Source organism: Rhizophagus irregularis, chromosome 23, assembly GCF_026210795.1.
Source record: "Rhizophagus irregularis chromosome 23, complete sequence".
Taxonomy (NCBI): Eukaryota; Fungi; Glomeromycota; class Glomeromycetes; order Glomerales; family Glomeraceae; genus Rhizophagus; species Rhizophagus irregularis.
The window spans coordinates 1,130,504-1,191,451 of record NC_089451.1 but is presented as its reverse complement, the minus strand read 5'-3'; the positions used below and the strand labels follow the sequence as shown (position 1 = coordinate 1,191,451).

The window sequence follows — 60,948 nt, the reverse complement described above, 5'->3', positions numbered from 1 at the left end:
TACAAAGAATATATTTATTCAACAAAAAAAAATATTTATTTTGATTATATCATCAATCCAAACCTAAGAGGCGTGAAAGAATGAAAAAATAAAAAAATAAAAAAAATTAGTAAAATAAGAAAAAAATTATTAAAAATAAGTCATGCTTACCGTGCATATCTATAGTACCTATACTATACACATATAAATTGATGAAATAAAATATAAAAAAATACAGTATTAGTATAGATTATTATAAAGAGAAAAAAGACAGGATAAAAAATATTAAAAATTCAGTTTTAAAAAAAAAATTGGAAAGAAAAATTATTAAAATCTCGGTTATAAAAAATTGAAAAAAAAAATTATTAAAAAAGTTCGTGTCTAACAAAAAGAGACAAAAAAAATATTAAAAACAAAGATCCGGCCCAAAAAAAGACCAAAAAAATATTGTTATTAGAAAAAAAAAGATCTAATCTTAAAAGAAAAAAAGATCCAGTTTAAAAAAAGACTGAAAAAAAAAATATTAAAAAAAAATGTTCCAAAAAAGAACGAAAAAAAGATTTAAAATCAGATATCAATGTATCATTTAGAAACTAGGGATAGATTAGGTGAAATTGGTCCTCAATTGAGTTATCAGATCTATGGACGTATCATAATTTAGTAGTATTTAAAAGCTCGAGATATACAGATGATTAGATACTTTATTGATATGATGTTTTTGCGTCCATGTTATAATCATTTATAATGTATAAATTTTATAATACTAATGTTGTGCCCCAAATCTCAATATGCCCCAAATTGACGATAATCATCGATGATTACTATATGTGAAAAGTAATGCTTTTGAAAATTCTTAAGGCATTATAAAGATGGGCCGATAATTTAGGCCGATCGTTGATTTGGGGCAATCGACAACTTGGGGCACAACACTAATAAAGGAAAAAAAAAAGAATTAATGCTGATACGATCAGCCGCAGCAGGTCAATCATTGGATAACCTATTCATCTATCTATTGTATCTTTAACAAACTTCCCTTTAACTTTCTCACTGACTCCATCTCTTAGAATATGATTTTATTCTTCCATTTCATGTGTTTAGTAATTCCCTGATTCAGTTCCCATTTGTTCATTTCCTCACATCTCGGTAGCCAAATATATTGCCTTGCTAATTCCTTAATATCCATGACAAATTCCTTTATCGCGTTTTTAAATTTACTATCCGTTCTACCATTAAATAGACGTTTATTAACAACGCCTTTTATAGCTTCATGAAAAGTCCGTCCATTAAATATCGTAAATATCACTAATGATCTCTCGTTCAAAAATAAAAAATAGATTTGCGTGTAATTTGTGATCGACTATGATGTTATCTTCACTGCAAATATGTACCCAGTTCTCAATTATCCCGCTTCTCTTGTAGATTTTTAGGTTTCGTTTATTCGATAAGTTCATAACCGGTAATATTTCTAAATAATTTTTTAAATTGAACGCTACTTTATCGTTATTATTCCATGAAAATATCATCTCTAAATTCTTTCATTATAATATCTAACGATAATTTCCAATCAATTTCAGTATATAACATATTCATTCTCATGGAGCGTCATATATCAAGTGATAACCATTCTGCTTTATACTTATATTGATTTAGATTTTTTACAAATTCTCGAGGACTTTCTTCAATCATAATTTCTCTCCAATATGGTAATAAATATTCCACGTTATTTAATTTCATCCATCCTATACTATTTTTACTATTTTTTTACTCGCAAGTCGCATCCGTATATAAATATATTACATCTGCACTATATGATGTTAATCCTTTCTAATTCCTTTCCCTTTGTATAACTTTTTAATTAAACTAAATCTATTATCAATTTCAATCAAATGTTGTAAGCCTTAATTTGTTATTTTCCCTCAGATTGGCCAACAAATTTTCTACTCATGTGACCTAAAAATATTCATCACCGGCATCCCACCCTACCACGTTTTCACTGTTTATATTTATCTGAGTGGCGTTTTTTTTTGCCAAAATTATTTTTTTCACGTCCCCTTAAATGTCACCGGTTGCGTGGTTGCGTGAGATAGTGTTACAACGGTAAATATAGAACGTACACATGACCCGACAGCAAACCGTAATACAGGTTAATCTAAACATTACCGGTTGTACAGGAATTTCTTTAGTTATATAGACTATATTTATTTATTGAGTCGTGAGAACAATATATTAAATCAATCATAAAGAATATCATTGTCAGAAAAACTTGCATTAAAAATGAGCATAATTGGGATCATAGTTAGTAAATTTTGTTTTATTAAATATATTATCCAGTTGCTTCAAGTCTATGTACAGTAGTAATTTGTACGATATAATGGTAATAACAAACGACAGTAAAATAGTAATTTTGGTACTAGATTTATATCAATAAAGCACTTTTTTTGTGAAATTTATATTACAGAGTATTTTATTTAATTTTTGTATTCTAAAAAAGAAATTTTTTAATAGAATTTATTCGTGACTTTGTGATCATCAGCTGATTTATCGAATGCCAAAATTAAAATAAGATTTGTCGATCGCTGCCGTGCAACTGCAATACGTTTTATAAATTCTGTGGTTTCTTTTTTTAATAAAAAAATTCTTTTACTCTGTTTAAACATAAAGTTGACATGGAAGAATTTAAGCTTAGTGATGATGTACTTGAGCAAATAAAAGATTTTAATTACAATTATTACTCTTTAACAGACGAACAAAGATCATTAATTGATAAGCTAATATTAAATGAAGAACTAAAAGAACGTTATAAAGAGAATGGTTTATGCCAAGATTGTAAGCAACCTAATACTGGTGAAACTTGGTGTAAGTCATGTAATTCTAAGCATTTTCAACAAAATTTCAAAAATTGGACTAGTGGAAATGATGAAGTTGATAAGTTTATTCAAAAAATGCAACTTAAAGCTAAAGATTATAGAGAAACCTTAGAGTGGATTGAATATGATAGATTTGAAAATGTTGAATATTTGGCTAAAGGAGGATTCGGAACTATTTATAAAGCAATTTGGAGAGATGGGTATATAAGGGAATGGGATTCTGAAAATAATCAATGGAAGAGAGTTAAATTTTGGGATAAGGATTATGAAAATTTTCCAGTTGTTTTAAAATGTTTACATAATTCTCAGGATATTACAGACTTTTTAAGAGAAGTAAGTTACTTGCTTACATATATTTATTAGGATATTGTCCTTAATGACCTTTTATAAATACTAAACTGACTATTATTTATTATTCATGATTCATGAATGCATTTTTAGATGGAATCACATACTATTACGAGTTATGATGATTATATAGCTCGGTGTTATGGCATTACTAAAGATCCAATATCTAATGATTTTATGATGGTAATGTTCTATGCAGAAAATGGCAGTTTAAGACAGCTTCTAAATGATAGTTTTAATTCAATGAAATGGGAAAAAAAGGTGGATACCTTACAAAGGATTGCAAGAGGCCTTAAAAACATTCATGAACAAGGATTAGTTCATTGTGATTTTCATTGTGGTAATATATTAAATAATGTAAGAAATTCAACTTATATCACTGATTTAGGATTATGTCGACCAGCAAATGTAAAACCTTCTCAAAATGAATGTGAAAAACAAGTATATGGAGTATTGCCTTATGTTGCGCCTGAGGTTTTAAGAGGAAAAGAATATACTCAAAAAAGTGATGTTTATGGATTCGGAATTATTGCATATGAAGTCTGTACAGGGCTTCCTCCTTATCATGATATTCCTCATGATAAAGTCTTTTTTTTTTTTTTTTTTTGTTAAACGTATTTTTTTTTATTTTATTAGTAATAATAACGCATCATTTTACATAATAATTATAAAATTAATACATTGAAATTCAATATTATATAATAAAGAATCACTTCATAACAAAGCCAAGGGTTATCTAACCAAGGCGCTGATAAGCGTAATCAAAAGTTAGTAAATCTATATACTATCTCGTTATCTATTAATAAACTAGACTACATATTATTATGTATTAACCAAATTACTAATTATACTATTACCTATCCTATGTCTATTTGAACTACCTAAACTAAATACGTCATTTTTAACTTTGTTTTCTAAATCTATTTTTTTCATATTTTTTATTTTCTTTTTGTTTTTTGATTTTTCTAATTTTGTTGTATCAGTTTCCTTATCCTCCGAGCATCCCTTTTTTTTCTTTTTAGATCTTTGAATATACCCATTTGTTTTTCTAATTCTGTCGTCTCATTACATCTTTCCTTCCATATATGTTCTTGTATTTTTGTCAAATATAGATCGAATATATTTCTCAAAATTATTTTGAAAGAATTGTTTTTACATACGTGCATCCATTTTTCATTAATAATTCCTCTTGTAATTTCTCTAATCATATTATTCAAAATCATAATATTTGATCGACCAGTCGATATGTCCACTAGATTTTCTTTAAATTCTTTTATTTCATTCGCGTCTTCATCTATCATTACATTATCACATATCTCTTCAATACTATCATTAAATAACTTACTTTCGGTATAACTACCATTATTTCCGCAAGACCATATGTGTTCCCACGTCTCTATCTCTACTATGCATCTAGGACATTTCGTGTTTTGAATACCCCAAACTTTCCTTTCGTATAATATCTCATAAGTGGGTAAAATCTTTAAGAAATTTTTAACTCTAAATGATCTTATAGATGCATCTAACCTACTCATGACATTTCTGCTTGTTGTGATTTCATTATTAATTAATCTGAACGTTTCTTTCCAATCAATCATTACGTTGGCTCCGTTACATTCCACAAAACAATCTTTCACATAATCCATTAATATTAGATCAATTCTATTTATATTATTACTAATTTCTTTGAAACATTTTCGATATGCACCTTCTATCAAGTTATAATTCCATCTTAATGCATATTCATCCACCGCTATATTTGAATATTTTAACACTACTTCTTTAATTGAATTTTTACATCTGATCAATTCTTGCTTTAACGCTGGCAATTTTACACTCTTCATTACCATCATATCATTTGCTTTCTTTTCGTTAATTAATAACCTAATATTTTTTAATTCTAAGACTATATTAATACAATTTAAGAATATATAACACGGGTCATCTAGTTCTCTTCTGTTACTACCTATATTACTATAATCTATGAGCCATTTTAATATTTTATCATCCGTTCTTAAATCTACTATCACATTATCTGGTATAATCATCAACGCTGTTATAATTCCAATGGCGTAAATTTTCCTTTCGTTTCTTGTATTACGAACTTTTCCTTCTATGCTAAACTTTTCTTCCATGCTATTTTTTGCAAAAATTTCTATCCCAAAAAATCCGTCTAAATTCAGGTCTGGACCTTTTTGTATTATAGCTCCTATCTGTAAGAAAATTTCTTTATTTGTAAAATCAAAGAAATCCCTATCTATGAAATTGTTTAAATTTTCATAAATTCCCGTTTCTTCTATAACATTGTTTAACCATAACTTAGCGTTTGCTCGTAATTCATTTTTGTCTTTGTCAATGACCATATTGTTAATTATTAAGTTCTCTTTGTTGATATTTGACGTTCTTTGTACGCTAACATTTCTTTTATCAATATTTTCGAGCGTCATATAAGGTTTTATATATTTAACATCTTCGTTATCTTTTTCCCATCTTCCTGATATCGTCGTAGCTAGATCTTTTTCTATATAGATGTAACATTCGGAACTCCGATCTTTTTTCCTTCTGATGTTATAATCACATCCTTTACAATTAATCAAAAATGGAGAGTTACTTACATCATTATTCTCTTGTAATTTATCATATTCTATCATATGTTTACCTATTTCATCGTAATAATGATGACGTGATTTTTTAGACCTTATACTATAAATATTGTTGTTCGACATCGAATCTCTCCATGTAATCACTTCTTTGTTTGTTTCTTTTCTACTTTTATCAGACATGTCTTCGCTACTTCTAATTTTCTTAGTATCATCTATTCTTTTTCTTTTGATTAACATTTCATTACATAATTCTCTCTCCAATATACCATTGATCGTTATACGATCTCTTAATATTTTAAACCATTTTGGTTCTATTCTCAAGGCTAAACCCTTTTCTTTTAAAAAATGTGTCTATTTCATCATTTTGTCTGTATATGGCTCAATTAATTGTTCAACGAACATAACACCACATTTTTTGATTCTATTTTATAAAATTTAAATTCTTCATCTAAAACATCTTCTATCAAAATGTAACCTCCTTTAATTCTGTGGTTTCTGAACAAATCATTATAATTTTCATGATCACATAAATGAAAATTCTTGGAATCTAATATTATTAAAGCGTCCCCTACAAATCTTTTTGTTGAGAATTTTACTTGAGAAACTTTTTCTGCAAAACATAATGGCGTCCATACTTCTTGTTGCAACTGCTCCATTTGTATTTTAAATATTGCTCTAACTATTTCATTACCATTTGCCATATACATTATGTTTTTACTTAGACTTTCAAGCTGAAGACTATATAAATCTTTAACTCCATAAATATCTTTATCATAGATTATGCAGTTAGGCAACGAACTTGGCATCTTACATTTATGTTTTATCAAAGTGTTAACTGGCGCCATTAAATGTTTCGCTTCACTCTCTGTGATTACTACTCCCTGTAATTGGTATTCTAGTGCCAGTATCATATTGATATTCCAAAGTTTACATACTTGTTTGTCTGTTATTATTTTCCTATTCATTATTTTGACGAAACCTTCTATCATATCTTTCATTTTTTTAATATGAACTGCTCTGTTATTATTGTGCGTAAAGAAGATTCCCAAAAATCTATTACCATCTTTTGAATTGATCCTTTCTATTTTTTGTCCCTCTATTATCATATCTCTTTTCTCTGTATTGTTTATTCTAATGATTTCGTATTTTTTAGGATTTGCTTTTATGTCATTTAATCTATAAAAGCTATGACATATCTCTAACATATTCATCATTTGATCATGTGATCTACTTATTAATGTCGTGTCATCCATAAACGCTATCGCATTGATAGAAATATTATGATGTGTCACCTCATCTAATGTAATATTTTCTTTGAACTCCGACTTGATTTCATAACCTGCTTGTTTTCTCATATCATCTAATTTACATAGTAACGGGTCATAAAAAATTCTCCATAGTATCGGAGACCACACCTCGCCCTGAACGATTCCATTTTCTACTTTATATTTCTCAGTTAAATCATTATTGACTATTACTCTATTGAATCTATTATGAGATATGTCTAAAACCAAATTTATCCATTGTTCTGGTAACTTTATGCGCTCCATTCCTTTTTTCAGACTCTTCGAGCTAACGGAATCATATGCTTTACTTATATCCATTAGCACTATCCACGCTTCTTTTTTGTTGATATTTGCATCCTCAATTATTGCTTGTAAAATTTTAATAGGCTCAAATGTGCTTTCATATTTTAGTACCGCAAAGTTTTTTCCTCTTAAAATATTATATTTTGTTAAAATATCGTTCAAACGATTCGTAAGTATTTTGATCACGATTTTTCTTGCTGTCTCGATTAAAGTTATTGGGCGCGTTAATTTTAGATCTCTATTCCATTCCATAGTTTTTTTAATTGGATATATTATTCCATCTTTCCATTCCTTTGCACAGGTCGAAATGCTAAAAATCGGCAAAAAAAATGGCGCGAAAAGCAGTGGCTATTCTTGGCTATTCTTGGCTATTCTTGGCTGTTTTTGGCTATTTACGAATTAACCTATACTATTTGTAAATAGTTTATACAAATTTGCGAATAATTTATGCGATTTGCGCCATTTTTTTTGCCTATTTTTGATCATTTGACGTGTGTTGGCCATGTTCCTTCTATTATTACGAGGTTTATTATATCTATTAATGCTTTCTTCGTATGATGTCCACTTTTCTTCCAAAAATCATAAGGAATACCACTTGCGCCAGCTGCTTTATCATTTTTGACGTTATTTAGTGTTAAATCGCATTCTATAAGTGTCACCTCCTCACATAGATGATCATATATATGTTCGTCAACAGTTTCTAGTTTATCGTAATAGTGTTTCCAATTTTTATTGAACTCTTCTTCGTCAAAATTTCTTGTGCACGTCCAATTTTTATAATGTTCTACTACTTCGTCCTTTATTTCTTCGTGATTTGTAATCATTCTAACCCTATCTTCGCTTATTTTCTGACAACTATCTATTTTAATTTGTCCTCTTCTTTTATCTATGATTCTAATAATCATTTCTTTTAAATCTGTTGTCATTAGTTGTTCGCGTTTTTCTATGTTCTTCTCTATTGCCAAACTCTGTTCGTATTTTTGTACGTTTACCATATCACACAGCAATCTACTTTTCTCCTTTTCTAGCTTGATTTTTGCTATATTTATCGATGTACTGTCTTCTAGATTATCGTGCAAAGTAATGTTTTGTTTAAATGCCTCTGTTGTCATCTTCATATTACAGATGTCGTTAAATCTATGTACTAATATCTTGTATTTAGTAATTACTTTCCTTTCTCTTGCACCAAAATTTTCCATCATGTCTAAATTCCACCTTGTTTTAACGTTGGATTCATTCTTTTCCATCGTCAGTTTGTTCCATTTTTTCCAGCATTGTTCAATCTCTTTTATGATTTTTAATTTAGTTTTGACTCTATCACAATCGGACATTTCATTGATGTTCGAGTTGTATTCTTTCTTCGTATTCATTGTAGTATTGGTCTTTGTTCTTATTTCTTGTTTCGTTTCAGTTATTACTTTTGTTATTACGTTTTTTAGTTTTGTCCATTTTTTATCTATTTCACTTGTTACTTCTTCATTACTTTCTACATTTTCGTCAATATCCATTTGTCTTTCTATAATACTATTTTCTACTCTTTCCGCAATTTCTTCCCATTCTTTACCTGAAAACTTGTTTCTAAAGTGTCCTGTGTCTTTTCTCTTGTTGTTAGTTGAACTTGTTGTCTCATTATCTATTTTAATCGTTATCGTTAGCGCTTTGTGGTCGGTCAATAATTTATTTTCTACATTTAATACTTCGTGTTCTTCGATTCTCTGAAGCATTTCACTGTTCACAAAAATATAATCTATTCTTGTACTTATTGTTCTGTTGGTCCATGTGTCTATCAGGTCTTCATTATTGAAAAAATAATGGATGTCTACCATATTATGACTATCTATCATTTCTAACAATATATTTTTATTTTTTTTCCCTTTGTTTTGTCTCCGTTCGTTGAAATCTCCCATTACTATAACATCTAAATTTTCATTTTTCCCTTCATTTATCCATCTATCTACTATTGATATAATTTCCTTTTTTTTGTTTTTATTGTTACCTACCATGTATATGTTTATGATTCTTATCGACTTTTTATTTCCTTTAAGTCGAATATCTATTGATTGTGCATATCCTTCTATTTCTTGATAATTGATCGTTCGTACTTCTGTCCAATATTTTTGTATTAAAATTTGGCTTCCTTTGCTTTTTTCTTCTTCAGCACTGTTGTTCCTAATCTTCATATTTTCCCATTCTTTATATATGTATTTTCCTTTCGATTTTTTGATTTTTGTTTCGTTGATTCCCGCTATATCCCAATTTTCTTTTTTTATAAAATTTTTTAATCTCTCTTGTTTGTTGTCGGTTTCTTTATCAGCATTTAATCCCCTTATATTTATACATCCTATTTTTATTTTGTTATTGATTTTAGTATTATTTGTATTTTTGTCTGTTTTTTTGTTTTTTACTTTTTTATTTTTTTCTATATAATTTTTTAACGTATCATTTACGTCCCACGTCTCCTCCTCGTGTATACTTATCGTTCGTGAAGTTGATTCAATATCTATGTCCATAATGGACCCCGTTTTCTCCTCTTCTATCATTGTCATAGTTTGTTCGTCGATGTTTGTATCCATCATCATGATGTCTATGGTCTTGCTCTCCTCCGTACTTTTCTTCTCTTCTGTTATGATATGCTTCTCTTCTGTTATAATTATGTTGTTGTATGTGTCTATTATATCCTTGTTGAGTATTGTAATTTCTGTAGTTGTCGGATCCTCGTCCGTTTGATCTTCTGTCATAATTTCTTCCGCTTTCTCTGAATTCTTGATGATGTTCGTTGTGTCTATTATTTCTTGGGTAGGGTGTAGATCTCGGATCATAAGATTGGTTATGAAAGTTGTTACTTTCTCCATTAAATCTATATGCATTTGGTCATCGTGTCTGTTGTCGATATTGTGGGTTGTATCTTTTGTTATATTGTCGGTGTCCTCTTTGTTCCCCTTCAAAATTGTGATCACTTGTATCTTGTCTGCTATTATTACTTTCGTGTTGGTGGTTACTTCTTCTTCCATTGTATCTGTTGTTGTTGTTATTTTGTTGGTTGGTCCGAAAGGGCTGCCCTATGTAGCCTTTATTCCATGTGCAGCACTTGTTATTTACTATGAAGGGTGTTTTCATGGCGCTGTCTCTTTCCTGACCGTTTTTAAAATAAACTGTGATTGTCTTTCTTCTCGTTCGTTTATCTTCGTTAATATACCACTCTTTCGCCTTTACGTTGTTTAGAATCTCGGATATGTCTTTGTAATCTACTTCCAGATCGACGTCTATCAGCTGGGCCATATATTTCTTCCTTTCCTGTTTCTGTATTGCCGTTAAATTTAGGGTATAATCGTGATTCTATTACCATGTTCGTCAATTGGTATAGACCATGTATCTCTTAATTATGCGTCGGTACATTTTAAGTCAATTAGAACACTTTCATATCGTTTACTGCCATCTTTTGATTTTTTGGTATTATTAAAAACTCTATTGAGATTCCCCAATCCATAGTTGTTTAATACGACGCTTACTTCACTGTTACTTTTGTCGATCAGTATATTTTTGATCTCGCATTTTAATGGGTCACTGATCGTCACTTCCTTTTCTTTATCGGTGTAGAATTTGCCCACGTTGTTGATAATCGTTTCACTATTGGTCAATCTTGTTCTTTCTTCTCCTGTTGCAAACATTACGTACATGTATCTGTTACTGTTCTTATTTGAGATGTCTATCATAAATCTGTCTTTGTTAAAAATTTTTCTGATTTCATTTTCTATTTCCTCTTTTGATAATTTTTGTGTGTTTATGTTGATCTTTGCGTAAAATCTTGTTCTTGTGTTTGTAAAATTTTTTTTGTGCATTGATATGTTGTTTCCATTGGCTGTTAATGTAACTCCTTCCATATCGTTCCCATCTATCAGTTTTTCACTCACGTGACATCTCTTTTTTCCTTCGCTCTTTGAATTTTCACCTTTAACGGTATTATCATTTTCGTCTTCTATTGATATAAGTTGTCCTGTAGGTACTCGTTTTGTTGTTTGATATTCTGGTCTGTCGTTTGCTCCTACTTCTATATTTGACATGTGTTGGTTTATTGGCATCGCTTTGAAATATTCTTCCAGTTCTTTATCTTGTTTTTGGAGTTTATCTTTAGTTATATGTAACTCGTGTTGCAAAGCGGTTCCTTGTGAGTAAAGTGATTGTAATTCTTGGTCAAAATGTAGTCTTTCATTCTCAGTGACTTTTTTATAAAATGTATCCATTGTATCTTTTTGTTTCGTTAGACAAACTGTGACCACGGCTCTTATTAAAGCCGCTGTGATAACATCTGTTCCCATAAATATTGCAATATCGTGGTCTTGTGCTTCTAATTCCCAGCCTGCGTTTCTATGAATCTCAGTGCGTTCTTCTTCGCTCTTGTATATGTATCCTTCTAACGTAGCAAAGTCTAAAGTTGAGACTGAAACTCCCATTATTAAGTTTACTGCGGATTTGTATGAAAATCGAAATTCAGGGGAAGAGTTTTTCTCACCTCCCTCATGATAAAGTCTTAGCTATTAGTATTTGTAACGGGCTTAGGCCAAAATCTAATTATAAAATTCCTCAACTAATTTTGGACATAATTAAACAATGTTGGGATGCTGATCCTTTAAAACGACCTAAAGCAAATGAATTATATGATTCATTAAGTGATTTAGAGAATAATTTTAATTATTTTAGTGAAGTTGAAAAGCAAGCCGAAGAAGCAGATAAAATTAATGAAAAACTTACTTCTACTTCATTACTGTATAATGGTACTACTATTTCATATACTACAAATCCTCAAGCAGTTTACATGAGTAGGCTTTTAGACTTTAAAAATCTTCCAGAACCAAAAAATGCTATTGATAACAAAGCTGATATTGGAGAATATTCAGGTATTTAATGCATGAGCTTATTTTACACAAGTATTCATGAAATTCTTTTAATGTACAATTATTTTTTTATTTTCTAGAATCCATAGAAGCAATAGATTTCACAAATCTCAACCTAGGTACTCATTTACATTAACTTGCTTTCTACGTACATTGTTAATTTTACTAATAATATTAACAATTTACTTTAATAATTTGTTCCTATAGATAAAAATAACTAAAAATTTACAAATGTTCAAAATATAAATTTCTTTATCTGTATCTATTATTTACTATGTATTTTCTTTATCAATATTACAGTATGTGTATTTTATTGGAATATATTTATTATGATTAAGTACTATCTTATAAATAAAGTTTTTATAAATTAAACAGAAAATAAATAGAATGAATTATTTGTATATTATAAAATCATAATAAAGTAATAAATTTACATACGTTTATTATTATTTTTTTTTTTGACTTTATAGTCGCATTTTCAAATTTGATCTAGCCCTTCTAATATTCCTTATATATTCCCTTGAATTTGAGCGCATTATTTACAAGTATAGCTCGATTGTTGCTTTGTCAACACTTTTTGCTATATGTTAAATTGTCAAAGTATGCTGCAAGTGATACTTAGCTATCCAATTTCTCCATTCTTACCTAATATCTAAGGTGTTCAATATTTTCATCTTAGACCACCCTGTTAAATTCACACGTGCACACTATTAGAATACAGCGCAAATTCTATTTTGTTAAGTGCTTTATTTTTTTCCTTAGTCATTTTGTTTTGTTGGACATCCTACTCTTTTATTATTCCAATATTTCTTGTGTAATTCTCTTTAGAATATTTGAGTTTGAATGTTATGTCAAATCATCAAAGAATGCTGCAACTGAATTGATTGAGTCTTTTCAGTTTAATTTGTGTTCTTACTACTTTGGAAACAACAATTATTATATTTACTTTTTCACGTACAAATAATCCATCCCAATTTCATAATAATTAAATTATGTAAGTTTATATTATGTAATAAAATGTAATTAATAAACATTTTTGTATTTTAGAAATAATTTATTTTCCTATTTTGTTTGTAATTAATGTCCAAAATGGTAATAAATATAATGAAATAATTATTTTAAAAGGTATATGGTGATTTTATCTTTGTTAAAAAGATGATTACAGGATTTTGAGCGTAAAACTTATGGCGTTACTATTAAATTACTCTATTTTAAAAAAAAATATGTCATTAATCAAAAATTTGAAAATACTAATATGATGAATTCCAACGTGTGGATAAATCTTGAATACAATGCAAAATATCTATATAGCCAAGTTTTCTCTGCACCTGTTCTTATCTTTCCACTTGTTTTTGACATTGAAAGAAATTTGTTAGTCTCCTTGCACATGCTACCAAAATTTCTGCTGGAGCTCATCCCCAACTGGAGAATACGTGTCGTACAAGAAAGATTTGGATATTTTCACAACCATTTTTCTGGAAACATTGAAGCCATATTTGATCCATTTTCCATTGTGATCTAAGTCACATGATTTCCAAGATTCATGCTTAAATACACTTGTGAAGTTCATTGGCAATAATAATGTCACCAGTATGTGGAGAGGGGACATATGTGTTATCAGCATTGTAACTTTGATTTAAAAGTTTGACGTTATTCAAGTTGCAGTAACTTCTAAATACCTATACTTGGCTCTACTGGACCAGAGATCAATTGTAAGAGAAACATTTTTAACAACTTTGGTAGATATTCTGCAAATTTTCCCGATTAAATTTATAACTCTAAACAACCATTGTTCTGATTTTTTTCTCCTGGAATAATAAAGGAAGGATCAAATCCTAACATTTTTCTTTATAGGCTTCATTAGTAATTGCAGAAAGAGGTTGATTTGTAAGTTCAGGATAAAATCTGAACGGCCATAGTAAAGGTTTTAATTTTTTTTAAATAAACAGCTGGTAAGCCCCGTAAGAGGGGTGGGGGTAAAGGGGTAAAGGGATGAAATAGGAATGGTTTGAGGGCAAAATGAACATGATAAAAATAAGGATAAGGTAGCATGAAAATAATCCAAAATGAGAAAAATGAATTGCGAAAGAAAAGAAAAAAATCTAATATTAAGATTAAAAGAACGAACATAATTTTAAAACATTAAAAATTTTTTTCGATCCTTTAAACAAGGATATCTGATTTTTTATTCGGATGACCGAAGTTATCAGATTACAGATCGAAACCCTAACGCAAAATAAAGGCACATCTGACGCGTGTTCCTTTTTTACAATAACAAACATGCAAAATTTTTTAGTGTAATCTTTTCCTTGAGTTTATTTTTACATAGTATGATTTTTACAAAGATTAAGCTTTTTCGCAATTATATTGTTTGTGTAATTATTGCCAATTGGGGACATTAAATTTTGCCCCGATTTTTAATATCGATCATAGATGATGGATCAGTGGTTTGTGCTTTCTTGTACTTTGTAACAAATAGGAATTAAGTAGTTAGTATTATTTTATTTATTTTATGTTATTGATATCTAGCTAGTACAGTAGTATTTAAAAAAATAATAATAGATTATATCATCTTGTTTGTCAAATTTAAATTTAACATTTATTTCTATTGACAGCTTACTAACTTTTTCAATTAAATTGTTTTTATTATTGCGTCCTACTTATTTATTAATGGAAAATAATATTGGTTATGAACTATCCGATGCATATTTTTATAATTTTAAATTAAAATTTAAATTTATTATTTTTTATATTCGCCATATCAATAAAAATATAACTATCATCAAAATAATTCTTAATACTAATTTACTACTACCGCAGTAATGGTTTAGATAAAAAATAAGAAAAATTCAGTTATTTTTTGGCCACTATTATCCCAAAGAATTTGTTATTAATTTTGAACAAATTAAAACATTAATTTAATTGGAACTTGGAAGACTAGGTATTATCGATATAAAAAAGAAATATATATAAAAAATACGGTTTATTTAATTAATTATTTAGCTTTCTTCTTGAAGATACTATGTTATAACGAGTTAACAATATTTAAAGGGAGAATTCAACCATTTATTTCCATATATTAATTTAAAAGAGATTAGTTCAGCAGATTTTAATTATAAAGTTAAACTATTCAAAGATATTTTTGAAATCTTACTCTAAAATTCTTGAACATTATTCTTTTAATAATGAAGTTTATTGAATTATAAAATGAATATAGAATTATTAGTTCAGATCACGTACTTTAATTGGTAACAACTAACGAGACAAGATGATAGAAAAATATTTTTTATTATTTCAATTTATTCGTACGAGGAAGTAAAGATGGAATTGAACCTGATTATGTATAATTACTATTAGTATGGTTAAGAAACACTTTGGAGGATTTATTCCTTTAGTTTGGTTATCGAATAGTGTTAAATATATTTAAGTTGATTTCTTTTTGATAAAAACAAATTAACAGATTTACGTAACTTGGTAAGATCGTTGATGGTAATTTCTTTTTTGTATAACAGATGTTATATAACCTAGAGAAATCGTTGATGGTGATATATAATAAAAGTATTGGACCAGATTTTGGGTATAATATTCCAATTCGGTATTACGTATTGCATCAACATGGATTCAAGTGTTCATCCTGCAAACCTGCTGATATATCATACTTGGTAAAACTGGCATCAGTTTGACAATACGACAATTTGATGTTACGGCAAATAACGTTCGACATTGCGGCAATTCGGCATCACGGTATTACGGCGACGTAATTCATTTTGACGCCATAGTAAAGGAACATTTGAAATGGATGATTATGAAAATTTTTATAAATAAATCGATTTAAAAAAAAAGAAAATAATTTTATTTATTGTAAATTTCAAAATATATAAATAAATAATATATAAATTTTATTATAATACAATTTTTATACAATTTTCATTACAAATAGTAGCGTTGACGATTCTAATTACCCGATGATACCCCCATCAATAATTAGAAATTTAGATTTCAGAAAAATAAATTATAATAAAATATATAAACATTCAAATTTATTTATATTTTATTTTAATGAGAAGGAAATGTTTAAAAAGCGGGGAGGAAAACATACCAACAAAAAAATATATATATAATATAATCAAATGTTATATCGCATCATCATTCTCTAACCTCATCAACCTCAAAAATCATAAAGATATCCTCTGTAATCAGGATCATCATAATATTCATATTCGTTGTATTCACTAATTTCGACTTCGATTTCATCATCGAATTCCCAATGATTAATAGTTGATACTTGAAATACTTCATAATCTTCTATATCAAATACTCCTTCAACTTTTCTAATTAATTTTTCATAACTATTTTTATAACATTGACCTTTTTTCGCATCACCTTCTAATAAACGTAAATCTGAAGTATTACCACCAAAATCAGGACCATTATTTTTATAAACTCCAAGATTTTCAACAACAAATTTACTAAAGATAAATTTTTCCAAATCCTTTTTATCCAAAGAAAAGATAAAATATTCATCAGAAACAAAATCAGTTCCAAAATTTGGATTCCAATCTAAAGGATTATAACCTCCAACTATTTCATTACTATTTTTTACGTTAGCGATAGTAATAGTAGGACCTTTTTCATCACAATTTTTATGAAAATTTTTCACATTAAAACCATCTCTACTTCCACGTACTAATAATTGAAATTCAAAAGTACAATTTTGAATACCATTTGATAATTTAATAAAATTTCCAATTAAAAAAGCATGAAAAGGAGTAATAATTTTAGAATCAATATCTAATTTAAATTTTGAATGAGAATCTTCGTTAAAAGAATAATATTCAAGCATTTGAACATAAAATTCTTTATCAAAAATATCTTTAAAAGGTTTAATATTATTACAAAAATTTGTTAAACTAATTTTTTCAAAATCAATAAAAGTAATAAATGGATTAATTAACGTTCCAAATATTGACATATCATTATTCGTCCATTCTTTTGTATTTTTTGGTAATTCATTATATTGTCCAATTGACCATTCTATAAGTTTATCCCAAATTTCCATAGGATTTAATCTTTGATTATATTCTGTTAAAAATTCAAGGAGAGTTTCTTGTTGAATCGTTATAAAATCATTTGCCCTAAGAATTAAGGATGGTTCATCATTAATACTTGTTTCATAAAATTGTGTCAATTTTTCAAATTGACCAAGTTTATTTACGGTTTTTTGAATAAGAATAAAATTTTGTTTTAATAAAGGTTCGTTATTAAGAAGAAATTTTTCGGTATGTTCACAAAATTCATTAAGACATAATTCATCGGCTGCAATTAAAACTGCAATATTTGTTTTTAAATCGTAATCACTAAGTCTGAATATTCCACTATAAATGAACCTATAAAATTAAAGTATGAAATATTTTGAAATTTTTTTTTTTTTTTTAAAATAAAAAGTATAAAAAAAGAAAATTTGTTTTTTTTCCTCACTTTATAAGTATATCGAATACTTCAGCTGAAATATTTGGTTTATGTAAGGTGATTGTATTATTTTCGGTTTTTATCCAATTATTAGAAAATGCGGTACGAAAATATTTTGAACGAGTTTTTAATATTAAAGAATGTACTTTAAATATTTTTGTATCCGGTTCTTCTCCTATTAATATTTCTGTATCAGAAAGTTCACCAGTTTCAAGTAAATTATAAAAATCTCCAGATGTTGATTTCCATAATCCGAACATATTAATTATATTTATTTTCTTTAGGTTAAAGGAAAAAAATAAAAAAAAATTTTTTAAGGATATTTTTTTTTTAAAAAAAAAAAAAAAGATCGTAGCTACGGAAATTCAAAATTTATACTGCATATATATATATATATATATATATTGAATAACATGATTTTCATTTTACATTATTTATCAAATTGAAGATATGTTAGATAATGTTTGACACACTTTCTCTTTTAAGTCGTTGTTTTTGTCTTACAATATTGCTTTTGTTTAACACGTTTTTGTTAACTCATATAGGAATTATTTAAGCCTATAAAGCAAGTATTTCAACTTGATAATGTGACTAAATGTGCCCACCCCTTGTACAACATATTGTTTACAGCAGGAACATCGGATGATCAACTCGAGCAACTAAACTACGGTAATGACGGTAATGAATAAGAAATAATTTTTGAAAAAAAAAAGTTCTCACAAAAATACAGAAAAAGTCAACAATAACATTTTTTTTCCACATAAAAAGATGATCATTTCTTTCTTTTCCCCCAAATTTTTTTTAAATTTTTTTTTTCTAAAAATGAAATATTTCGGAATATTATCTAAAGATTATAATGAAACGTTTAAATCTGGTGAATTTCATGATATTGAAATATTAGTTGGAAAGAAACCAGATACTAAAATATTTAAATTACATTCTTTAATATTAAAAATACGATCTCCTTTTTTTCGTAATGAATTAAAAAATAATAAAAAATTAAAATATAAAAATAATATTATTGAATATAATAAACCAAATATTTCCGTAAAAATATTTGATATTCTTGTAAGGTATGAAAAAAATAAATTTTATATTTATATCCTATTAATCATTTAAAAATTATATTATATTATTTATAGGTATATATATGATGGTATTTTTAATGTTAAGAATGACGTTAAAATAAATATCGCACTTTTAATCGCGGCCGATGAATTGCAACTTCATCATATAAGCGATGTTATCTCAATACATCTTTATAAAGATCAAGGATCATTAAAACAAAATTTCGTTCTTATTCAACATGTTACAACTAAATACACTCAATTTTTTAGATTAACACAATTTTATAAAAATACTATCAAACAAGATCCTTCTATTATCTTCAAAACTGATGATTTTGTTACTATTGAAAAAAATGTCCTACTAAATCTAGTGAAAAGTAATAATTCTTTTAAACAAATTGATGTTTGGGATAAACTTATGGAATGGACGATCGCACAATCTCAAGAATTATCATCGGATACGACAAAATGGACTAAAGAAAATATAACAACATTTGGGAACTTGATTCAACCATTTATTCCATATATTAATTTTAAAGAAATTAATCCCAAGGATTTCTCTCAAAAGATTAAACCATTTAAAAGTATTTTTGATATCGATTTTTACGTACAAATTCTTGAATATTATTCTTCAAATGAAGAATCTCATTCAAAATTTGGAAATAATTTAATGAATATAAATTCTAATATTATTAATTCTGATCATGCTTTTTTACTTGGAAATTTTATTAAGATAGCAGTACAACATGATCGTGATGTTACTTTTGATTTTGAATTACTTATACGTGGAATTTGATCTTCAAACCTTTCATGATCATTGTAATGAAAAAGGTCCTACTATTACTGTTGTTAGTGTTAAAAATACCGATGAAATACTTGGAGGTTACAATCCTTTAAATTTTGAATCTACGGGATCTTATTGTTTGTGTGAGAATAGTTTTCTTTTTTCTCTAGATAAAAATAAATTAACAAATTTCATTTTCAGTAAAGTTGTTGATAAATGTCACGCAGTTTATGATTATGGTATAGGTTTTGGAGAGTATCGTTCAGATTTACGTTTATTAGAAAATAATACCAATGTAGGACAATGTTATAAAAATAGTTATGAAAAATTAATTAGGAAACGCGCGGGAAAATTTAAAATTGATGATTATGAAGTTTTTCTAGTTAAAACAAAATAATACACACATATATATGTAAAAGGGTTATAAAAGGTTGTAAATGATATTATTATATATAAATAAATTATTTGATATTAATAGTTAAAAAGTTAACATAAAGTTAAAAAGTCAACATAAAGTTAAAAAGTCAGCATAAAGTTAAAAAGTTAACATAAGGTAAAACATGTTAATTTTGCTTAAACAATTCTAACATTTATTCGTTAAATTTTATTTCGAACGTTTTGTAATCATCTATTTGAATCCAAAAAACTATTGTATTTGTCAATGTTAACCCTTGCATTTTATGTACTAGTAAATTAGTTTGACTTTTTCACTATTTTAATCAAATTTTGAATTAATTCAAGTCAATTTTATGATAGAAATGGATTTATCAGAGGGAGCTATATTATCATTATAGAACCATATAAAGATAAATCAAGTAAATTTAAATATCATATGATTTTATTTTTTTTCTGGTAATAAATATCAGTTGTTGCAGCAATTGATCTTTAAAAATAGGCATAAATTAAGTAAATATCAATGAGATCTTTTCATCTGCTTTAACTGAAAATGGATCAAAGTATGTGATCATATCCAGATTTTGCCATGATGTTTCTCTGCCCATGTTTTGGATATTTCTGTGTATGGTCAATCATATCCCAATTTCTGTTAAAGCAGATGAAAACTAAGCTGCAAAATACCCATTGATATTTAAATTTGTTTAAATTGCACTTTTTTTTTAAATATATTTCCAAAAAAAAAAAAATCATCTATAACAATAAAGCCTTTTAATATAGCTCCCCGATAAAATCTATTTCTTGTTTTTTATCATAAGATAGTATTATAATAATAAAGTAAATTTTAAAATTATAATATATTTTGTATGTCTTTACAATATTTTATAAATAACGTATTTTACAAAAGTATTGTAATAGTATTGTATTAGTATTGCAATTCACATAAAATAATAGTTTTTTTTTTCATTATTCTTTTTATAATTTTTATATTGTTTATGCATCCTATTTTGACACCATTTTTTAAATTATCTTTATTTTTATTATTTTCTTATTGTTATTATATCATTACTATTATATAATCATATTGTAAAAATATTTAATAAAATTGGAGGTTTCAGCAAAGTATATATGAAATAAATTTTGGTATTCAACATTGTGAGATTAAGATGGCGAGGATGTCTAAAAAATTTATCTGGAATGGTTAAAACGAGTGTATGTAACATTCGCCAAAAGGCAGAAATATCGTAATCACCACCACCTATCTGAAACAAATACAGTACATAAATATGTTTCTTAACGATTTCTTCCACTTTCTAACAATCACCTATGTTCATTAATCGCAAGTAGTTCATTTCTCGTCATCTCTGTCATATGGGATAGAGTTTTCCACTATTTAAATTTCCGGTATAAAGCGTGCATTTTTTTTCGTTTCTAATTAATTGCTTAAGCCTGCTCACTGTTTCTCTAGTACCAATTTTAATTATTGTGATTTTACTACGAAAAATAAAAAAATAATTTTTTTTAATATAATAAATAAATAAAAAATTATTTTATGTTTATTTATGTTTTAATAAATGATAAATGAATTTATTCTTTTACAATTATTACATTTTACCGCATAATTTATCTAATTTACAGTATATTGTATTTTTTTTTAATTGAGATAATTTGTTTTTTTTTTTTTGAACATAATTACAATTTCACATATTAAACTAAAATTACGTAATTTATTTTTATTTATATTTATAAGTTCAATTTTGATAATTTATATAACTAAAAAAATTCCGATGATATTTAGATAACCCTCCGTATAAAATAACTTGAATTGTGTAATATGAAAACACATGATATACAGTATCTGCTGTCTGGTCATGTGTACGTTTTTAATTGAAGACTTTTGTAGTTAAGAATTCTTCATAATTTGATTTCGGGAAAATGTCCTTTTCCATTCGAGAATTTGTCTTGTCGGGAAATCGTTGTCAGGGAGAAAATGAATGTCGGGAGATCGTTCCGTAACCATTTCAATTGAAAACATACGCCCTTTAACGATGCAGTTTAGTTTTCCCATACAAATTTTTTAATGGTCTTTTTTGGTAAGACTTCTAGTCGTTAGCCGAAACATGTTTATTATCTTGACCCTTAAAAGTGTTTCCGAATCCTGAAAACATTTTTACCATAATAAAATATGATTATATTTTAGATAAAGAAAAAAATACACTAAGCACAATATTTGTTTTCTGTTCTTTTTTCTATTTAAGTAAACCATTACCCGACGAATATTTACTTTATGGGGCTAAAATATCTTCAATTGTAACAAGTGGTACACAATCATGTACAACTCGTCGGGATTCGGGATTATTTTTTTTTTTTGGGTTAACAACAGCTAACGAAATATACACCATATTCCTTAATAAAAATAAGATGAAAATCCGGTTATCGATAAAAAAGTGATTTCCGTAATGTAGAAATGTATCGGTTATGTCATATTTTGAGATTATATTTTGAAATGGTATGAATTATATGACAGTTAGGTGTAAACCGTATTTTGTTTAAATCGTGTTGTAACATGGTAATTATATTCTCCATTTTATATATTTTATATAAAGGATTAATTTTTCTATTTTCGTTTGGTATTTATTTGAGTATCGATACCCTGATGTAATATACACCTCAGCTCAATAAATGTTCAACAACGACAAGGTCACGGTCATTTTATTTCATAGTTTGTAATCAAAGCATAAAAGGAGACGAAAAATAGAGCGAGCTAATACATGTTTTTTACAAAAACATTTCTCGGATCCAAATGGAGAAGTCTTGGGAAACTAACTATTCATAAAAAAAAACTAACATCACGAAGTGAAATATGCATATTTGTGGGAATGTTTCTTAATTGTAATCAAATATTTGAAATTAAAATACAGTAAGGAACTATTAAAGTAATTTCACGTCGGTAAAAATGCTGTCGATAGATCGTACCTGTCAGTAAATCGTAACGAATTGGTAATTATTTTAACGTGAGATGATCACTATACGGCACATTCATACCATAAAATTTTCCTTGAAAAATACAATCTAGGTTTTTCTGATAGGATTTTACCATTGAGTTATCTTCCGAATCATCATCACTAGCAGTTTCATCATCATATCTAAGAATAAATAAATTTATGGCAATGATCACACGTTAAAAAATTTAAAATTTAAATTTTTTACCAAATCATCGCTTTCTTTTGTTCACAATTATCAACATAACCATCATCAATATTAGCTCTCCATGCATGAGGTTTATCTATTATTTACAAAATGATTTATATTTCAGTATTATAGAGTATGTATCATAACAATATGACAAACATATTTGAAGGAGAATCTGTGGAATCTTGCTTTCTACCTTTTCCACATCAATCTTTCCACATCCACGTAACTTTGCTTATTGCCAATTTCACATGAAAAAGAATGAGAAGACCATATTATTCAAAATTGTAATCTATTTTTGAAACCGAAGACTTTGAAACTTACCGTCCGGTGGCGGCGTAACAAAATGCTCTAGTTGGTGATTCAAATTGAAAAGTTGAAGCCGATACCTAAAAAAAGAAATATAAAAAAATATTAATAATAATATTTCTTTTTTTTTAAAAAAAAAGTTTCGAAAGGTCAAAACTTTCGAAACTTACCAATACCTAAAAAAGAGAAAAAAAAAATATTAGAAAAATTTGGTTTTTTTAAAAAACAAAGTTTCGAAAGAACGAAATTTTCGAAACTTACTGATCCAAAGTGAAGGGTCAAAGCTGATACTTAAAAAAAAGTGAAAAAAAGCATTAGAAAAATTATTCAATTATTCTTTGCATTGAGGAGGTCACCATCAGATGACAGTCGTGATAGTCTCCCATTTTTATCGCACTTCCAGCATCATCCGTCGTCTGATAACAGGCACGAACGTGTGGGATACCTGCCAGAAGGCAGGATTACATACGTTGAGGAGGTCACCGTCAGATGACAGTCGTGATGGTCTCCCCATTTTTTTGCTTTTAAGAAATCTGATAGAACTAAATTTATTACCAGAACAATTACGAACTAATGAAATGATAACTATTTTTGCTTCTTCACCCTGAAAGTTATCAACAGTCCTTAAAGTAACTCGTTGATTTAATGGTTTTGAAGTATTATTTTCTTCTCCCTCCATATCAGCAATATTTTCTGCATCTCTCTCATCAATTTTAACGGAAAATGATTTAGATAAAGCATCCTTGATTTTGATCAATTGTCCTGAATAAGGAGTAAGCACTGCTGCTATATCTTCATGTTTAGTATATCCATTTTTAACAAAAAATATTTTAAAACCATTTCTACAACCATTTTAACTTCATGCATATCAAAACTATCTTCTGGGTGATTATGATCGATAAAATATACATTTATATGCTGAGCTCCACATATATTTGGATATTTAGCAGTGTTTTCTCCATCTATTAAAGCTTCATAAATTGTATGTCTGATTAAATCAGAAATTTCATTTCTCATACGTCTCTGAATTAACAGTCGAGTTCTTTCAATTGTAATTGCATTATTACCATCAATAAATCTTTCAAATAATGATTTATCTAATTGATAATATTCTCCTATTTGTGATTCCATACTAAGAGAATATGTTGAAACACTAGGTCGAAGTTGATTGTGATCCCCTATTAATATTAAATGTTGAGTAGAAGGAGTTAACGCACTAAGAATATGAGCTTCTAAAACTTCATCAGCTTCTTCACAAATAATGATTTTAGGATCAATATATCTAATTAAATTTTGTAATTTAGCAGCACCAACGCGCTTCATCATAAATATCATTCAACTCTTGACGACGTCCTTCATGCACAGTTTGTAAATTCAATAATATTTCTTCATCAAGTTCTGCATGCCAATAATCATGAAGTTTTTGTTTTTCTTTTTTTGACATTTTCCAAATTGAACAATCCTCTAATAATTCATTCAAAGAACGATCAGAGTGTGGTTTTTCATAATTTTTTACAAATTGTAATTCTTCATTGATAATTTCATCATCATCTGAATCCGTTTCTTCATTATTTAACCAATGATCTTTTCTCTCTTCGATCTTTCTAATATCTTTCCCAATCAACCATTTTTTAAATTCGTGCATCTTCCTTCCTTGAACCTTAATAAATTTATTCTGAGATTCTTCAGTTTTTTCTTTATTACTATCTTGAAAGCCTTTATCATCAGTTTGTTCGTCATCACCGAATAAGAAAACAATATTTTTTTTTTGCAAAGCTTTTGACCGGTCAAATTCTTAATAATAATATATTATTATTCTAGATTTACTGTATTTTTATCTATAATTTGTAAAATTTTCCCTTCACATTCCTAAAATATACAATAAGGGATAAACTAATCCTGAGCGTATGATATACAGTACATCCCCAAAATTAACTAAAATAGGATTTTAGAATCCAATTTAGTAACACGAACATGCGTGCATTTTTTTTTCCGAATTATTATTTACAAATGATTTTTATGCCTTTACATTTGACAGCCACCAAAAATGGTGTTCAGTTAACAACAAAAAAAAAAAGAATTTTTTTTTTTTATACGTATATAGAATTTTTTTAAAAATATATGCATTTGTGTATATATATGTATTTTTTTCAGAAGCTTGGTGCTGAACTAGAAAAAAAAATCGGCTTAACTTTTTTTTTAGTTTGGCCTATTTCTGAAATTTTCCAAAGATCAAAATTCTTTTATTGTTTGGCATTGTCCAGTTATTACGAGAACAATTATGTGAATAATTTATTATTATCATGTGATTACGGTGATTACGGATTAGTCAGGTTACGATATACTTATACTATAGGCGTAAGTAATAAAATTGTTGTTTTTCTTAACAAGATCTTTTTTTAATATTGTTCACGTGCCTCAATTTCAAAATTTCCTAAAAAATTTGATGCATAATTTACAAAAAAAGTATGTGAACATTCTCTATTGAAACAATAAGAACCAATTTAATTTCTTGAAGTGGAATTCTCTTTGTTGCATTTCTTTTTGCTCATGCCATTCCACAGGTCCCTATAAATTAACATTTCTTGTGGGATATCTATAAATTAAAAGGGATGGTTAGCTTTTGCTAAGTACTCTACTTAAAAATTTCATCCCGCCATCTGGTAGGTGACGTGAGGCAGTATCCTTCTAAAGTATCAAGTAACATAACGAAGCAGTCCGGATCTTCTTCCTATATATTAGTGTCGATGTTTTCACCGTCCGTTCCTGAAAACTGCACAATAAAAGGTATAGCTACAAGTATCTGTTTGAAAGAACTTACAAAAACACAGCTTTAGGTTATTGTGTCCTTTCGCTGACATCTCTCCTGGACACACAAAGATTTGTTATCATCCAGAAATTCTGAAAACAGAGAAGGACGTTCACAGTAAAACTGTGGCCACGAAGCGCTTCCAGTTCTCTGAATCCAAAAGTCCTCAATGAGAACAAATCATTGCATGAAAGAAGTTGAGGAAGGAACATAACTATTCCTGATTGTGGAACAGTAGACCTCAACACGGAGAAGATCTTATTCGTATCTCAGCCAGGTCCGTCAGTTAACAGAGTTATCATAGATAGACCTGCCAGCTCACAAGGTTGCCATAACTTCCTTGATCATTGCATCCACTTGTTCACCTTCACCAGAAAGAGGGCAGGCAAAGTCCACTCTCTTTAGCTTTATGAAAACAGTTCGACATACCTTTATATTAGACAAAAATGGAGGTCCGGAAGAGGGATGACGACGTTGCAGTCGTTGCACCCAGTCATTAGAAGTCACGTGATTCCGCGTAAAGTTTTTTCCGATAACAGATTGTTTTTCGGGTGCAACGAGTGCTAAGGGTTTGTTGAATGGGTTCTTGAGACCAACTACTATGTCTTCAAGACGGTGAATTTGAACCTGATGACTTTATATTCAGGTACCTTAACCAAGGCTCCACTTTTAAAGTTAAAGATATAACCTTGAGGTGGGTTCTCGTATGATGGGCCCCAGTCATCTATTTGCAACCCTTTAAAGCCGTTAAACCCGAGATAATTCTTTCTATTTTAAAGTCAGGAAAGAAGAGATAAAATTTAATTAATTAATTATTTATTTATTTTGAGGAGTATAATACAAAATTTATAAAATGGTTCTTGATAATTACGAAAATTATTTGTTTAATTTCTTCAAGAGCGCTGAAGTTATCATCATAAACTTTCGGGTTAGGAGTTAGCGTTATCTTTTTTTTGTTAGGAGGGTTTAGAATTTGGAAACAATATTTCCTATCTGTTTTTTTTGTTAGGAGAGTTTAAACTCGGAAACAACTACGAAACGGTAAATTTCGCAACATTTCGTTGCGAAACAATTTATGTTTTTTTATTTTAATAAAGAAACGTTATCTAACGTTTCTCTTTTTTTTGTAGTTTCGGCTTGGGACCTTTTCCTGTCTGTTAGAGCTTTTTTTGTAAAAGTTTTTTTATTAGGTAGTGTCTTTTTTGTTAGGAAGGTGTCCCCTTTTATATTATTTTTCTTATCACGCGATATGTCTACAATGACAAAATATTTATATTGTGAGAGTTTAATATATGAGTCATCTTTACTCTGATTTAGAAAAACTATTGCGTCACGTAGTAAGTTTTTTTTTTAAAAAAAAGTAAAAAAAAAATAGTTTAAACAATAGTCTACAATCATCATTTTTGCCTTAAATAATTTTAAATAAAGCGGAGAGTCAAACCTGGACTGCTTAGAAATACAAATATGCATGATGATCGCATCAATATAATCAATAGCAAAAAATTTAATGTAAGAAAGTTAATTATCTCAAAATATAGAGGTTGGGAACAACCAAATAAATAAAAACAATAATAATGTGAATAGTAACTAAGTCTTTTTTTTATTAGTATTAATAATTAATAATTCATAAGTAATAAAAAAAAATTCAACGAAATTTTGAATGACGTCACCCAACAAAGAATTTTAGTTTGAAAAAAAAAAAAATCATCATAAAAATTTCAGAAAAAATTTTGGTCTATAAGAAAGAATTACAACCTATCGTAAATAATTTAGGTTGAATCAGCATAGAACTACAAAAAAAAATAATTTTTTTCTCATAATTAGTCATTTATAAAAATTAATTAAATTAATTTAGATTGTTAGATATTCGGTTGCAGAAAAATGAATATTAAAAATTTTATATATAATATTTTTATATTAGGTTATAGTATTTACACTGATAAGAGTTATAGGTTTTTATTATGTACTAATCAAAAATTTTAGATTAGTTTAGGATAACTAAGTTTTTAGTCATGTATTTAGTGTAGATACTTTATTGATGCGATGTAAATTTTTATGATTAATCGATTTTTCGATTATCATAATACGCACCTGTACGTATTGTATGTAAAATATTCTATTTTTACTTTACTTTGGATAAATTTACTACATAAATTGAATATAATAATAGAGACGCAATAAAAATAAATCAATGTTGTACTTGCATAAAATTCATAATGTCGGATCTATAAAATTGTATTATAATAATCATTCGGAATTTTAATAACTCGTATTAAATAGGACATTACATTGAAGTGAACATCAGCCAGGCTTTTTCTTTACAAATCTCCATACAATTCTATTTGTGTTTTCTACCAATCATCCAAATTCTACCATTTTTTATAACACCATTTCTGCTAATTTTTCTAAAGAATCAATACATTCTTTAAACCATAATTTTTTAGCAAAAGGTTTGTTGCAAAACGAGCAATTTTTGGAGTTTATTGCATTAGTATCTTTATCAGAGATGTTTAATTTATTAAATTCAGTTGCCATTTATTTTTTTAGAAGTTTATTTTACTGGAAAAGAAAAATATTTTCGGGATCTAGGGATAATGTAATGTGTCGATCATATGACCAAAATTTTCAGGATAGAAAAAGACAGAAAGGTTATATGAAAGGTTGTTAATTTAGAAATTTTACACTCTTTATTGTTATCCAAACTGTCATCTTTCCTTTATTTTATAGCGTATTGGTTTTTTGGAAGTTTTTTTTTTATTAGAGATAAGAGAAATATACAACCAAGGTGAAATATTTTCGGAGTTTAAGTTTTTTTCAATAACAAGTTCAGCAAGTATGTTAAGCGTCAGAACGGTGTTGCTCTATACAATTAGAAATTTTGAATGAATCGCATGTTAAGAAAATGAGGGCGATGTTTTTCATATCACGATCGAAGACAAAAATTATCCGCAGGGATTTACTGTCTATGGTATAGCTCGATTGATTTCATGAAGTATTTTGCCATTTCAGATTATTATATAAAATGGTTGCCATTTTATATAATAAAAATTATTGAAATTATATTTATCAATTACAAAACAATAATTACATTATAAATTCAGTGTCCTAATCATGCGAATTCTGTATTTTCCCGTATCCTTTCAACAGATTTTAAAAACAAAATCGTATAAAAACATTTATTAAAAAACGTATCCAGATTTTTTATTCTAAGTAGCTTTTTGGGTTAGTCTTATTGGCAACTTTATTGCACTTCACCACGCCTAATGTTATCCTTTGAAACTAAATCCATTTTCGAAAATAATTTTAAAGGTAGGAAAACGAAAGGACGTTAGTAAAGCTTTTAACTAACGATTCCTCCATATTACTAATTGCAGTAGAAATAGATCAAAATTAGGTTGAACATACCACGAGTCCATATTACAAATGAGAATTAAGTTTTTCTTAGAGATGTTCCTTTACCTTCCAGTTCCGATTTCCAATTTTCTATTTCATGCCAAAATCGCGTTCAGGTAAGTACCTACAAAAAGGAACGTTAGAAATATCACTGACATTTCTTTCTTGCTCTCAAGTTCTAGCTAAATACCTTACCTACACCTTATTCCGAAGTTCGTATCTACAAGAAAAAAAGTAATTTTTTTCAATAATAGTTTCGCCTAAAAAAATATTTTTTTTTATAAAAAGAGCTAGTTTATTTTTTTTTTAGATAAAGGTTATCAGTAGGCTATTTTATTAGCCGTTTTCAAAAAGATGCGATCAACAATCACGGGACTTGTGTTAGATATGTTTTCACGTTAAAAAACAACTTACTATTTTATTATTTTATTATTTAATACAGCGATCTTACAGTATTCTAGATTTCAAATATATATATCTCAAGCTTATTTGTGTCAAAATTTCAAAGGCATATTATATATATATATATATTTGTCAGAAATCTTTAGCATTTTCAAAATTAAAAAAAAGATTTTTTCGTGACCCTTGCGATTTTCTCGGTTTTTTTATATAATGAAGGTCTATAAGAATCTTTTATACCATTTGTTATTATATTTGATTGAATATTTTGCAGTAAATTGTAAAAAAAATTGAGACTTCATAACCAAATTTAAGATTACTTTTGTTCATAAATTCCATTAAAAGTTTTAGATTCAATTCAACATTTCCACAATTCATAAACCTAAATAAATAAGTATGTACAACAAACAGACATACATACTATAAATATATAAAGTTACTTATATGGGATTATTTGTCATTAATACAGGTATAAAAATCATAAAAAGTTTAATTGATTTTTCAGTCTTTTGAAACAATAATGAAATGATGACTTTATATTATTATTTTTATGGTCTTCCATTAATTATATAAATTTTTGGATACGATCTAAAAATAAAGAATTAATTTATTATTATTTAATAATGAGTGTCTTTTTTTAACATAACATTTTATGTTCTCCGAACATAACTCGTAACGTACTTTTTTCATACAACTAAGACATCATTTTTGAAAAAGTATGTATTCGTATATTTTATTATGTATATTGAATAAATACTTTAACATAAGTGTTTCGTAATAGCAGTAGTTTTAAAATTTGTTACTTCGGATCATTATGACATTTTCGATGGCTATCTACATATTCTTAAAATTCAATAGAAGCGATTTTTTTGGGTAAGATTATTATATTAATTTAGTTTGTCTATATATTTATACAATTTGCAAACTCTAAATAATCTCTTTATTATAGATTCAGCCCTGCAATATAGATATTTGAAATTGAGTCACTAATATCCAAAATCTAAATTTAACGTTGTATATACAGTACTTACATATTCTATTAATGCCAAAACTCTCAATGTCGAATTTCTTCAAGAAAATGTAATTACCTTTTGAAGATAATATTTTTGATTATGTTTTCCATAGAATTCTCCATATACCATTAAGGATTGAAAAGTATTTTATTAACAAATATGTAGAGTATGTAAGATTGTAGTTGTGTTGAATTTATGGAAAAAGATATTAAATTTGATATTAAAAAAAAAATAAAGAATATCCAAAGAATTATATATTGTGAGAAAGCGTGCGACAAATCATAGTTAAATATGCTAGCGTCCCCATAAAAATTTCTCACGTGATAATACGAAAAATGATCGTCACTCACGTTACTTACTATGTCGTCCAGTCACATGCACGGTCCAAATATTTCTTATATATTGTTGGTTTTGTATAGTTTTATATATGAAATACGCTTACCATGTATTTTTTTAAAAAAATGATAATTACATCATGTTATTTTCTAACAATATTTTATGTAATAACTAAATATATAAAAACTAAATGAATGAATTTTTATTTTATATTACATATATGTTACGCGTATGACATAAAAAAGAGTTAAAATATTATCCAAGAAAGACATAAACATAAAGTTATTTAAATAGGTTAATAAGCTGATTTTTTTCAAGAAAGGTAGTAAATTATAAATTAAATCAGAAAAAAATACAAACTCTTACAGTTGCTTTAACAGTTTGACATAAAAGGTGGACGAAGCGACAATAAACCTCATGATCGTAGTAAATATCGTTTTCAAATTCGATAATTCCAAAGAGAGATATAACAAGGAATATTGAAAAAGGGTTAAATTAACATTTACAAATTTAATTCTGTATAGGGCGACCAACAAAATGAAGCGGCCATAAAATTGTGTTGCGTGCTATTGTGACACGTGAGGACGGTTTAGATAAAACTATTGATCACTTTATTAGATATTGAATAATAATAGGTTAATTATGTTTGACAGTTACTATTACCTTTCAAATTTAATTGAATGATAGTCGGTATGTATAGTATTCCGACTACTTTGTCATTATAAGTATTTAAGATTTGAATAACCTAATAAGCTTTAAATTTCAAATAAAAATCAATAAAATTATAAATTATGAAGAAATGAATTTTTTTTACCAAATACTACTTTAAATTTAATTTTATTCTCTTTTCTTTTTCATTATACGAGCAAAATTCTTTTTTATATTGTATACTATTGTAAATTTTCAATTTTCATGCTTTGTAATTTTCATTACCTCTTTTCACTTATCCAGGATTGGGAATGAGAAGAGGATATAAAAGTAAAATAGTAAAAAAACAAAAGTATTTTTTTTTTATAATATCTACGCTGTGCGAACGATGCTATACTGACGTTGATCATTTTAGAACATCCACGCCAAGAGGATGGTTAGAGTCACATGAATAGATCTGATCGAAAATAAATTAATTAATTACTAAGAATAAGTTAAACCTACTCGTGTTAATTCATTATTAAATTTAATATAAAATTATGCATATATAATATGTCAAAAAATGTATATTACAAAGTATACGGTCGGTAGAAACAAACAATGTTGGTAATAGACACTGTATATGTATTGTCTTTTATGCCAAAAGGAGATAATCAATTTTAGTCAAAAGTCATACCAGTTTTGATAACAATCTCGAATTAAAAAGTTTTCAAAGCAAAAATTTTTTTATAATTATTTTGAAATGCAGATTTTCACTTAATTGTTGATTAGATTATTTAACAATCGGATAATACACATTTGTAATATTGTTGCTACGATTGATTTAATCTTCAAAGATTGTATTATAAACATAATTTTAAAAAATTTATTTTATCGTTAGTAGGTAAAGGAAATATTAATAAGTAAATAATTCAGTTAAAGCACAATTAATATTATTATCAAACCAACTTAATTTTTTTTATACAAAGGATAACTCGTTACGGATGTTACATTTGTAACATTACACAAAATATTATTTCTATAATTTTATATACTTAAACTAAATATAATACTGCGCCCCACACTTAATAGATTCACTAGGTAATTCCAGCATTACACCGTAACAGCGTAACGGCGTAACTCCATAGTGTCAATCTGATCACTGATCTAGATTCAAGTCTAAAAAACAAAATAAACAATACAGAAAAATTATATAAAAAAAAATATAGATTATAAAGGAAAATTTGCATATTTTGTATCAAACGAAATATATTTTTTTTTCACATTTTCAACTACAGCTTATTGTATCATATCACTAAAACGCAGGTTTACGCTTATATACTTGCTATATAAATTTGTATAATCACCGAGAAATTTTTAAAAGAAATTTCAACTTTCACTCATTCTCAGTGCAGTATGTATATGTTGAAAATTTAAGTTTGTAATACCGCATTATGACATAATCCAAGCTACTAAATAACTAATGACGTATCACTCTGATTTACAATTAATAAAATATATATTTAGTTTCTTTGCAAGATACATATAAAACCCTAGGGTTTACGTATAATAATATATCATAATCAATGTATTTTATCTTACAGGAAATTTTGAGAATCTCCTTATTCTATATTTATCATATTATATATATAGCTAAATTTTAAAATGTGATTGTAAAAAAAAATATCAATATAGTTTATTAGTTATTGTTATGATTTTACATCATTAACATTTATATAATTTATCCTATATATTTATATACTTCATAAATTTTATCAATACTTATTTAAGTTCCTATCATAAAAAGAATATTCCAATAAAATATATATATTGTAGTAGTAATAAAGAAAATAAATAACAAATAATAGATACTAATAAAAAAATATATAATATGAAAATTTGTAAATTATCTTCCTTTTCTTTCCCTTAGTTGTTTTTATCTATCAAAATGAAATTATTGAAGTAAATTGTTAAATATAATTAACAAAATTAAACACCTAGGTTGAGTTAGTGAAATCTATTGCTTCTATGGTTTCTATAGGATAAAGATGATCTTATATTAATAAGCATTTCAAGAATTTTGTGAAAATAACTAGACATGGATTACCTGAATACTCGATAGCATTTTTTGGTTTTGGAAGATTTTTATAGTCTAAAAGTCTACTCGTGTAAACTGCTTGAGGATTTGTAGTATATGAAAGAGTAGTACCATTATATGGTAATGAAGTAGAAGTAAACTTTTTATTAATTTTATCTGCTTCTTTACTTTGCTTATTGATTTCACAATCATTATGCCTATAATCGTAATATAAATCATATAATGAAACATATAATTCATTTGCTTTAGGTCGTTTTAAAGGATCAGCATCCCAACATTTTTTAATTATGTCCAAAATTAGTTGAGGGATTTTATAATCAGATTTTGGCCTAAGCCCGTTACAAATGCTAATAGCTAAGATTTTATCATGAGCAATATCATGATAAGGAGGAAGCCCTGTACAGACTTCATATGCAATAATTCCGAATCCATATATATCACTTTCTTGAGTATATTCTTTTCCTATTAAAACCTCAGGTGCTACATAAGGCAATACTCCATACATTTTTTTATATTCATCTTGAGAAGGTATTACATTTGCTGGTCTACATAATCCTAAATCAGTAATAAAAGTAAAATTATAATCACCATTTAATATATTACCACAATGAAGATCATGATGAATTAATCCTTGGCTATGAATATCTTCAAGGCCATTTGCAATCTTTTGTAAAATATCCAATTTTTTGTTCCAATTCATTGAATTAAAATTATTATTTAAAATTTGTCTTAAACTACCATTTTCTGCATATTCCATCACCATCATAAAATTTTTGGATTTTGGATCTTTAGTAATACCATAGCAGCGATTTACATAACCACTAACAGAAGATGTACCAATATGTAATTCAATCTAAAAATGAATTCATAAATAATAAATATTAGCTAGTTTAGCATTTATAAGAGAACAATATCTTAAAAATTACACATAAATAAGTAACTTACTTCTCTTAAAAATTCAGCTGTAATGTCCTGAGAATTATGCAAACATTTTAAAGCAACTGGAAAATTTTCATAATTTTTGGCCGATGACTCTTTGCTTCTCATCCATTTATTATTTCTAGAATCCCACTTTTCCATATATCCATCTTTCCAAATTGCTTTATAAATAGTTCCAAATCCTCCTTTGGCCAAATATTCAACATTTTCAAATCTATCATATTCAATCCACTCTAAAATTTCCTTGTATCTTTTAGCTTTGAGTTGTATTTTTTGAATAAACTTATCAACTTCATTATTTCCACTAGTCCAATTTTTGAAATTTTGTTGAAATTTGCATTGACACCAAACACGAGTAATTTCAGGTTGCTTACAATCTTTACACAAACCATTCTTTTTATAACGTTCTTTTAATTCTTCATTTAATATTAGCTTATCAATTAACAAACTTTGTTCATCTGTTAATTTCCAAAATTCAAAATCTTTTATTTGCTCAAATACATCATCACTGAGAATAAATTCTTCCATATTTAGATAATAAAAGTGACAACAGCTCTATGTTTAAACTAGAGTAAAAATGATTTTTTTTTAAAAAAAACAAACCACGGCATAATATAATATATTACAGTCGTACAGCAGTGATCGACAAAATCAAAAAATCAGCTGATGAACTCAAAAGAATTTCGTTAAGAAATTTCTTTTTATGATTTTGACAGAAAAAGAAAAATTTGGTAATACAGATTAGAACTCCGCAACCTGACCTGACAGATCGGGTGACCCAACGGAAATATTCGGGTCAGGTCATCAAATTCATGACCTGACTCAGGTCGGGTCAGTGTCAGCCGGGTACCTGTTGACCCGTCATACATTTTGGTCAATGCTTAGGAGAAAGAAAAATTCGCACGAATTTTTCTTAAAAAGCAATAAAAACGTTGCGAAACGTTTTTTTAATAGATAATTTAATAAAAAAACGATTCACACCGTTTTTTTATAATTAAGAGAAAAAACGTTTCGCAACGTTTTTTTATAATTGAGTGAAAAAAACGTTGCAAAAACGTTTTTTTATAATTGAGTGAAAAAAACGTTGCAAAAACGTTTTTTTATAATTGAGTGTAATAAAAAAAACGTCTCGCAACGTTTTTTTATAATGATTTTAATTAAAAAAAACGTTTCGCAACGTTTTTTCTTAAAAATTTTAACAAAGACGTTGCGAAAACGTTTTTTAATAGAAAATTTAATAAAAAAAACGTTTTCATACCTTTTTTTTGTTAATTAAATAAAAAACGGTGCGGAAACGTTTTTTTTTGATAAATTCTTTAATAAAAAAAAACGTTTCTAAACGTTTTTTTGAAAATTTATTAAAAACATTGCAAAACGTTTTTTTTTTAAATTAAACTATCTAAAAAACCGACGTTTTGCAACGTTTTTTAATAAATTTATTACGCTTTAAACCTTTCAGTTTACCCGAAGCAATCAGGTTACCCGAAGTACCCGGTCAACACCCTATAAGGAATTTTTATCCGAATATTTCCATTATTTCTCCGTGTCTTCCGTAAAAATTCCGTGAAAATGATACATTCACGGATATCCGTGTTAGCGAGATGAAAATTTCCATGATTTAAGGCTATTAATTCCATGAAAATGATACATTCACGGAAAAAACATGGAAAGATAAAACACGGATCAAATTTTTTACAGAGACAGGTCGGGTCAGGTCAGAGCAGGTTACCCGACCTGAACCGACCTGAAAAAAAATATCGGTTCGGGTTAACCAGGTAATCCGACCCGACCCGGCCCGTGCGGAGCCCTAATACAGATTTTCAAAAAAAAAAAATTGCTTTAGCACCAATTATTATTTGTATATTATATAGTACATGGATTTGATAATTTATTTTACAAAATTTATGCTAATGATTCTGATTTTAAATTATTATAATTTTTTACTAGCAGCCACCCGTTGCTTCGCACCGGGATTAATGTTTTTTAATAAATATATATAACAGATAATAAATTATGTACATAAAAATATTATACTATAAATAAGTAGAGATATAAATAAAATAATCTATTGATTAAATGGATAGTGATTATTTGTTGAAATAGTTTTTTTTTATTTACAATTAAAAAATATTGGTTCATATAATAATAAAGTGATAAAAATATTTTTTTCTTTCTTGAACACTTTTATTGTAGTTTAACTTGTTATTAATAAAAGAAAATAAACAATATTAAATAAGTATTATACTAATCATTTAAAAAAAATTATCTATGTAATTTAAAAATTATATTAATTTATTAATTTTTAATTTAAACCAATTTTATTTTTACTAAATAAAAAAATATATTTATCCTAACTAAAAAATCATGCGAAACATGTTTATTCAAATAAAAAAAATCATTTATTTTGATTATATTACTTGAAAAAATAAAAAAATTTTTAGCAAAAAAATACGGTAATTAGGAAAAATAATTATTATTAAAAATAAGAATTGGAAGAAAAGGCACTGACCGTTGTAAGAGCTACGCCCGCAGTAATTTACGTTGCCCCGCAGTCTTAACAAAAATGATGATTTTATTAATAATACGAAATTACACAAATGTGTTAATACAAATCGATATAATGCTTAGTTTAATAATATTTTTAATAAGTTATTAATTCCTAAATTATAAATTAATTAAACATATTGTGCTATGATAAATTCTTCCTTATTTAGAAAATGATTTTCATAAGAATATTTTCTCTGTGTTTTTCCAAACCTCATTTCTGAAATGAAATCTTTCCTTATCATGATTTTTACCCTGGCAGCCTGGCTCACTTAACAAAAATGTTGTGCAAACTCTTGCTCCACAACTTTTACATTCTCAACTTTTACGCTGGCTTGTAAAAATGAAAAACCTTTCATTTTTGATCGCTAACCCTGTATATCCCGAACATAAATCCCTTTCCCAAATCCAAAAATAAATGTGAACACAAGAATAGTTTTACGTCGTTACGGATGTTACATTTGTAACATTACACAAAATATTATTTCTATAATTTTATATACCTAAACTAAATATAATACTGCGCCCCACACTTAATAGATTCACTAGGTAATTCCGGCATTACACCGTAACAGCGTAACGGCGTAACTCCATAGTGTCAATCTGATCACTGATCTAGATTCATATAGTTTATAAAGGAAAATTTGCATATTTTGTATCAAACGAAATATATATATTTTTTTCACATTTTCATCAACTACAGCTTATTGTATCATATCACTAAAACGTAAAAGAAATTTCAACTTTCATTCATTCTTAGTGCAGTATGTATATGTTGAAAATTTAAGTTTGTAATACCGCATTATGACATAATCCAAGCTACTAAGTAACTAATGACGTATCACTCTGATTTACAATTAATAAAATATATATTTAGTTTCTTTGCAAGATACATATAAAAGCCTAGGGTTTATGTATAATAATATATCATAATCAATGTTTTTTATCTTACAGGAAATTTTGAGAATCTCCTTATTCTATATTTATCACATTATATAGCTAAATTTTAAAATGTGATTGTAAAAAAAAATATCAATATAGTTTATTAGTTATTGTTATGATTTTACATCATTAACATTTTATTTAATTTATCCTATATATTTATATACTTCTCAATACTTATTTAAGTTCCTATCGTAAAAAGAATATTCCAATAAAATATATATACTATAGTAGTAATAAAGAAAATAAATAACAATAAATACTAATGAAGAAATATATACTATGAAAATTTGTAAATTTTCATCCTTTTCTTTCTTTTAGTTGTTTTCATCTATCAAAATGAAATTATTGAAGTGAATTGTTAAATATTATTAACAAAATTAAACATATAAAAGTTAATGTAAATTAGTACCTAGGTTGAGTTAGTGAAATCTATTGCTTCTATGGATTCTGTAAGATGAAGATGATCTTATATTAATAAGCATTTCAAGAATTTGTGAAAATAACTAATACATGAATTACCTGAATACTCAAATGAATCATTGTCTTTGCTATCAATAGCATTTTTCGGTTCTGGAAGATTTTTAAAGTCTAAAAGTCTACTCGTGTAAACTGCTTGAGGATTTGTAGTATATGAAAGAGTAGTACCATTATATGGTAATGAAGTAGAAGTAAACTTTTCATTAATTCTTTCTGCTTCCTCAACTTGTTGTTGTATTTCATGACCATCATCACTATCATAACTAGTTTCTAAATTATCCAATAAAACATGTAATTCATTTGCTTTAGGTCGTTTTAAAGGATCAGCATCCCAACATTGTTTAATTATGTCCAAAATTAGTTGAGGGATTTTATAATTAGATTTTGGCCTAAGCCCGTTACAAATGCTAATAGCTAAGATTTTATCATGAGCAATATCATGATAAGGAGGAAGCCCTGTACAGACTTCATATGCAATAATTCCGAATCCATATATATCACTTTCTTGAGTATATTCTTTTCCTATTAAAACCTCAGGTGCTACATAAGGCAATACTCCAAACATTTTTTTGTATTCATCTTGAGAAGGTATTACATTTGCTGGTCGACATAATCCTAAATCAGTAATAAAAGTATAATTATCAACACCATTTAATATATTACCACAATGAAAATCATGATGAATTAATCCTTGGCTATGAATATCTTTAAGACCATTTGCAATCCTTTGTAAAATATCCAATTTTCCATTCCAATACATTGAATTAAAACTATTATCTAAAATTTGTCTTAAACTGCCATTTTTTGCATATTCCATCACCATCATAAAATTATTAGATTCTGGATCTTTAGTAATTCCATAGCAGCGATTTACATAAACACCAAAAGAAGATGTAACAATATGTAATTCAATCTAAAAATGAATTCATAAATAATAAATATTAGCTAATTTAGCATTTATAAGAGAACAATATCTTAAAATTTACACATAAATAAGTAACTTACTTCTCTTAAAAATTCAGCTGTAATGTCCTGAGAATTATGCAAACATTTTAAAGCAACTGGAAAATTTTCATAATCTTTTTCAGACGACCATTTGCTTCTCATCCATTTATTATTTCCAGAATCCCACATTTCCATATATCCATCTTTCCAAATTGCTTTATAAATAGTTCCAAATCCTCCTTTGGCCAAATATTCAACATTTTCAAATCTATCATATTCAATCCACTCTAAAATATTTCTATAACTTTTACCTTCAAGTTGTGTTTTTTGAATAAACTTATCAACTTTATTATTTCCACTAGTCCAATTTTTGAAATTTTGTTGAAGATGTTTCGAATTACATGATTTACACCAAGCTTCACCAGTATTAGGCTGCTTACATTCTTTGCATAAACCATTCTTTTTATAACGTTCTTTTAATTCTTCATTTAATATTAGCTTATCAATTAACAATTCTTGCTCATCTGTTAAGTTCCAATAAGTAAAATCTTTTATTAACTCGAATACATCATCACTGAGCTTAAATCCTTCCATATTTGGATAATAAAAATGACACCAACTCTATGTTTAAGCTAGAGTAAAAAGAGTAAAAGGGAATTTTTTTTTTAAAAAAAAAACCACGGCATTATAAAACGTATTACAGTCGTACAGCAGTGATCGACAAAATCAAAAAATCAGCTGATGATCACAAAAGAATTTCGTCGAGAAATTTCTTTTTATAGATTTCCAAATTCATTTTTATTCGATTGTTCAAAGAACTTCGGGTGAAACCACATTAATAATTTTTGGATTCGGCTAATTAGATCCCTCCCTCAATAGTTCTAGAGTTTCTATAAATCACGAGATGATCGACCAATCAGATTTTCCGTAGCAACTGAGCATGGATAAAATTGCGCAGAAAAATTTATTTTTTTACATTATCGAACTTTCTGCTTTAACGTTAAGATTTCGGGCTTTTCATCCTTAGTTAGAATTTAGATTACCACTTCGTTTATGTTTCAGAAATTAGTAAATTATTATATAATTACTTATTATTTTAGGCAATGAAAAATCACGTGTAAATTCCGTTTCGGAATGCACCAAGAAAAAGTTTTAAAATGAACACTATTTTCCGATGCAACACTCTGCATACAGTCATATCATACATACATGAGTTAAAAAACACACAATGTATATTAAATTTTGCTCGAATTGTAACGCAAATCTCTATAGTTAAAGCATTATATAAGTAGCGCAGTAGATTATTAATCTTAATAAATATCGTCGAAGATTGTAAAAAATATCATTTTTCACTCGGTCAACCTTTGGGGTTTCAGAAGTGGAGAAGGTGTAGATTGGCGAGCTATTACCATTCTTGTAATTTTTGTGTTAAGCATCAATAATGTGTGCTATATTAATACAAACATTTGTTGGTACTTGGCAAAAATTAAAAGTTAAAGACGCATCAATAGTATAAAAAAGCTCACTCTAAACCCAAAGAGATTTTTAATGAATGGTCCCAATAAACTTTCCGCTGCCAATATGGTTTTTGGAACAATTAACTCAGCAACTTCTGATAAAATAATCAAAAATTAACGTCATAATTATATAATAGACAATATATTGCCCACTTTTGACCTATTAATTTCATTGAGACGAGGGTGAATACACATCCATTCAGATGAATTAACAAAAATCACGAAACATTCTTCATACCAGTTGCTTGGATTCCCATGAATAAGATTTCAGCTAAATCTTTCTTTTTTTTAAAAAATGAAGCACATCATAGAAGTTATCTATCATGTATGTCCTTCAATTCTATTTTTAATGCTGTATGATCCTCACGAAACTTCAGATCATCATGCTCTTTGAGTGATGCCAACTTCCGCAGTTACCAGTTCATACCATAATTGCGTAACTCTATAACAGCATCTAATTTTTTCGATCCTAAGTATTTACAAAATTTTAACATCTAATTGAAGAGAAAAAATCAGGTATCAGGTAGTGTACCAATAGGACCCCGGACAATTATAATTAAGGTCATATCTTCTATGCTAAAAATTTACCCTTGTCATCCTGAACTTACTTTTAAAGCTATAGATACAAAACTTTGTAATAATAATTGCCCTCCTATTTTCTATAATTTTGTTACTTAAAAAGTAATATTTAATAATAGTAATTTTTATTTTTTTGTATATTGCTATGTATACCGATAGTGAAAAAGCGTATATTTTTTTGCCAAATTTTGCCTGTGTAACGATACTTATCTCAAATTCTAATCAGTAGATTTACAAGATTTTTGGTATCAAAAGATTCTTCTCTTCAAAAGAAACATTTTTTTCTATGGTAAAAAATAATATTAACTTAATAAAATTACATGTTAAAAGAAAAATAAAGTTTAAAACATAGTAAGATATGACCTCAATTATAATTATCCGGGGTCCTGTACCAATATGTTTGGAAACGACCGCTATCATATTCCTCCAAAAGATCAGTTAAGATAGGAGATATAATTCTTAATATATGGTCTCTTTCTCATGTTGGGAGAGACAATATATTTACTTTACGTCTGTAACACTTATGACTGTAGAAAAAAATGACAGAAGTTAAGATATTTATTTTGTTCTGTATTAAGCGTATTAAGTGATTTACAAAAAAGAAATAATTTCGGCCGATAAATTGCCATCTTCGGATCCAATGTTTGATAGTTTATCTTTTAACTGTTTCAAATCATTTAAATTTCTCTATAATATAAACATTATGAATTAACATTTTTTCATACCATGGTACAAATAATAAATATAACAAATATAAGCATTATCACCAAACTGGTTTCATCAATTAAATGAATTACAGTTTCATCAATTTGATCTTTTAATAATTTTTGCCAACACGTTCTGAATAATTTCGCTTTATCTTCAGTCTTCAGAATTCGCGACCACTCAAGACTTGGCCAGTTCGTCAAATCGATTATTCTTAATTCTATTGCTCTGAATTTACAAAAAGACGTTGACAATATTTGTTACTAGATTAATAATTGCACATAATCATACATGGAAAATACTCACTGAACTTTTATATTTTTTTCGCTCTACGATCCATAACCAACTTCCATATCTCTTCCAGGTCCTTAGATGGTAAAAGCCTTTTAATCTGTAAGTAGTCATCAATAATTACTTAGAGAAACAAAGGATTGTACTCAATGAAATCAAGCAAAACTACCGTTTCATTCGCTCTTTTCTCTAATTCTATCATAGATTCATTGATGATATCCACAGTTTGTGAGTTGGCTGTACTTGTTTCGGAAGAAATAGTTGTGGATCTGCATGGGTTCGACTGTAATTGATATCAACTTCCTTTTCCATATCTTGATTCGACTGATGTATTTGATGAGGTGGAGCAGATAATGATAGTTACTAAAAATGCTCACTATCCCTATAAAAATGATTTGTGTAACAAACAGGCTAATTCTGTCTACATTTGTGTATATTCTGTGTAAAAATTCCTCAATTTGTGTGGTAGTTATGTAATTCTTAACATTATTAAAAAAGTTCGATTTAGTAAACTGTATTAAAAATGTGTAATTTGTTCAATTTGTGTAAAAAATATGTAATTTCTATGTAATTGTAAAAAATGAATGATTTAGTAAACTGTGTTAAAAATGTGTAATTTGTTCAACTTGTGTAAAAAATATGTAATTTCTATGTAATTGTAAAAAATGAGTTATATTACGTTATAATAGTATTAGATTTAGTAAACTGTGTTAAAAATGTGTAATTTGTTCAACTTGTATAAAAAATATGTAATTTTTATATAAAAACTGAGTTATATTATTACATAATTGTATTATTTGCTTCTTTATCAACTATATAATATTTATTATCCACTTTAATAAATCCAACACATCGTTCAACTGCAATAACATCTATAAAATCATAACCTGCAAATTTAGTAAAATATTTTAAACCAACTGAATCTGTTGATACTGATGCAGTCCAATTGATATAAGCGAGCATAGATTTCTCATTATTGAACTCATACATAAGGTAATATTCTATATTACCATAAAAAGGCCTTTTTTCAAATACAGGTGTACGTCTTTGATTATTTGAATATATGTCAACTTCCAAGTAAACCTAAAAAATAAAATAGTTAAATATTAATCATCATTTATAACAACAATTTTTGAGTAATTACTTACCAATACTGAGTAGTTAACACGTGCCCAAGTTTCATTTCGTCGTATCCAATTTGATCCTATATAGTAACCATTTCTTGTATATATATGTAATATATATAAATTAATATCATACTTTCTAATTCCTGCAATTCCGAAACAATAGGAGCAAGAAAAGAATTGAAATCTTTTGGTTCTTTAGGACCTGGTATAATTGCACCCATTAAAAAGTTGTCTTTTTTAACTCGAATTTCTGGAGCAAATAAATAACAAAATCCAGCAATCATCTGACTTCTGTCTAAATATTTGATAACCATCAACTGAAGCTAATAATGCTACATCACGTTCATCCTGAAAATGTCCATTTTGTACCAGTTCTTTATAATGATCTCCATCAAAAACATCACCTATTTGAATATTACATTTATATAATTTTTGTGAAGTATAATTGGTTCTATAACGTAATTCTTTAGCACGATCATAATTTCTATATTGAATAGTAAGGCGTTCAATAAGTGAAAAATATGAATATTGTTTACATGGTTTTTTATGTTGAAATCGTTCAGATCCACATACTGGACATTTGGTTAATTTCCTATAACTTTCTGTATAAGCACAGCATGAATTAAGACACATATCTATCCAAATAGGTTCAATATGAACAATAGATTTCAATTGCTTTTTAACTGTATGTAAACTGATCGGATTACTATTAAATGCCATCATAGTTTCTTGAAATGCTTCATCTGTTAAATTGTGCTCAATTTTGACTTTCAGAAATCTTAGTGCTGATAATAAACTTTCAGAAATATCATATTCTATCCATAAATAAATAAATTAATTTAATAGATAATAAAGTTTTATTACATGTTAAAATAAGTTGATAATATACCTTGTTGTAAAATATCAGTCACTGAACTTGAATCACTTGAAACTTCATCATAAGACATCATACTACTTGAACTGCTTAATAATTCATCAGATGAATTTTCAAAAGAATTATCCAAATCATAAATTACATGATCATTTTCTGAAGTAGTACCACTAAAATGATAAAAATTTTATTTAATAAAGTAAATAAATTGCAGTTATAATAATTATATAACTTAAAAAACCTTAAAGAATCTTCTATTGGTATTTGTATTTCTGTACTATTATCAGTATTATATTCATTATCTTCTAGTATTGACATTTGTGTTTCTGTACTACTACTAGTATTGGCATCGTCACTTGTTAATTCTGAATTAAGTGGCTTTGAATATTGATACCGATTTGCACGTTCAGTTTTCATATGTCTAGAACGAGTGTTTCTACTGACCCAAGCACCACCATAACCATTTTCAGCACATAAAGAACATCGACAATAAACTTGATTTGTATGATTATCAGATATCTCCATAATAATACTACTTTTTTTGGACTATTTATTCAAATTATTAATTATTAAAATTGTAACTTATAAAAAAGGTTTATATAAGATATTAAAGAATTGTAAATTTAAAGTTACATTGAAAAAAAAATTTATATGATTAATATTTTTTTTAATTAAGTATTTCATATATTAGAATTTGTTTGAACTTGATGTGATTTTATAATTATGTAATAATTCATATACTATACTAAATTTGTCAAACAAACTATAAAATAGCTTATACTTTATACTATACTAAATTTGTCAAACAAACTATAAAATAGCTTATACTTTATACTATACTAAATTTGTCAAACAATATATTTACGAAAGTATAATATTAACTATAAAATAGCTTATACTTTATACTATATTAAATTTGTCAAACAATATATTTACGAAAATATATTTATTTTTCTTTCAAAATCTCTTAACAACTGAAATAAATACTTTTATTTTTTTTATTTTTAAAATATGGGAAAATACAAAAAACCTGCTATACGAAATAAAAAGAAACTTGTTGATGAAATAAGTGATCCTGAAATGGCTTATATGAAACGTCAACTAGAAATATTAAAAGCTGATAATGAACGGTTGCGAAAAGAACGACTTAAAAATGACCAAAACTCCAGTAAAACTTTAGCTTTAACTGTAGCAAGCATTGGTAAAAATTCTAAAGCTAAACATATTAATAACCATAAAAAATCAAATAAGGAGATTAGTGACTCTGAAACTAATATTTCAAATAATCAAAAAGTATACAAATATAACAAAACACGTAAAATTATTAATGTTTCAGAAAATTCTGAGACAGATGAGTTAACTTATAAGCAAGTATTAAAGAAGCGCAAACATCGCAAAAACAAACAAGCAAATAAAGTAACAACTATATCTAGTGATTCTGAAACAAATAATGAACAAATATTATTAAAAAAATATAAAAAGAAAATAAATGATAATGAAAGTGATATTGAAGATATGTCAATTTCTCAAGTAAGGGTTTTTTTTTTAATTTATAATTGCAAATATTAAACTAAACATTTTTTTTAAAGAAAACGAAGACACCAATTGCAAAACCAACTAACTTGAAATGGTATGATCTGCCAAAGCTATTGTCACTTGATAATAAAGTTTATGCATCGTATAGAGTAAGTTTAAGATATTATTTAATTATATCCAAATATTCTATGATGCATTGTTATAATATTATCATTATTATTTGAGAGTGCTATGCGTGAATTTATAGCAGAAAAATGGAATGGAAATACTCCAGAATATCGCAAGATAAGTATGACTAAAAAACGCTATTTGGTTGAAAAGGTATATCAGTTTAATGATATTATAATTGACATAACAATAACAATTAAGTAATAACAAATTATTTTAGTACAAATCAAATAATCCAGATTTTCCATTATCAATTGGTGATTGGGCTATTCAAATGATGATGCGTCGTGCTATTAATCAACAGCGTATGTTGATTAAACATAATTTTTTAAAGTTTATTACTTATTTATTTTATATTTTTAGGTAAAGTAGAAAGAAAAGTTACAAAGAATGTTAAGCATTCTCGTGTTATGAAAAGTAAAGTGATGGTAGCTAAGACTAATAAATCTAATAAAATTCATGGTATGTATATAATATATATTATTTGATTATTATTTATTAATTTATATATTAAATCTCCATTTAATTAAGATTCAGTATCAGAAGATGCCGATGCTACCAATGATGAAGATGCCAATACTAACAGTGATAATACTAATGATGATGATGTTGTTGACAATGATGAAGATGCCAATACTAATAATGATGAAGATGCCAATACTAATAATGATGAAGATGCCAATACTAACAATGATGAAGATTCCGATACTAATAATGATGAAGATGCCGATACTAATAATGATGAAGATGCCGATACTAATAATGATGAAGATGCAGATACTAATAATGATGAAGATGCAGATACTAATAATGATGAAGATGCCAATATTAACAATGGTGAAGATGCTGGTAATGTTGAAGACACTGATACTACTAATTATGAAGATGCAAATAGTGTAAACGATAATAAAAATACTAATTCAAATACTAATGACAATAAATGTAAAGGTAAGGTTTTATAATTTTATATTTTAAAAGTATGATTGCCGACCTGAATTAATTTTCTCCATTAAAAAAATAAAAAGACGATTCAAGATCCATTAATAAAAAATTGGATACCAAAAAGTCTAGAAGAATTTTAAAAATGCGGTATGTAAAAGATTATATAATAGTAAATTTTATAGAAATTTTATTAACTAATAATAATTTTATAGACAAGATATAGTTAATTCTAATAATTCCGAAATTCAAAAAAGTAAATATGGACGAAAGGTTAATAATAGCAAAAGGAGTATGCAAGAAGCAGATCAAGGCGAGGATACGCAAGAAAATCAAAAATCTAATAGACGATCTAAAAGAATAGCCAACAAGTTAGCTAATAGTAATACTTAATAAAAATACAGATTCAATATAAAATTGATATAATTATCACACATTTCATTATGTATAATAATAGTATAAATACAACGCAGATTTAATATAAAAATAACATAATTATTGCACATTTTATTATATATAATAATAACATAAATATAACACAGATTTAATACAAAATTAACATAATTATTCTGCATTTTTTATTAACACAAATTGGTGCATTTTCAGACATTTATAAGACAAAATATTATACATAATTTTGATACAAATTTAACACATTTTTTTTTTATAGGGTATAAAATTCAAGACGACATTTATATAACAAAAATTTATTATTATATTCTTATTCTAACCTTTGGAAATGATTTTCGCTTTTGTCCAATAGATACAGTGGATTGGAAAATATCTTCGTCAGGATTATTGTCACTTATGCCCAGTGATTTTATGAGGAGGTATTTGAGTTCCATTTGCATAATAACAGGAACAGCCAAAAGTTATTGATTAAATGTCTGAATAACACCAAAAATCATTCTTATCATCTTTCGTATCATTCCTATCTAATAAGCTGGGGTTGAGAGGTTCTTCACTATCTTTATTATCGGCCTTACTTGGTAAATCACTTGTTTCCAAATCATCGTATATGCGATCTTCAGTTGTGATTCCTAAAAAAAAAAGAACGCAACTATTCGGTCTCAATTGAATATCGTGATAACTAAACAATCTACTTATGATGTGAAGGCAATACCTCATCCTTCTGATGTCAGTTCTGATGTGATTTCCGATTGTCCAGATTAACTTGCTTTATTGACCTCACTACTCCAATCCTATGAAAGAATGAGATCAATACCACAATTGGGTATATAAGAATGACAAACACTAATTATATCTTACAGCATAAACATCAGATTTCTGGTTCATTCGATCATTTATTCTTACGTTTTGAAAATCTTCTCGTGTATCATCTGTTATATTTACCCTTTTCTAAAATAAAGAAACTATGTTAATAAAGAATGACTCATGTGTTTCCCAATTATGCAGTGAATTTCGTACTACTTACTTTTGCCCGAGAACTTCTTATATCTAGTAATGAATCCCTAATAGTTTTCAACTATTTTACTTGCTGATAAGATCATTTGGAAGCAAGTTTGTTAGATGGTAATGGAAGAAAACTATGACCGAACATAAATAACTCATACATTCTTTTGCTACGAACATGATTAACGATATCATAATTGATATTTTTGATTGTAATAATGTCAATAAGATTTTGGTTATAAATATCTAATACTTCTTGAGATGTCGTATCAGGTTTCTCATTATGATATATAAAATTTGTAAAAAGTTCAAAACGATTCCATCTCATTAAGAGTGTCTTAGAGAGAAAAATTGGTTAATTCTTGAAATTGGCTGGCAAAGGTTTGGATCAAGCGTGAAATTGACTGTTTTGTCCATCTATTGTTGCAAAAAAAGAGGTCTCTTGTTAATTAACAGTACTAATGGACATATATACCAATATTCTTTTGTAGCCTTCATCCAGGTACAAGCTATTCAGTCGCAATCACGCGGTTGGACGCATGTATGCATGACACTTCGAAGCAATCCCTAATATATAACTATAGCTAGTCCTTTTCGTGTTAACGCATAGTAGACCTCCTCGACACAGACCAATACTCTCCCAGAAATAAACTCTTTCCACTAAACTCCTCTCCTACACGTATGTTGAATACGGAGGATTTGCAAGTAATTCCTGGGGCGTAGTATCCCAGCATCCTTTCTGTCTAATTAAGTAATCCACCCAAACTTCCGAGCGGGCTTAATGATCCCCATGCAGCAAAAAGAGGCGTGTGTATGTGAAAACAGACTAATACCAATATTGGCGAATACTTAACTTTAAATGGAACGAAGTTTATTTTCTTTTCAGTTTTTTTTTGCGAATTGGGTATTTTCTTTTTAGACCGGATTACTAAATATGATATCAATTTGACGTATTTCGTAACCTTATCTTGATATTAGACATAACAATTGATCAATCGATCATGTGTAAATTCAGTGTTGAAGGTCAAATATACGTAGGGGCACAATCCATTTTATAGGATATTATAAAATTTTCTGTAACTAAAAGTTACTTTAATTCCCATGATATAAACTATTTTTTTTTTATCTCGATCTCGTAATTATCATATTTTTCTTATATAATTAATTACTCTTGATCCGTTTCAAATATCAGAGTCATTAATATTTATCATCATTTTATGTTTCACCAAATAAAAGAAAATTATATATATTTTTTTTATTTACTATACTGTATATCTGAATTGAATCAAATCATTTTATCTATAAAAACTTTAGGAGATAATTGAGATATAAAAATAATAATTAAACAATAGTCTAAAATATTAATTTCTGAAAAATCTGAAAAATGTAAGATCATTTATTTATGATATTTCAATTCCGAATGTAATTTCAGATAAATTACACGTGAATTAACTGTATTATAATTTATATTAATATGAAACCGAATAACAAAGTTAAGATTTATATTTATGGAATTAATAATTTGAAATATTTAGGGCCTTTAAAAGCTTTAAATTTTTACATTTAAGTCTTGAAATCCATATAAAGAAAATTTTAATGCTATCATTAACATTATAGTTAATTTTGAACACTTATTTTTTTGATGCAATTAATATGACAAAATTTCCATTTGATTGATATTGCACATAATGCAAGATTTTATTTTTTATTACACGAGTGATATAACTTATTTAATCCTATGAACACATTAGAATGGATAAAGTAATATGAGATAGTAAGTGTACCAATGAAATAATCAAAGGATATAACATCCATGGAATATTCAAGTATTATTTAACAATTTTTGTTATTCGAATTTTATTTTTATCAATGGTAACAGGTAAATTTATAACGAATTTCTTTTGTTTGTATACTTTTTTTTTTAGATGAAAATAATAACGGTAACAAAATTTTATTTCGGTAGTTTTTATATTGGCCGTTGTACTGAACTAGAGAATTTTGTTAAGGAGAAATAGGGAATTTTAGTAATATGTTAAGCTTTTAGTTGTTCTTATATCTAAAATAATTATATTTTTATTTTTTTTCCGTCTATACACTTCTGAATATTACATTATCTAAAGATTTTCAAGTCATTTTTATAATTGAAGTTGTCATTCAACAATCATTTTATTTTAAATTAAACCGAAACCGCGAAATTATTTATTAATACGATGTTCTGTAAAATACTCAAAACGTGACATTTATCATGTGAAAATAAAGTCTGTGATACATCGTCTATTATAAATATATTTCGGATTATCATGTATTTGACCCGATCAGATCATCAGAATGAAACCCCTAAAATACGATTTATGACCAAATTCATTGTCAATGTCCATAAAAATTATTCTATGAATTACAATATCCTTTTGGTCACGTTATGGTTGTACCAAGAATCATTTACAGTATCGGCTAGTCGTTCCAAATACGTATTCGCTCCATAATGCTTTATATATTAAGCAACAGGGCGGACATACCCTATATCACATGTTGATCATTTGCCGATCATAATAAATGTGATATCACATTAACTTTGAAGCCTTATCTCAAGCCATAAATGTTCTAAAAATTATATTTAACTGTTTTGTTTAATAATTTAGGTTATCAATAATTAAATATAAAAGTATTGTAGCAAAATAAAATGTGGTTCCAAATTTAGCCTTAGGTTGAAATTTTCAATAATTCACATATATGCTGATCATCTGCTAATTTGACTTTGAAGCTTCGGGCCAAGCCACAGAACTTCGGGCCAAACTTGAAACTTTCACAGTATGCTATTTAGGTATTCAAGAATTTGTGGTTAAAATAAACCTGAATAATTTTTGATAACCCGAAAGTTATCATTAAATAAATGTTTACAATTATTGTAAAATTAATATATGTCTGATATTTGACAAAATCTTTATGAATTATTTTAAGAACTAATTTATTAACAATAAATAAAATAAAATAAATAAAATCGAAATTTTATACATTATTATGTAGAATTTGTGAAAAAATTAATTCAACGGTATTTTTTTATGTGATAATATTGAACAAGTGATCGGCAAAATGATCGGCAATATCGTGATAATATGGGGATGTCCGCCCTGTTATATTAAGCGTTGTCTATCAAATAAATTTCTCGATCACATGATTATATAAGTGCAAACCTTCTGTACAGTCGCGTCGGAAAGTATCGCCCGATTCACTATTACATAGTAAATTACATATAAAAAATGAATACTGAGTTTTAAGATTAAAACAGCTCTTGCAATTTAACCTTCCCAAGGTTCAAATATTGTTATTTTAAAGAATATTATATTGGCTTTATAGTGATATAAAATTTAGAAATAATTAATAAAAGAAATATAAATATATATGCAGCTCATTTTTATATATAAATTTTATTTTTCGGATCTAAAACATATAAAAAAAAACTTTTTTACCTTATAAATAAAATAGCTCTTGCATTTTAACTTTCCCAAAATCCAAACATCAATATTTTAAAGAATATGATATTGGCTTTAAAATGATATAAAATTTAGAAATGGTTATTAAAAGAAAGTTGAATATGTATATAGCCTTCTGAAATTTTCAATTTTTTATATGTTTTACTATAAAATTTGAATCGGGCGATACTTTCCGACGCGACTGTACATGTATTTGTCATTAGACTCATTTATTCATGTTATTTGCATATGACTTATGGCATTAGATAATTTATTTTTAAAATTTATTGGAAATCGACCTATATTCTAATTAAAAAGTATATTTTATAAACTTATGGTGATAAAATATAAGTAGAATAACAATTTTATTTATAATAAAATATGAAATATATATATTATGCGTTTAATGATAAGAGACAAATGAAGACAAATTATCATATAGTCATAAAAATAAATAAAATAATTTAATTATTTTCGTACAAAAATAAGAATTTCGCAAATAATTATAATATATTAAAATGTGATTTTATGAAATCATAAATCAGAACTACCAATCTATCATAATCAATCAGCATTTTTTGGTTCGGATAAATTGTCAAAATTTAATAATCTACTTGTATAAATAGCTTGAGGATGTATTGTATATGTAAAATTTTCAGATTTTGCAAAAGATGGAAGTTTTTCATTAAATACATCTGCTTCATTAATTTGTTTACAAATTTCACTGTCTTTTTTATAATAGACTAAATCATACCATTGATCAAATATTTCTTTCAAATATTTTGTAGTTGGTCTTTTTAATGAATCTGCGTCTACACATTGTTTAGTTATATCTTCTATTAATTGAGGTACTTTTATATTAAATCCTGGTCTTTGTCCCTGACAGATTTTTATTGCTAATGACTCATCATGAGCAATATCATGGTAGGGAGGTAATATATTAAATACTTCATATATAATAATCCCAAAGCTATAAACGTTACTTGCTTGGATATATTTTTTTTCTCTTAAAACTTCGGGGGCTACATATGGTAATACTCCATAGATCTCGTAATTCTCTGATTTGTTATTTGCTGGTTTACATAATCCTAAATCAGTAATATTTGTAGTGGAATCACGTAAACTGTTTAATATATTCCCACTATGAAAATCTTGATGAATTAATTCCTCTTCATGAATCTCATTAAGACCAAACGCAATATCTCTTAACATGCCAATTTTCTCCCTCCAACTAAAGGAATCGAAATATTTACTTAATCTTTGTCTTAAATTACCATCAGTTGCATGTTCCAATACCATCATAAAATTATTTGTTTTAGGATCTTTAGTAATACCATAAACTTTAATAATACATTCTGAATTATTCATTCTGAGGTGTGTTTTAATCTATTATATAATAAACAATTAGTAAAACATATTATATTTATAAGTTAATTAATAAAATATTTACCTCGTCTAAAAATTCTAATGTTGAATTATTTAAACATTTTAAAGCAAAAATCGTATTTCTTTCATCTCTATTCCATTTACTTGTTACATGATTCCAACTATATATCCATCCATCTTTCCAAATTGCTTTATATATCATTCCAAAACCACCTTTAGCAACATATTCAATATTTTCAAGTCTATCATTTTCAATCCATTCCAATTTTTTCCAATTATTTTGTGCATTAATTTGAGATTCTTGAATTAATTTATCAATATTAGAATTTTCACTTGTCCAATTTTTAAAATTTTGTTGAAATCGTTTAGCATTACATGAATGACACCAAATATTACCCGTATTAGGCTGTTTACATTCATCACATAAACCATACTTTTTATAACATTCTTTTAATTCTTCTTTTAATATTAATTTATTAATTATTAATTCTTGTTCTTCGGTTAATATCCGAAAATTAAAATCTTTTATTTGTTTAAATATATTGTCACTGATATAATTTTGTTCCATGGGGATTATGGGGTGTTTAATAAATTATATATAACAAAGATTCTTTAACTTTTAAAATAGGCTGAAATGCAAGAAATAAAATGGATTAAAAATTTAAGCCGACAAAAAAAATAAATTTTTTTTTTTGTGCATCATTTTACAAAGTATTGTGTAACTCAAATCACGAGTTATATAAAGGATCTACATTTTCGCAACTACGTTAAATCATCTACATCAATTATATAAAAAACTTTTGAAACTTGAAAGACTGAAATGAAATATAAAAGTTTATTTTAAAATTAAGGTCTGAATCGAAAAGAGGATAAAAATTTGATGTAGACCATATCATGTAATAGAAATAGCACAAACCATTCGTCATCAAGTGGTAAGTATTCTATCTGTTACGTACAAATTCTTTCTCATTCTAATATATATATATATATATTCACACTACTTTATTATGATGTCAAAAATTATGGATGCAGGTTTTAAGAGCGAAAAATATTATATTTTGATATCATTTATTGAAACCCTACAATATACTCTTTTTCGGAAATCACATGCTTTAAAATAATAAGACAATTGTAAAATAAAAAAAAAAATTTCTTAAAATTTATAGTATTATTATTAAAATTTATGATACGTGCTAGTTTGAATGTTATTACTTATTCTAAATTCATCACAAGAAGCTTGACTATCGTAACAAATTAATTCATTGCAAGACTCTTGACTAAAAATTTAATTTTTATTGGACGAATTTACAAAATATTTGTTAATCAAATAAGTTAGGTTCTTTAATTTATTTAAACGCAAATTATGTTTCTTAAAAATGAACGATAATTATTATAAACTGAGCGTGTAAAAATCAATAGTTTGATACACAATTTTTTTATATAAAGAATATTTAACTTTTGTGAAAAATCCTAAGTCTATGATTAACTAGTTTACAATTACCACCTGGACTTCAAAGAAGCGATTATGCTAGTTTTAATACGTTTTCCTACTTTAAATATTTTAAATTTGATTAAAAAAGAAATATTAACGTAAACAAAAGAAAAAAAAATAAACATCGTCAAGCCAAATAAATATTTACCACTATCGCTTTGGGTTTCAGGATTTAATTCCTTATTGTTTCGCTTTTTTAACGAGATTGAAGAATTTTGAATTGTTATGTTTTGTGATAATAAACTAAATCACAAATTAATATCAATTAATTAGTACACAATATAATACATTAAAAATCTAGCTTTAAATACCTTTTAATGTCTATATCAAGCTCTTTTTCTTTCGAAATATAATTATAATTATAATCTAAAGTAAATAACATAAATTTTTAAAGATTATTGTATATATTTAATATTTTAATCACAGTTAATTTTTTTTAGTAATACCTTGCTTATTACCAAATGAAATTGTTGAATATGAATTTGTGGATAATTTAGAAATTAAAGCACTTAGTGGCCTACTTGTATAAATTGCCTCCGAGTGCCATTTTTCGGCAAATTCAGGACCAATCTTCTTTGATTCTATCAGTTTCTTTCTTATTGCTTCGGCTTGATTATAATCTATATTATCTCTAAGGTAAAAACTATCAAAACTATACTGAATGTAGCTCATAGATGGTCTTTTTTTTGGATCAGGATCCCAACAACTTTTCATTAAACTAACATAGTATTCCGGTGTATCTTTTGTAATCTTGGGTCGTTCTCCATCAAGAATTTTATAAATAAGATGAATATCATGTTCAACATTAGCAAAAGGTTTACAACCTGTTGTAAGTTCCCACATAATCATACCAAAACTATAAATATCAGACTCTTTAGAAAATGCAGATCCTTTAAATATTTCTGGTGCAATATAAGGTATAACTCCATATATATCATTATTTGATGATTTATTATTTACGGCAGATTGTGATAATCCTAGATCCCCAATTTTCCAATTATCATATACATCTAATAATATATTTCCACTATGAAAATCTCGATGTATAAAATTATTTCCATGAATATATCGAAGTCTAAATAAAAAAAAATTAATAAATTAAATTTAAGAATATAATGAACACATTTAAAATATAAATACCCCATTGAAATTTTCTGTAAAATCCTTAGCTTTTCATACCACGTAATAATTGTAAAATTCTTTTGTAAATACTTATATAAATCTCCTTTTGACGCATAACTCATTACTAATATATAATCCTTTAATTCAGGATCTTTTGTATAGCCAAAAACTTCAATTATATATATAGATTGCGAAAAATATTGATTTGATTTTAACTATTAAAGTTAAAAATTTAATTAAGGTTAAAGATTAAATTATTTATTTAGTAAAAGTCACTCACGAAAATATTTAAATATATTCACCTCATTTAAGAAATATTCATTATTATTATTAGAATTTTCAATTCTTTTTAAAATGACAGTTTCATTATTACTTAACAAAGTTGCTTTATATATAATACCGTATCCTCCTTTTGTCATTTCTTTTACATCTGTAAATTGAGAATATGATATCCACCTAATTGGTTTTACCCTATTATATTTTTTAAACATAGAATATATTAGAATTACTGGATCAAAATATTTTTCAGTGGTTTTTACAATATTTGCAATATTATCAAAATATAAGCCTCCATGTATGGTCTCATTAAAAAGGATATCTCTATATTCAATGACGTCTATAATAAATGATATTCTTTTACATTTTTTACATTGAGATTGGCCTGTAGGCCCAAAAATAATGTTTGTTGTTAAACAATATCTGCATCCAGTATAAAAAATGAGACAATATCTACAATGCTTTTGACAATCTGATGTAAATATTAATAATGAATAACATAAGTCACAACTCAAAGTATTATGCCACCATGGTAAGTAAAGAATTAAAATTTGCTTTTTAACTAATGTTGATTCTACCCATTCAAATGAAATTAAATAACAATCAGAGCATAATTTAAATTGCTTTATAATATATTTATCCGCCGTTTCTTGAAATAATGACTTCCCACATAATTTACAATGTTTTTCCCTTTCAGTTACCTTATTGTATATGTCAAGAATATCGTTATCAAGATAACATTTATCAAAATATCCTTCTATTTGTTTAAAAAATGAAATCCTCAAACAATTTCCACAGAATTCTTTATTACTTTGTGGTACTTTTATCTTATTTATCTCATGTCCATTACATTCAGAGTCTATTGTGTAATAATATATCTCAAAATATATATTATCATCAATTATATCATTAATATAACGCGATAAACATTTTTTGCAATATTTTTGCCGAGAACAAAGAAGCGTCTCGATATATTTTTCTCCACAATAAACACAACTATGCTGACAACCAAAAGAAATAAATTGAATTGGTATCGGACTAGATTTTAATCTTGGTGTTGGGTCAAAAAAATTTTCATCATTTGTATTTACAAGTTCCATATTAATATGTATAACAATAAAGGATTTGAAAATTTCGAACGTATTTTATTTATATTTATTTATATTTTTATTGTATCTGAATGATACAGTTTGAAAAGATAGAACTTTCTGTCAGTGATACAGAAAGTATTTCTAGATTTCTCATGGAATTTTCAAATTATTATGGAAAGTTCGTTTTAAATTCAGAAGTACTTTATCGAAGAGCAAATGCATGATTAGTAATACAATTAATGCATCAGCTTTACTTATTTAGTTGAGATGCATGATGATCAACTAGCGGAAGTATTTTTTAAGTATTGGCGTAATTATTAAACATTCCATCATAGAAGGTAATGATGGAAACAAATATGATAATAAATTAAGAAAGGAAATAAATAAAAAGTAAATGAAATTAACAATCGAACAATGATTTTGAACAATAGCGGATAAAAAAAAATTCTAAATTAATTAATTGCCGGTCACGGTACAAAATTAATTTGTAGATCCGGCGCAGATTTTATATGAATTACGTTAATTGGCATATTTTGATGTCCACAAGGTCACGTCTAAATGTAACGATGACTCACCAATCAATAACATTAAACGTGAATAAGCCACAAAAAAAAATTTTTTTATCGTTCGATATAAAATTTAACTTGTTTACCTTGGAGGAAGTCACCATTCCACCTTATATTTTAGTTGAGATTTTTTTATACACGAATTTTGCAGATTTTACGAGGTTTTTTTTACACTATTGAATAATATATTATTTTCTTCTTTACCAAATTAACAAAATAACAAAAAAAAAATATTTTATTTTATTTTTCTTTTTTAGTTTTTTTTTTTGCACACCTTGATCCTACCGGTTTTGGAAAACACACCCAGGTAATGTAATACCTTTTTCTAGCAAATTTTTGAAGTATTTATATTGTTGTGACGTGTTTTTAAGATAGTGCAAACACCATTCCAGTGCAATAGTATTTAATATATAAAAGTCCGTCGAAATTAATTATAGAATTAAGAAAAAATTTATTTCTCACCCATATAAAAATTGACGTCTGCTGATCATTTGCCGATCATTTCCAAAAAGGACAACATAATTTTTTGATAAAAAATATAATTTGCACCAAAAAAAAAAATAAATAAATATAATTAGCTACGTATAGCCTTCAAAATCATGACCGATAGGTAATTTTGACTGCTCTGCAAATTTACTTAAAAATGGTATTTGTAGCCTTCCTTAAGGTATTGACATTTTTGACAATTTATGACTTGGGGGTGAGGAATAAATTCACCCTTAAATTAATACTGTAAAATTTCGCAAATTATCAAAATTTTTATGATTTTTCTAAAGCAAAAACATCATTTAGGGGTATAGTACTTCCCCAAATATATCAAAAAATATTCGTAATACCAATTTTTTGTGCTGTTACTAGTGTATCATTTTAATATTATTTAAATAATTCTATAAAATATTCCTTGACGTTTAGACATTTAGTAAATAAATTGAATTGTGTAACGCTAAACACATGATATACTTATTATGGGTCATGTGTAAGTTCCAATGGCAATCGGTGAGATTTATGTTGCCTGCGGCCTAATTCAGTTCCGGGTTTATCAGAGTTTTTTTTATAATAATAAAGTACACCAATAATGTAATACTTATTCTAAAAAGCAACCTGTTGACTGAGTTAAAGTGATGATTGTAGTATTTGTGAGAAGAAATTTATGTCATTATTAAGTCACTATATTTGAAAATATATTATATCATTAATCAAAGATTTACTGTAATATCATATTATTTTTGGAATCACTAAAGGAAATAAATAAAAAAGCATGTCATGTTATTAAAAGAATGACGTTAAATGAGCAGAAATTTTAATTTGTTGGTTTTTAGTTATATTAACAATAATTATTTTATTTGCAAAATTTTTTTTCATGAAGCATCTTAATAAATTTTAAGACAATATAAGTAAAATCAATACTTTATATTACCACAATGAAAATAATAATGAATTACCCCTTTTCATGAATATCACTAAGGACTTCTGCAATCCTTTGTATAATATTCAAACCTTTCATTCTATTTATCCTTTAAACGATGCTTTAAATTATCATTTCCTACAGATTGCATTACCAAAATTGCATTACCATCATCATAAAATTATTTGATTCTGGACCTTTAATAATGCGATTTAAATAACTTGAATTATCGTATTTTGCTGTTAACGTTAATAAGCACCCTCAAAAATGGGGGTTCCTTAGTGTACGGTGAGAGTGTACGATATTAACGTACGAACTGGCCGGACTTAACGTTAACGCTTTCACGTGAAAGTGCATAACTCCTAAACTCGGGCCGGTTCGTACGTTAATATCGCAATCCCCACTGTACGAATGTACGTTAAGGACGCCCCTAAAAATAAGCACCCGGCCAGAATTATGAATATTTTAGCCAGAATTATGAGGATCTTGGCCGGCATTAAGTGCAAAAAATGGGGTGCTTATATACCACAAAATACGTTAATTGAAGTAAGTGATTCAATTTAAGAATCTATAATAAAAAGTAATAGTCAGTTTAGTATTTATAAAGGACAAATTATAAATAAACAAAAAGTTTACTTCTCTTAAAAAATTGGCTATAATATCTTGTGAGTTACTAGTCCAATTTTTGGATTTTTTAGCGTTACATTATCTACACCAATCAAACCAGTTTTAGGCTGCTTACATTCTTTACATAAACCATTCTTTCTTTTAATTCTTTGTTTAATATTAATTTATTGATTAAACAAACTTTGTTCATCTTTTAATTTTCGATGTCTAGTATTTAATTATTTGTTCAAATACATCACAACTGGTTAATTTCTTTTAATAATGTGACATCAATTTTATGCTGAAAAAGCCAAGAAGCATATTATGGTCGTACAGAATCGATCAGCAAATCAAAGCGTTTGAAATTTAAA

The 60,948-nt window shown here is 26.9% G+C and overlaps 16 protein-coding genes across 16 annotated transcripts; 4 read left to right on the top strand and 12 right to left on the bottom strand.

Moving 5' to 3' along the window:
• Window positions 1-2,645: 2,645 nt before the first annotated feature.
• On the top strand, window positions 2,646-3,806 carry OCT59_015234 (uncharacterized protein; the record flags this gene model as incomplete). Its single annotated transcript, XM_066139880.1, has 3 exons — window positions 2,646-2,835; window positions 2,935-3,179; window positions 3,288-3,806. 3 exons carry the CDS (start codon window positions 2,646-2,648, stop codon window positions 3,804-3,806), a joined length of 954 nt encoding a protein of 317 aa, XP_066002713.1.
• Window positions 3,807-4,159: 353 nt separating this feature from the next.
• On the bottom strand, window positions 4,160-6,034 carry OCT59_015233 (uncharacterized protein; the record flags this gene model as incomplete). Its single annotated transcript, XM_066139879.1, has 1 exon — window positions 4,160-6,034. The coding sequence occupies one exon, from the start codon at window positions 6,032-6,034 to the stop codon at window positions 4,160-4,162; it is 1,875 nt and encodes a 624-aa protein (XP_066002712.1).
• A 2,262-nt stretch (window positions 6,035-8,296) lies between these two features.
• Window positions 8,297-10,732, bottom strand: OCT59_015232 (uncharacterized protein; the record flags this gene model as incomplete). The annotated part of the gene is made up of 4 exons (XM_066139878.1): window positions 8,297-8,302; window positions 8,379-9,019; window positions 9,860-10,445; window positions 10,583-10,732. The coding sequence occupies 4 exons, from the start codon at window positions 10,730-10,732 to the stop codon at window positions 8,297-8,299; spliced, it is 1,383 nt and encodes a 460-aa protein (XP_066002711.1).
• Window positions 10,733-10,766: 34 nt separating this feature from the next.
• On the bottom strand, window positions 10,767-11,837 carry OCT59_015231 (uncharacterized protein; the record flags this gene model as incomplete). Its single annotated transcript, XM_066139877.1, has 1 exon — window positions 10,767-11,837. The coding sequence occupies one exon, from the start codon at window positions 11,835-11,837 to the stop codon at window positions 10,767-10,769; it is 1,071 nt and encodes a 356-aa protein (XP_066002710.1).
• A 66-nt stretch (window positions 11,838-11,903) lies between these two features.
• OCT59_015230 (uncharacterized protein) lies at window positions 11,904-12,414 on the top strand (the record flags this gene model as incomplete). The annotated part of the gene is made up of 3 exons (XM_066139876.1): window positions 11,904-11,911; window positions 12,085-12,281; window positions 12,359-12,414. 3 exons carry the CDS (start codon window positions 11,904-11,906, stop codon window positions 12,412-12,414), a joined length of 261 nt encoding a protein of 86 aa, XP_066002709.1.
• Window positions 12,415-16,446: 4,032 nt separating this feature from the next.
• Window positions 16,447-18,007, bottom strand: OCT59_015229 (uncharacterized protein; the record flags this gene model as incomplete). Its single annotated transcript, XM_066139875.1, has 2 exons — window positions 16,447-17,665; window positions 17,757-18,007. The coding sequence occupies 2 exons, from the start codon at window positions 18,005-18,007 to the stop codon at window positions 16,447-16,449; spliced, it is 1,470 nt and encodes a 489-aa protein (XP_066002708.1).
• Window positions 18,008-18,569: 562 nt separating this feature from the next.
• On the top strand, window positions 18,570-19,610 carry OCT59_015228 (uncharacterized protein; the record flags this gene model as incomplete). The annotated part of the gene is made up of 2 exons (XM_025329253.2): window positions 18,570-18,820; window positions 18,890-19,610. 2 exons carry the CDS (start codon window positions 18,570-18,572, stop codon window positions 19,608-19,610), a joined length of 972 nt encoding a protein of 323 aa, XP_025174719.1.
• Window positions 19,611-22,887: 3,277 nt separating this feature from the next.
• OCT59_015227 (uncharacterized protein) lies at window positions 22,888-25,137 on the bottom strand (the record flags this gene model as incomplete). The annotated part of the gene is made up of 9 exons (XM_066139874.1): window positions 22,888-22,967; window positions 23,037-23,116; window positions 23,202-23,277; window positions 23,527-23,572; window positions 23,663-23,668; window positions 23,754-23,782; window positions 24,048-24,234; window positions 24,330-24,742; window positions 24,807-25,137. 9 exons carry the CDS (start codon window positions 25,135-25,137, stop codon window positions 22,888-22,890), a joined length of 1,248 nt encoding a protein of 415 aa, XP_066002707.1.
• An 8,929-nt stretch (window positions 25,138-34,066) lies between these two features.
• Window positions 34,067-35,634, bottom strand: OCT59_015226 (uncharacterized protein; the record flags this gene model as incomplete). The annotated part of the gene is made up of 6 exons (XM_066139873.1): window positions 34,067-34,104; window positions 34,177-34,364; window positions 34,671-34,722; window positions 34,966-35,020; window positions 35,113-35,168; window positions 35,496-35,634. 6 exons carry the CDS (start codon window positions 35,632-35,634, stop codon window positions 34,067-34,069), a joined length of 528 nt encoding a protein of 175 aa, XP_066002706.1.
• Window positions 35,635-39,004: 3,370 nt separating this feature from the next.
• Window positions 39,005-40,611, bottom strand: OCT59_015225 (uncharacterized protein; the record flags this gene model as incomplete). Its single annotated transcript, XM_066139872.1, has 4 exons — window positions 39,005-39,042; window positions 39,115-39,375; window positions 39,736-39,985; window positions 40,078-40,611. The coding sequence occupies 4 exons, from the start codon at window positions 40,609-40,611 to the stop codon at window positions 39,005-39,007; spliced, it is 1,083 nt and encodes a 360-aa protein (XP_066002705.1).
• A 755-nt stretch (window positions 40,612-41,366) lies between these two features.
• Window positions 41,367-41,791, bottom strand: OCT59_015224 (uncharacterized protein; the record flags this gene model as incomplete). Its single annotated transcript, XM_066139871.1, has 3 exons — window positions 41,367-41,465; window positions 41,544-41,629; window positions 41,773-41,791. The coding sequence occupies 3 exons, from the start codon at window positions 41,789-41,791 to the stop codon at window positions 41,367-41,369; spliced, it is 204 nt and encodes a 67-aa protein (XP_066002704.1).
• A 2,098-nt stretch (window positions 41,792-43,889) lies between these two features.
• OCT59_015223 (uncharacterized protein) lies at window positions 43,890-45,632 on the bottom strand (the record flags this gene model as incomplete). The annotated part of the gene is made up of 6 exons (XM_066139870.1): window positions 43,890-44,192; window positions 44,258-44,313; window positions 44,370-44,486; window positions 44,548-45,051; window positions 45,126-45,277; window positions 45,349-45,632. 6 exons carry the CDS (start codon window positions 45,630-45,632, stop codon window positions 43,890-43,892), a joined length of 1,416 nt encoding a protein of 471 aa, XP_066002703.1.
• A 483-nt stretch (window positions 45,633-46,115) lies between these two features.
• On the top strand, window positions 46,116-48,143 carry OCT59_015222 (uncharacterized protein; the record flags this gene model as incomplete). Its single annotated transcript, XM_066139869.1, has 8 exons — window positions 46,116-46,637; window positions 46,697-46,792; window positions 46,869-46,964; window positions 47,032-47,116; window positions 47,175-47,273; window positions 47,343-47,759; window positions 47,837-47,900; window positions 47,966-48,143. The coding sequence occupies exons 1-8, from the start codon at window positions 46,119-46,121 to the stop codon at window positions 48,141-48,143; spliced, it is 1,554 nt and encodes a 517-aa protein (XP_066002702.1). The 5' UTR covers window positions 46,116-46,118.
• Window positions 48,144-48,629: 486 nt separating this feature from the next.
• OCT59_015221 (uncharacterized protein) lies at window positions 48,630-49,491 on the bottom strand (the record flags this gene model as incomplete). The annotated part of the gene is made up of 5 exons (XM_025326720.1): window positions 48,630-48,790; window positions 48,925-48,952; window positions 49,020-49,109; window positions 49,186-49,222; window positions 49,325-49,491. The coding sequence occupies 5 exons, from the start codon at window positions 49,489-49,491 to the stop codon at window positions 48,630-48,632; spliced, it is 483 nt and encodes a 160-aa protein (XP_025174724.1).
• Window positions 49,492-53,197: 3,706 nt separating this feature from the next.
• Window positions 53,198-54,587, bottom strand: OCT59_015220 (uncharacterized protein; the record flags this gene model as incomplete). Its single annotated transcript, XM_066139868.1, has 3 exons — window positions 53,198-54,019; window positions 54,084-54,097; window positions 54,416-54,587. The coding sequence occupies 3 exons, from the start codon at window positions 54,585-54,587 to the stop codon at window positions 53,198-53,200; spliced, it is 1,008 nt and encodes a 335-aa protein (XP_066002701.1).
• A 929-nt stretch (window positions 54,588-55,516) lies between these two features.
• On the bottom strand, window positions 55,517-58,009 carry OCT59_015219 (uncharacterized protein; the record flags this gene model as incomplete). The annotated part of the gene is made up of 10 exons (XM_066139867.1): window positions 55,517-55,569; window positions 55,660-55,754; window positions 55,823-55,877; window positions 55,958-56,142; window positions 56,235-56,272; window positions 56,472-56,586; window positions 56,652-56,848; window positions 56,936-57,104; window positions 57,611-57,666; window positions 57,731-58,009. 10 exons carry the CDS (start codon window positions 58,007-58,009, stop codon window positions 55,517-55,519), a joined length of 1,242 nt encoding a protein of 413 aa, XP_066002700.1.
• Between the last annotated feature and the right edge of the window lie 2,939 nt (window positions 58,010-60,948).